General features: G+C 40.9%; 5 protein-coding genes across 6 annotated transcripts; 3 read left to right on the forward strand and 2 right to left on the reverse strand.

Annotated features, from left to right (window-relative positions):
• Window positions 1–259: 259 nt before the first annotated feature.
• LOC105720128 (olfactory receptor 52B6) lies at window positions 260–1270 on the reverse strand. The gene has a single exon (XM_012456430.2). It carries the CDS (start codon window positions 1268–1270, stop codon window positions 260–262), a length of 1011 nt encoding a protein of 336 aa, XP_012311853.2.
• A 16731-nt stretch (window positions 1271–18001) lies between these two features.
• On the forward strand, window positions 18002–22508 carry LOC105720129 (olfactory receptor 52H1). Its single transcript, XM_012456431.2, has 2 exons — window positions 18002–18091; window positions 21531–22508. Exon 2 carries the CDS (start codon window positions 21561–21563, stop codon window positions 22506–22508), a length of 948 nt encoding a protein of 315 aa, XP_012311854.2. The 5' UTR covers window positions 18002–18091; window positions 21531–21560.
• An 18456-nt stretch (window positions 22509–40964) lies between these two features.
• UBQLNL (ubiquilin like) lies at window positions 40965–42638 on the forward strand. The gene is given in 4 exon segments (XM_012456345.2): window positions 40965–41016; window positions 41122–41454; window positions 41457–42591; window positions 42593–42638. Coding segments are annotated over 4 exon segments (1566 nt in total).
• Window positions 42639–48188: 5550 nt separating this feature from the next.
• On the forward strand, window positions 48189–50835 carry UBQLN3 (ubiquilin 3). Of its 2 annotated transcripts, none has more exons than XM_012456433.3 (2): window positions 48189–48272; window positions 48520–50835. In XM_012456433.3, exon 2 carries the CDS (start codon window positions 48589–48591, stop codon window positions 50545–50547), a length of 1959 nt encoding a protein of 652 aa, XP_012311856.1. In that variant the 5' UTR covers window positions 48189–48272; window positions 48520–48588; the 3' UTR covers window positions 50548–50835. The 2 variants fall into 2 exon arrangements, with proteins under 2 accessions (XP_012311856.1, XP_012311855.1); XM_012456432.2 differs by having other exon boundaries at window positions 48553–50835.
• A 10912-nt stretch (window positions 50836–61747) lies between these two features.
• On the reverse strand, window positions 61748–62811 carry LOC105720131 (olfactory receptor 52D1). The gene has a single exon (XM_012456435.2). The coding sequence runs from the start codon at window positions 62788–62790 to the stop codon at window positions 61834–61836; it is 957 nt and encodes a 318-aa protein (XP_012311858.2). The 5' UTR covers window positions 62791–62811; the 3' UTR covers window positions 61748–61833.
• Window positions 62812–72089: the final 9278 nt, after the last annotated feature.

Genomic DNA, 72089 nt, shown 5'->3' on the forward strand with positions numbered 1-72089 from the left:
AATTAGCTAGTTTTTCTTGAGGTGATGGGAAGTCAGATTACATTTCAATAGTAAGAGTAAGAGGATGAGATAGATTTTACTGAAGATTTCTGATAATAGAAATCAGAGGTGGGTTTGAGTAGATGACATATTTAAATAAATTGGGAGATCGATGAGAATAACACAGGGATAATTGGAAGATGCAGAGATGAGAATGTGCTAAATACATGACAACTGATAGGTATAGAAAAGGATTAAGTTGAGACTAAGTTGAAAGCATTTATTTAGATCCTTTGGCAAGATTTGAAAACATTTGCTTAGCCCCTTCCAGTATTTGCTTGGTTCTCACTCCATAAATAATGGGATTGAGCATAGGAGGAATGACAACGTAGAGGTTGGCCAAGAGGATATGAACATAGCGTGGGATGCGTCTCCCACCAAACCTGTAGGCAAAGACAGAAAAGAGGGCAGGGATATAGAAGAGTAGGATGACACAGACATGGGATCCACAGGTACTCAGGGCCTTGGAGCGGGCATCTTTAGAAGGGAGGCGGAAGACTGCTTGGAGGATGTGGATGTAGGAAACAGTAATAAGGATGATGTCCAGGCCTGTGGAGAGAAGAGCAGCTGCCAGCCCATACCAGACATTGATGGAGATATCAGAACAGGACAGATGGGCAATGCCTATGTGCTCACAAAATGTATGTGCAATGATGTTGATCCGGCAATAGTGCAGGCACTTGAGGAGAAAGATGGATGGAAACATGATGATGAAGCTGCGGCTCAGGGCAGCAGCGGTGATCTTCCCAATGACCTCATTTGTGAGGATCATGACATATCGCAGAGGGGAGCAGATGGCCACATAGCGGTCAAAGGCCATGGCCAGCAGGACAGCAGAGTCGGTCACAAAGAGGAAGTGAATGAAGAACATCTGAGTGAGGCAGCCATCAAAGGAAATGTGGCTATAACCTAGCCAGAAATTGGCCAGGGCCTTAGGCGTGGTGACAGTAGAGAGCAAGACATCAGCACTGGCCAGCATGGATAAGAATACGTACATGGGCTCATGCAGGATTGCTTGGGAGAGGATGACACAAATTAGGATGCCATTGCCTGCCAGGGTGGCTATGTACATGATGCAGAAGGGGATGGATAGCCAGATGTGTAGGTGCTCCAGTCCAGGAATGCCAGTGAGGAAGCAGCCTGCTATGCGAGTGTCAGAGTTGTTCACAGCAGCTATGCTGTTAGCAGATAAAAGGGCCACGATTTTATGCAGAGCCCTCACCTGTGCCATAGGGGAAAAATAGCTTCAGATTTTTAAAAAACACATTAGCAGAATGTCCATAAAAACTTGCAAACAACCACAAGGTCTACATATATTTACAGGCCCTATGACAATGGCCTCTACACACGGGCATATCTCTACAGATAATCACACAGAGGCTCTGCACACATTCATATTCTCTGCAAATAATCACACATACACTCTGCACAGTTACAGGACCTGCCCACAGACAGGCTCTGTGTTCTTATTCAGAAGCTCTCCACACAGCTTTAAGAATTTAAGGAAATGACAGCGCTTAAAAACATTGCAAGACTCAGCACAGTGTCATAGGTCCTGAAAAGAGCAGGGATAGGTAGAACATCAAAATCAAGCTCGACAACCTCTTTGGACAGGTGAGCTGTAATGAGCTCTGCAAAAGCCCCAGGCCCTGGCAGAGAGAACTGCAGTCCTACAGTAAGAGCAATTGCCTTTGCTTAGCAAATTATGTGAAAGAGTAGGATTGAGGGTGGTGGGCACTGCTAACCCTACATCCCTTTTTCTTTAGGCACAGATGCTCTGTTAAGTATGAAGGCAGTTAAGGTAGCTATGGCATTTAGAAATAACACAGGAGAGGATGTGAAAAACCTGGGTCAGAGGTCTGCTCTATCAACTACTGGCCAGATGATCTTGGACAAGTCACTATCTTCTCTGAGTAACAATTTTCTAATTTTTTTTTTTTTAGATGGAGTCTTGCTTTGTTGTTCAGGCTAGAGTGCAGTGGCACCGTAGTGGCTCACTGCAAACTCTGCCTCCCAGGTTCAAGCAATCCCAGCTTCCCGAGTAGCTAGGATTACAGGTGCCCGCCACCAAACAGCTAATTTTTGTATTTTTTAGTAGAAATACAGGGTTTCAACATCTTGGCCAGGCTAGTCTCAAAATCCTGACCTCATGATCCACCTGCTTCAGCCTCCCAAAGTGCTGGGATTACAGGCATGAGCCACTGTGCCTGGTACAATTTTCTAATTTTAAAAATGACCATAATTGTTCTGTTAGTATATTAAGCTAAATTTTCTCTATGGAAGGCTTATTAAATTGTGTGTGACTCCTGAGTCAGCTCTGTGGCTGTGGAATGTGGTGCTGTCATCCAGAGAAGAAAGGAAGGAATAGAACAATGCTTCTGAAGCTTGAGCTCCCTGTCATCATCAGGGAACTTGTAAATTCTTCGGCCCTACCACAAACCTACTACATGAGAAAAACCAGAGTTAAGATAACAGTCTGTGTTTTAGCAAGCTCTCTAGGTGATTCTGATTCATGCTGAAGTTTGTGAATCACCGATGTAAGAACGTTTTGAACTTTCTTCCCTATGTACTCTAGATGTCTACCACTTCTGCCAGGATCATTACCTTTCAGTCCCCATTGGTTTCTGCTGCATTCTTTCTGTGAATTCTCAGACTTCAACTAAATCTAACTAGTGTTACCCTCAGCTTACATAGTCAGGAGGTGAAGAAAATGACACAATCACATAAGTACATATTAGTACATATTAGGACACACGATCCCCCCTCAGTCCTATTAAACTATTCTCACAACGAGTGTATGACTTTTATCACTACTCAAATTCTGTTTTTCTCTCTTCACTGAATGTTTCTCTTTTGTAACTGACATTTCAGGACTATCAGGAGCATATTCCTCACATTATTCTCTTCCGGTAAATTTATTTATCTCTGTATCCATCCTCCCTTCATTTCCTCCAGTCTCAGAGAAAGGGGTGCCAATATATCTATTTTCCAATATTTCCTTTGTCATAGCTGGAACATATTTTACTTTACCTAAGAAAATTTTCTTGAGTTATTTTTTAGAGGTGCTAGGAAATTAACCAAGTGCCTCATGCATGAATATTTAATTTACTAGATTCTTTTTAAAACAACCATATATACACAAACATACATACCCATAGTTATATGCATGCATTCATATGTGTATACATGTACATATGCATGTATATACATGTATTTATGTGTGGGTATGAATGTATATAGCTATATCATCAAGAATAATTTCCCCACCTATTCTCTGAATTATCTTTCTTTCCTACCACTTCAGAGACTTTGTTTCATCAATTATTATTTCTTTATCTTCAGCTTCTCCTAATATCCTGGATCTTTATTAATGTACATTCAAATATTTTTAACCTGAAGACCAGCAAAAAATTAACAACAGCTGTAAAGCTGGGCACAGTGGCTCACGCCTATAATCCCAGCACTTTGGGAGGCCGAGGCGGGTGGATCACGAGGTCAAGAGATCGAGATCATCCTGGTCAACATGGTGAAACCCCGTCTCTACTAAAAATACAAAAATTAGCTGGGCATGGTGGCGTGCGCCTGCAGTCCCAGCTATTCGGGAGGCTGAGGCAGGAGAATTGATTGAACCCAGGAGGTGGAGGTTGTGATGAGCCAAGATTGTGCCATTGCATTACAGCCTGGGTAACAAGAGTGAAACTCCGTCTCAAAAAAAAAAAAAACCCAACAGCTGTAATAAAGATATTTTATTCCAGTAAATTCTCCTATTAATTACTATTTTGTCTCTTTTCTTTCCTTTAAAAATCACTCTTCCATGAAAGGCTACTTTTGGTTTTGATTTCTCTACCTTCCACTCGTTCTTCTCTTGTATCCTGGCCTGATCCAGCTCTCATTAAAGTCATCTCTCCCCTGCAGAATGGTTTACTGTTTGTGTTTCCTAATGGTCTGTAGCCATCTTCTTCTCATTCTTTCCTCTCTGTGGCAAATTTTGTACTACCTTGGCTTTGCTTAGCCTGCATGTGCCAATATCTCCCAAATCTACATTGCCATTTACGTTGCTTTCCAGACTCTAGATCCACTTATCCAAAAACCTCCCAACTGGTCTCCTAGTCTGCAGTTCTAGTCTCCAAACCATTCCTCATGATTAAATAATGTTTCCAAAATATATTTTTGCATAGGCACTCTTGTGATTAGATAATAAGTGCCCATTTTCTGAAAGATTCATGCAACTAATATACACACATTCTCTCTTTTTCCCTCCCTGCTTTCTCTTTTCTCTGCTCATACTGGAATACATGTATGCCCCTAAAGATACTCTTTTTTTCTTTCCTGTGGTCTTTTATATGTTCTGCTTCTTCTACCTCCATCCAACTCTTTATTATAGCCAATCTATATTTCTCATCCAGAAAGATTTTTCTCATCCCTCCAAATGGCTGGATAAGCAACTTTCTCTGTACAAATGCATACCTCTGCAGCCATCTTTCTCCCTGTCTATACTTATTGAATTGAAATATTTTCAGTCCCGCTATATTGTGAGCACTTTGTGAGCCAGGACTGTGCCTCACTTGCTGTTTTCTGGGTTAGAATTTACACTTAATGAATGTTCAAAAAAAGGCAAAGAAGGTAAGTTCCCACTCACTCAGTCATGTAAGTTTACACTGACAGCAACGCACACCAGTACCACAAAATCACAGGTTTATCATCACAGATCTTGTGTTCTCATGTTCTCTTCATATCTGTAGTTTGTGCCACTGTTGTGCTCATTCTTCCCACAGCACCCATCACTCATCATGTTCACCCCCTGCTACACGTTCCCACCTTTGTTGGTGACATCAGCACTTGCAAACACCTTTCTTCTCCAACTTGACTTCAGTTCTTCTCCTAAATAACAAATCTCCAAGGCCGCCTTTGTCCATCCAGTGTCTCCCTGTTCTCCATCCTGGTTATTTGTGTTTTCACTCCGATTCAGGAATTCACTGAAGTCTTCACACCTCAAAACGGAGCAACTCCACTTTAAGTGTCTATCTGGGAGCTCTTTTTTAAAAACCTTCCACTCCATATATACCTAACCCTCTTGTCCACGAGTTCCTCCTTCAGTTATCTTTGAAACCTCCTGTCTTTTCTAATGCATCTTTTCCAATTAAACATCTCTTGGCCAACAAGGAAATTTACATCTTTTAGAGTAGAATCGGGTCAGAGATAGACTATTCAAAGTTAAACACAAAATTAAATACATTAAATGCAAGAATGGAAGCAGATTTTATTTACTTTCATTTGGCTTTAGGCTTCAACCCTGCAAGCCTGACTTCCTTGGTTAGAAACTTGAATAATACTGACCACGTTTCACCACATTTAATTCCCTCAGTCACTAGCAATTCTTTCCTGGCTCATATTCCTAGTTTTCATTCTTGGGCAGTATATTTTTGTTTGATAAATTTGTATATGTGATCTATTACAAATCTAGACAGTTTCTATTAAAAATGTTCTGTTATCTGTTGACTTACCCCTTATTGGGTTCCCAACATGAATGTTCCAAATCTTCTCTTCCTTCTTCTCCTCCAAGACCTAGTACAGCAGATGGGCTAATCTCTGCAATAAGAGAGAAACCTAGACCAATCAAGCAAACATTTCTTTATCTTCTTTTCTCTGTCGTTTGGCAATTTTCCTCCATCCTCTAATTCTCTCTCTTTCTCTCTCTCTTTTTTTTTTTCTTAATGGGAGAAATTATTCCTTCTACTACTTTAGTAAATTTCTACCAACCATTTTTGGATCCTTTATCTGACTTCTGTCCAGGAACTTGACCCATTTATCCTTTGTGCATGATCTCCCATATGCTGTAGTTTTCCTTCCACTGTTCCTCAATGGCTGAGGATATAATCTATCTGTAATTTATGATTCTTGCATCCTCCTTGAGAGTCAAGGATTACTTACTTATCCAGTCTCTCCAACCTTACCTAGAAAGTGACCCTCCAAACTGCCCTTCTCCCACTCCACCCCTCATGAAAACACAATTCACTCCAGCCATCCTAGCCCATTATTCTCTCTGCCTCTTCGTGAACATTACCACATAGCCGCCTACTTGTCTGGTACCTATTTTTCCTCCTAATGCTCCACATTAATACTTTCTCTCCATCCTAAAAATATCTAACCTAGACTTACCTCCCTGATGCTACCTGCTCAGATTCACAGCTTCTCAATTCCACAATTCATACACAGCTCAGGCTTCCTTAATATATAGAATCAAATCTCAGTTCTTGCCTTGTATGAGGCAGTGTTTATCTCTCCTCTCCTCTGGGAGCAGGGATTCTCCTGCCTCTGTGTATCTTTCCCTTTCTTAGCTCCAATTCCCTCCCCCAGCATCAGGGCCGATTTCCCCCTCCCATTCAACACAAGGATCTAAGCACATTATAATATGCTTTGGCATAGAGCCAGATAGAAGAGATTATTGATAGACACTCTATATGAAGAAGGGAGGAACTCAGCAACAACTCAGAGGTTCTTGGCCTCGAGAGTGTTTATCAAATTTGTTTTTGCATTTCCCGTTCCAATACTAGTTCTTTTCATGTCTTCAATTCCACCTTTTTTTCTCCCCTCTCTTCCTACTGTCCTTCATAAAGTATTTTACTCTTGGGCTTTTAAATTTATCAGCTTTGTGTCTGTCTGAAAACCCATGTTTCTTTTTCACCTTAGAGCTTTTTCTTTACCCCTCCACTGGCCCTAAACATCTATTACATTAATATGTTATTCTAAACATATTATGTTTAATATACAGGATGTACAGGAATCATTACCCCTGTCTTGCTCACTTAAACTTTTGACAGTGCTTGATTGATCCCTTCATTGGGTCAGCATTTGAGGTCAATAGATGAAGAAATCATGTCTCCTTACCATGAACAGTTATCATTAATTACAATACAGCAGTGAGTACAAAGTGCTGTGAGTCCAGAATCCATATAAATAATTCATCTGGTATAGCAAGGGAAGGCTTCACAGAACATCAGAGAGAGAGAGAGAGGAAGTAAATCACTCCTCAGCAAATGCAAAAGAATGGAAATCATAACAAACAGTCTCTCAGACCACAGTACAATCAAATTAGAACTCAGGACTAAGAAAAGCACTCAAAACAGCACAATCACATGGAAACTGAACAACTTGCTTCTGAATGATGAATGGATAAACAATGAAATGAAGGCAGAAATAAACATCAACAAAATTGACAGACCGCTTGCTAGACTAATAAAAAAGAAAAGAGAGAAGAATCGAATAGATGCAATAAAAAACGATAAAGGGGAGATCACCACTGATTCCACAGAAATACAAACCACCATCAGAGATTACTACAAACAGCCCTATGCACATGAACCAATAAATATAGAAGAAATGGATAAATTCCTGGACACTTGCACACTCCCAAGACTAAGTCAAGAAGTTGAAACCTAATAGAGCAATAACAAGGTCTGAAGTCAAGGCAGCAATTAATAGCCTACCAACCAAAAAACAGTCCAGTTCCAGATGTGTTCACAGCTGAATTCCAGCAGACATACAAAGAGGAGCTGGTACCATTCCTGTTGAAACTATTCCAAATAATACAAAAAGAGGGAACCCTCCCTAACACTTTCTATGAGACCAACATGGCGATGCAAGACTGGTTCAACATACTCAAATCTATAAACATAATTCACCATATAAACAGAACCAAAGACAAAAACCACATGATTATCTCAATAGATGCAGAGAAGGCCTTTGACAAAATTCAACAGCCCTTTATGCTAAAAAATCTCAATAAATTAGGTATCTATGGAAAGTATCTCAAAACAATAAAAGCTATTTATAAGAAACCCACAGCCACTATCATACTGAATGGGCAAAAACTAGAAGCATTCCCTTTAAAAACTGGTGCTAGACAAGGATGCTCTCTCTCACCACTCCTATTCAAAACAGTATTGGAAGTTCTAGCCAGAGCAATTAGTCAAGAAAAAGGAATAAAGTGCATTCAATTAGGAAAAGAAGAAGTCAAATTGTCTCTATTTGCAGACAATGTGATCGTATACTTAGAATACCTCTTCGTCTCAGCCCAAAACTTTCTTAAGCTGATAAGCAACTTCAGCAAAGTCTCAGGATACAAAATCAATGTGCAGAAATCACAGGTGTTCCTATACACCAATAACAGACAAACAGAGAGCCAAATCATGAGTAAACTCCCATTTACAATTGCTACAAAGATAATAAAATACCTAGGAAGACAACAAGGGATGTGAAGGACCTCTTCAAGGAGAACTACAAACCATTGCTAAAGGAAATAAGAGAGGACACAAACAGAAGGAAAAAACATTCAATGCTCATGGTTAGGAAGAATCAATTTTGTGAAAATGGACACATTGCCCAAAGTAATTTATAGATTAAGTGCTATTCCCATCAAGCTACCAATGACTTTCTTCACAGAATTGGAAAAAAACCATCTTAAGCTTCATATGGAACCAAAAATGAGACCTCATAACCAAGACAATCCTAAGCAAAGAGAACAAAGCTGGAGGCATCAGGCTACCTGACTTCAAACTATATTACAAGGCTACTGTAATCAAAACAGAATGGTACTGGTATCAAAACAGAGATATAGTCAATGGAACAGAACAGGTCCTCAGAAAGAATGCCACACAACTACAACCAACTGATCTTTGACAAACCTGACAAAAACGAACAATGGGGAAAGGGTTCCCTATTTAATAAATTGTGTCTGAAATACTGGCTAGCCATATGCAGAAAGCTGAAACTGAACCCCTTCCTCATACCTTATACAAAAATTAACTTTAGATGGATGAAAGATTTAATAATGAGACTTAACATCATAAAAACTCTAGAAGAAAACCTAGGCAATACCATTCGGGACATAGGCATAGGCAAGGATTTCATGACTAAAAGACTAAAAGCAATGGCAACAAAAGCCAAAATAGACAAATGGATCTAATTAAACTTAAGAGCTTCTGCACAGCAAAAGAAACTATAAATAGAGTGAGCCGTCAGCCAACAGAATGGGAATTTCTTTTTTTGCAATCTACGCATCTGACAAAGGGCTAATATCCAGAACCTACAGAAAACTTAAACAAATATACAAGAAAAAACAACTCCATCAAAAAGTGGCAAAGGATATGAACGGATACTTCTCAAAAGAAAACATTCATGTAGCCAACAAACATATGAAAAAAAAACCCATCATCACTGGTCATTAGAGAAATGCAAATCAAACCACATTGTGGTACCACCTCATGCCAGTTAGAATGGCGATCATTAAAAACTCAGGAGATAACAGATGCTGGAGAGGATGTGGAGAAATACAAACACTTTTACACTGTTGGTGGGAGTGTAAATCAATTCAACCATTGTGGAAGACATTGTGACGATTCCTCAAGAACCTAGAAATAGAAATACCATTTGATACAGCAATCCCATTACTGGAGATATACCCAAAGGATTATAAATCATTCTATTATAAAGACACATGCACATGTATGTTTATTGTGGCACTCTTCACAATAGCAAAGACCTGGAACCAACCCAAATGCCCATCAATGATAGACTGGATAAGAAAATGTGGCACATATACACCTTGGAATACTATGCAGCCATAAAAAGAGATGAGTTTATTTCCTTTGCAGGGACATGGATGAAACTGAAAACCATCATTCTCAGCAAATTGACACAAGAACAGAAAACCAAACACCACCTGTTCTCTCTCATAAGTGGGTGTTGAACAATGAGAACACACGGACACAGGGAGGGGGACATCAGACACTGGGGCCTGGCGGTTGGGGGACTAAGGGAGGAATAGCAAGGGATAGGGGGATTGGGGAGGGATAGCATTAGAAGAAATACCTAATGTAGATGATGGGGCAATGGATGCAGCAAACCACCACCATGGCACGTGTATACCTATATAACAAACCTGCACGATCTGCACCTGTACCCCAGAACTTAAAGTAAAATAAATAGATTTAAATAAAAGAAAGAAAGCAGACACAAATGGTTGACATACTGCATAATTTTATTTACATTAAATGTCTAGAAGAGATAAATTTGTAGAGACAGGAAGTACGTTAATGGAGGAAAAGGAAGTAGAAGTGGAGAGTGACTGCTTAGTGAATGTGGGGTTTCTTTTCGGAGTGATAAAATGGCCTGAAATTAGACTGTAGTGATTGCTACACAACATTATAAATGTACTAAATGCTGCTAAGTTGCACATTTTAAAGTGGGGAATTTTATGTCATGTGAATCTTAACTAAAAAGTTAAACAACATGCTGATTATCATACCAGAAATATAATGATTATCATACCAGAAATATAATGACATATAGACAATAAATCAATTTGATTCCAAAATCTTTGTTCTTATCTACTCACTATTCTACCTCAGAATGAGTCAGGATTTCTCTACCCCAGAGACTTTACTGTCACATCCTTCTTGAGTTAAATCATTTTAATCCCAGTGTGCCAGGTCTAACTAGAATCACAAGAGTCGTGTGCTAGAGGCTGCTCCCACTGGGAGCACATGTTAATTTTCAGGAAATTTGCAAGCAGATCAACATCAAGTTGGTAGCTTGAAGTCAGCTATAGTGGAAATATCTACATTTTGTCAATCAGCCACTCTACAATCATACCACAAGAGCTGGCTGTTAAGCATTCATCAGCTTATCACCGGCCGTAGTCCTCCTGAAGCCTAACTCACAGGTCTGAGTATGGCTCAGGCCATGACTGCAGGCCTACGAGGCTGCACTTGAGCTTCAACCACTTCAATGGCTCTTTCCTTCTGAACTCTGATTTTTATGTTCCCTTGGTTAGTTTTTCCCCAGTGAACTTTCATATTTCTAAACTTGATCGTATTTTTGAGAGTAGTCTGATAACACATTATTTTATTGTGATTAAGATATAACTTTTTAAGTATATGGCTTTGTATTACTATAGGGAATAAAGAGTGAAAAGAAGAGACAGGAATTAGCGTAGGGACAATAGTCACTCAAAATATACAGGGTTGAATTATGTGGAAGTTCAAGATCATTTACATTAGAAGTTTGTACTGAATTATATTGTATTTTAAAAATTCATTTTATCTATTTCATCCTGAATGAACACACAAATCATTCTAGACCAGAGACATTTTTATTATTCACTTAAAAAGAAAATAATAACTGTGTCATCTGCCACCGCTGATTCTTACTCCTGAGACAATGAAATGAAGGCCAGGTCAAATTTCCTATGGCATGCTATATTTGCATCATAAGCAAAGAATGAAGAAATATATATTTTCTTTGCTTACAAAAGTCAGAGAGACTATTTCCTAGACCCACCCCCACACACATACCTCCGTCCTTCTCGGAATTTTTTTTAGACATTAATAAGACATGAATATTCCATAAAAAAAAGACCATTCTCATAAGCTTCACAACCCAGAAATGTCTCCACACTTCTGAAGTCAGGTAAACCTCTCTGGAGTTCTCTCACTATCTATGTAGTTGTAAATTAACTTTCCAAGGCTTGTGGTTAGCCAAGCATCCCAAGTTTTTGGCAAAATTAATCCAAACATCCCCAACACAGGACAAACACAAAAGTAATTTCTCTATGCCCCACAAGATGCCAAGAGTTCAAACAGACAGTTAAGAAGAAGGAAGTTCCATGATTCTGGAGCAAGGTAAAATTTCTTTGAACATCCACACAGCGTTTTCTGAAGGATGAGAAGTGCAAAGAGTCATCAGCCGCTCACACCACCTGGTATTGGAGCAGTGCAGATAGAGCACCTGAATAGTGTCTTGTCATCCTCCATCCAGAGCCTGTGAGACACAACTGATAGGGAAAAGCTACAGGAGGACACTTCACTATAGCTAAGTGATCCCTGATGGGAAAAGAAAGAAGGAGGATGATAGGAGGACTTGACTGTAGACAAAGGATGAGATTTTTGCTGTTTCACATTTTTTTTTTTTTTTTTTTTTTTTTGAGATGGAGTCTTGCTCTGTGGCTTAGGCTGGAGTGTAGTGGCCCAATCTTGGCTCACTGCAACCTCTGCCTCTCGGGTTTGAGCGATTTCCTGCCTCAGTCTCCCAAATAGATGGGGCTACAGGTGCACATCACCATGCCCAGATAATTTTTCTATTTTTAGTAGAGATGTTGGCCTGGCTGGTCTGGAACTCCTGACCTCAGGTGATCTGCCCGCCTTGGCCTCTCAAAGTTCTGGGAATACAGGCGTGAACCACCGTGCCCGGCCTGCATTTAACTTTTGACCATAATGAGAATGAAACCTCATACCAGGAAATATAATCACACTAATAATAATACACAGCACTTTTTTTTTTTTTTTTTTTTTTTTGGAGACAGAATCTCGCTCTTGTTGTCTTGTTGCCCAGGCTGGAGTGCAATGGTGCGATCTCGGCTCATCACAACCTCTGTCTCTCTGGTTCAAGTGATTCTCCTGCCTCAGTCTCCCGAGTAGCTGGGATTAAAGGCATGCGCCACCACACCAGGCCAAATTTTGTATTTTCAGTAAAGATGGTAGGAAGGCTGACGCTATTCAAATAAACAGTAGATTATATGTATAAGAATAATTATTACCTGTGATGTATGTTATGGAAATCTATAGCTTATGGTGAGAGTCAATAACAAAGACAATTGATTGGCCTTGCAGGAAATAGGAAAGGTAGAGAATAAATATTGATTCATGTATAACTATGTTAATGTGATGTTTCAGTCTTATATGATTTCATACCTAATGGTTCTCAATTTCTCTGTGAAGTAAAATGAAAGTTTATCTGTTGAGAAAGGGAGTTGGAGTGAGATGTGAATGTGCTTTGAGGAGTGTAGGAAAAAAATGAGTCATAAAGATTGAACTGAAGAAGATTATGCTGTTGGGTCATTGGATAGTGTCACCAGTTAAGTTTAACATTGATTATCATAAAATTATAGAAACACGGCCGGGTGCGGTGGCTCATGCCTATAATCCCAGCACTTTGGGAGGCCAAGGCGGGAGGATCATGAGGTCAAGAGATCGAGACCATCCTGGTCAACATGGTGAAACCCCGTCTCTACTAAAAATAGAAAAATTAGCTGGGCATGGTGGCGCACGCCTGTAGTCCCAGCTACTCGGGAGGCTGAGGCAAGAGAATTGCTTGAACCCAGGAGATGGAGGTTGCGGTGAGCCGAGATTGCGCCATTGCACTCCAGCCTGGGTAATGAGAGCGAAACTCCGTCTCAAAAAAAAAAAAAAATTATAGAAACACAAATACGTCTAGTTAACAAGTTTGTTTCCTTGTTTTCTTCGGCCTAGGGTACTTATTTGGTTGATTCATGCAGGGGGTAAGCTTTATCAAACTTATGTGATGGAAGGTCAGGGGAGCAAGGGCAAGCAAAATGTTGGTAAAAGAGTGACTGAAATGATGAATCATGGAATTTAACCTGGACAGAGCAGAATGCAAAGACACCTGGGCATTGAATGAATGGTAGTAAGAAAGTCCATATTCCAGAGGACTTTGGGTTTTTCAGGAACAAATTGGTAATAACTGAATCACATGATTGAATAGATACAAAGTGCAATGTCTACATTTGTGATTTGTGAGGCTGATCAATTTTGGACTCTAGTGCTTCAAATATATGACCCTGGAATTAGGTAATCGTGCCTCAGTAACAATATAAATCCATCCATTTGGGTAGATGAGTCACAAGCACGTTAAACTGCAGTTAATGTGTAGACATGTGTCTTTAAAGAATCAAGAGGAATTAAAAGAGAACTATGAAAAACAATAAAAAATTTAAAAAGTGGACAAATGAATTGACTCTCACTAAGAAACAGTATTTCTGTATTTGAAATAAGAGAGCGTTAAGAAGAGATGTATACAAATAGCATGACTTACACCTTCACTAAGAAGTGTTCCTTTTAACTGTGCAAACTATCTTTTGTTCTGGTTAATGCTTTCTAAGTTAAATTTTACTTTTGCTGCTTTCCATTTTGGTAGACTTGGTTCCTTCACGTTTAAATTTCTTTGAAACACACTTGTCTATCCTTTGTATCCTTGTTTATTCACACTTGTTTATCTTTTCTGCGTCATTTTGTTTTAGATCTTTCTCATGTGATATATAATTCAATTTTTTAAACTTTATTTATTTTTGTGCTTTTTGATAGAGGAATTCAAGCAATCTACATTTATAAGTGTAAATGATGTATTTGGTTTTATGCTGTTCACTTGTTTTATACTTTAAGTTTTCTATGTTTTCTTTATATTGGTTAATTTTGTATCTTTTGCTATGCAGATATTATACATGTTATTTGCCACACAGGCTCTGTAGATAATTTTGGTTATATACAGACGAGTCTAGGAAGACTTGTGGGTCTGATTCCCCACGCTACATTTCCTCCTGTGTGGCTTTTGGCAAATTACTTTTCTCTGCATCCTTAAAATGTGGATAATATTATTATCTGTCTCATAGAATTGTTAAGAAAATTACAAAAGTGGTCTCATGTAGCATATTAAAGGTTTTCAAAAACTATTAGCTTTTGTTAAAAAATTTGCTTATTTTCTTTTAGTTTGACCTAGGATTTAGAATATACAAATTCTATTTTTCTTCCACTAGAGGTCTCCCCTGTATTTGTAAAAAGCACATAAACCCATTTTCATTGATTTTTTTTTTTTTTTCATTGATTCTTAAACAAAATTTCCTCACTAATTCCTAAGGCTGGACTGAGATTGAGCTTCATACCCTTTCTCATGTCATTCCATAGGGGAGGCAGCAAACATCACAGTCTCAGCATTCTGGTCTACCTGCCTGTCTCTTTCTGTAGCGTCTGGGATATCGGAATAGTCATCGAAATTTGGGTTGGGTCAGTGTGTGGGACAAATTACAGTTCCAGCGATCTGTTTCTTTATATCCTTGGCTACACTTTCATCCCTCTTCTGCATTCTTGGCATCTCACGGTGACTTGGGGCAGTCACCTGGCGTAACAGCAACATCAAAGAGTAGTGCGGCGGGGCGCGGTGGCTCACGCCTGTAATCCCAGCACTTTGGGAGGCCGAGGCAGGCGAATAACCTGAGGTCAGGAGTTTGAGACCAGCCTGGGCAACATGGTGAAACCCTGTCTCTACTAAAAATACAAAAATGGCCAGGCATGGTGGTGCACATCTGTGATCCCAGCTACTCCAGAAGCTGAGGCAGGAGAATCACTTGAACCCGAGAGGCCGAGCTTGCAGTGAGCAGAGATTGCGCCATTGCATTCCACCCTGGGCAACAAGAGCAAAACTCTGTCTCAAAAAAAAAAAAAAAAAAAAAAAAAAGTAATGGTTGTGGAATCTAATGATCTTGGCTCTGCTGGTTACCAAGGTGAGATGTTAGGAGTAAAGACCAAGCAGATCTGGAACAGAATCCTTCTGCTCTTTCCCAAGGGGCCCCAATGATAGGTGCCTGAGCTCTTAGAGGTAGGGACAAGTTCCTAGTATATATTAGGTCAAAGATTGAACCTGTATTCAGATGCCCAAGAGAAAGGACAGACTAAAGTTTATTAATGAGAACTCGACTTTTGTTTTCTTTGTGATTTGAGGCAGAAGTCTACTCAATCATTTCAGTTGTAGCAAAGTAAATTCTGAATTTAGGAAATAATAAATATTTTTTGACTTTTAGAAATAAGAACTTTTGAAATTCCTTATGATTTCTTTAAAGCGATTATAAAACTTTTGATGAAGAAATATAATGATTGGTAAATCTCAATGGTTTTTCAGATGTATACATCATAGTAGTTTATTTATACATCATAGTAAGATGGGAAGCTACCTCTTTGATGACTCTGTGAGGTTCTGGGTTTTTACTTTGTTCGCTCCTGTTCATTTCTAGACAATATCAAATATAATACCTAGAATACACTAGGAACATAGGCAAGGTTTATCAAATTAATAAACAATAAATAATCATAAAAATTATTAATTTAAGAGTGCAGGTGTTTATATTAAGCCAAGGAATAAGGCAGTGATAAAACTCAATGTTTCACTCAACCTTGAGAAAGCCAAATGAGATGTGGTTGGGTGGAGTTTTCCAAAAGGAATAAAAAGAGGAAGGTGAATTTCTATGGCTAGTAAAAGGCAAAAGCATGTACAGACTCGGAAGTGGGTTTTAGACTTGACCAATTGGAAGCATTGGTGGTCTCAAACTTTTTCATGTTTGTATCTCCATAGAGAAGTAGTCACAAGCCAAAAATGTATCTCTGCATGATTCATTATCTCTTCAAATCCAGTATGCATAACTTGGCGATAGTGAGTCATTCAGTCACTCAGTCAGTTATAATTATTTTTAGGTGTTTGCCAGGTAGCACTGATAGTCAATGTTTATTTCCCCTTCAAATCTGATATATCCTCAAAACCTGTGGCTTTTTTCTAAATAACCTCTTGGATTCCCCAGCTGAGCACAGGCACTCTCCTCCCCTACCTCAGTAGTTCGAACTCTCACGGCTTTTACTGGACTCAGAGTATCAGAGTTGTTCACGGTCTCTTTACCTTGAGACTGCTTTCCCATCCCCGTGCTACTGCCCTATTCACGTGTCACTGAATTTTTATTTCTACAATGACTCTCAACATATAGTTTTAATAAAAAAGAATGTTCTTTGGACTCAGAGAATTTTGTTTGAATTTATATTCTATCTCTTAATATGTGACAATAGCTACATGCGTTGTTTCCAAAATTACTTGATGTATTTTGCATACAATAAATAAAAATATAGTCATGTGCCACTTAACAATGAGGATACAGTCTCATGAATGAGTTGTTAGGTGATTTTATTATTGTGCAAATATCATAGAATATACTTACTGAAACCTGTATGATATAGTCTTGGCTTTATAATATATTATATATATTATACATAATATAATCTATAGCTCCTTGGCTACAAAACTGCACATCATCTTACTATACCGAATATTTTAGGCAAGTGTAATATAATGGTATTTGTGCATCTAAACATGTCTAAACATAGGTAAGGTACTCTAAAATATGGTATTGTAATCTTATGGGACCACGGTTCAGAAACATTGTTATGTGGCAAATTTATGTTATGTGTTATGTGGCATTGTTATGTGGCATATTTATGTTATGTGTTATGTGGCATTGTTATGTGGCATATTTATGTTATGTGTTATGTGGCATTGTTATGTGGCATATTTATGTTATGTGTTATGTGGCATATTTATGTTATGTGTTATGTGGCATTGTTATGTGGCATATTTATGTTATGTGTTATGTGGCATATTTATGTTATGTGTTATGTGGCATTGTTATGTGGCATATCTAATGATCTTGGCTCTGCTAGTTACTAGAAGTGAAAAGGCAAAAAGAAAAATATAGACAAACATTTTAAAAAAATTAATACAAAAATTAGGCTAAAAATACACTTTATACCTGCCATGAATTTTTATTCCCTTATTATATGTGGGTCAGAAATTCAGCTACAAGCCTTCTAGCTTGCCCTAGTTGCCCTAGGTTATTTGTCTATATTATGGGTTTGCCAATATGTTAAGCATTTTCATAAGCAATATCCTATTTAATTTGTCAGTACTTATAAAATCTTGAGAGACAGGTACTAATATGACCACCTTTCAGTGGAAATTAACTAACTCATCTGAAATCCTTTATCTGGTAAGTGAGGACATGAACTTGAAACCTGGGTGATATGATAGGCACGTACACACAGCTTTCCACTCACATACACATCAGCTCACAAATAAATAAATAAATAAAGCACCCTAAGACAGTGTTAACTAAAAGGCACGAACAAGGTTGATAAAATCTTTTTCATCTTCTTCCCTTGAGGATGAGAAGAGGGCATGTCAGAGTCCCTAATCCCCTAACTACCTACCTTCTTCCCACAAGGAACAGTGAGTGACAAGAGAAAACAAATGGGCAGGGAATCAACCTCTCTAACATCCTTCTTTTTCCTTTTACTCATTTTTTTGGGTTGGTGTGTCTGCTCCCTTGTAAATTTTCTTTGTCAACACACTCTTTCTTCTTTGCCTTTGGCCTGATTCCCAAGATTTGGTGAGTATTGGCTGTTTGAAGGGGTTTGATTGGGACAAGACTTAGAGAGAGAAAGTGAGTGAAATGCCAGGCCTCTATTTCTCAGGGGCCATGGACTGGGCACTATAATTTTCTTCCCTGAGCAACTCCAATTTATAAACCGAGGCCCCGATCTCCAATACTTGTGTATATGTTCCACTGAATAGGCATCAAAAGATCAAAACAGATGGACAATTATACAGCTGAGTTAAGTATGACCACAGTTAGCAGTGTTAGGAAATTTCTGTTTCAGACATATGACAAGAGTCTGTAACTCTAACCTAAACTGTAGAACTAAGTGTGCTGGGATGTGTGTATGCCAATTTTTATCCATCTTGCTATTTCTGTTCTCTTCTCCACTGTGTGGTCTATTAATAATAATACTAATGATATAAAATATAACCTAACATAAAGAAGTAAAACTTGTTACATACTTAATATGTTTCAGGTACTATATTAAAGAGTATTTTTCAGTGTGTATCATTTTGTCCTAATAATAACTATAAAAATTAGAAATATTAATTTCTTTTAAAAAAATAGGAACCTGCAGATCATACAATTTAAATAGTTTGCCCAGATTCAGATAGCTAGTAAATTGTGGAACCAGGATTAAATTGTGAAACCTAGCTTTCTGAGGCTCCAGAGCACACACTCTGTGCCAATATTTTGGCAACATACTGTGGATGCCTGAGTGTATGTGTGTGTATGTACCATACTATAATCACTAATGATAAAATTAACACAAATTCCTCTTTATCACCCAATACCTTAAATAGTTCATATTTAAGTTTCCCTAATTATTCTTTAATTGAATTCAATATCTGGTTCATTTAAACAAAATTCAATCGAGAACCACATTGCAGGCTGGGTGTGGTGACTCACACCTGTAATCCCAGTACTTTGGGAGGCTGAGGCGGGTGGATCATCTGAGGTCAGAAGTTTGAGACCAACCTGGCCAACATGGTGAAACCCATCTCTACTAAAAACACAAAAATTAGCCAGGTGTGGTGGTGGATACCTGCAGTCCCAGCTACTCCAGAGGCTGAGGCAGGAGAATCCCTTGAGCCTGGGAGGCAGAGGCTGCAGGAAGCCGAGATTGTGCCACTGCACTCCAGCCTGGACAACAGAGTGAGACTCTGTCTAAATAACAAGCATAACATAACATAACATAACATAACATAACATAACATAACATCATAACATAACATAACATAACATAACATAACATAACATAACATAACCACACTGCATTTGTTTTTCTCTTAAGTATACTTCAATCTGGAAATGAATTTTCCTTACCTAATATTCCCCTTCCCCTTTAATGGCATTGCCTTGAAAAAAGACAACAGATTGTCATAAATTGTTCCATGTGGATTTGTCTGATTGTTAAATGAGAACGCTGAGCGCTAACTTTCTGTGCACGCATGTGTGTCTGTGAATGCTTCTGGATGACTTTATGAACATCTGTTGTATTTGAGTTCATGGAAATATAAAAACTTGAGAAAACCTTTCCTCACATATGTATGAATAAAGGATGACCTCAGACAAGTTGGGAGACCTGTGATTCAAAGTATTAATATATAGTTTCAGTATGCTGATGCCACATGTTGTTTGAGTATGTGAGTAACATAGGAGTTTTCAACATGAAGGCTGAAAAACCTAGTCAGGTTTCCAGTATTAGCAACAGGTGAATTCTATACCCCCAGTGGATGAGAGAGTCAAGATCAAGGGGACTAAACAGGAAAACCTTGAATTCTCAGTAGATGAGGGGCTGGGCTGTGACCCACTCTCTGAAGTCTGGACTGTGTTCCCAGAATCTAGAATGTGAAGACACTGTAGAGGAAGGTTTGAGTTGTAAGAAAGGTGTTTTCACCTGTAGATAAGGACGTGTAAGAAAGGAAGACAAAGAGCATCTCTTTTGCGAAAAGAAGAGTGGAGAAAACAAGCCCTGGTCTGAGGAATGGAAAGTATTGTGAGCTGGGCCTTAGAAGGAGATAAAAAGCAGGGGTAGGGATAAATTTGAACATGATTCTTGGCCTTCTCAGGTTAGGAATATGAAGCATATGGCTACCATAAGCCTCATTTTAGTCCTGATTCTGTAAGTCCTTGGCCTTGCTACATGGTTCATTACCTGTAGCACTTACATGTGTAGTATCTTTCTACTCATATAGAATTATCTACAGGTATAAAAAATATTTTCTATGTAATGCAATGGGGTGTTTGATAGGGGTGGGTAGAGGCATTACTGGGGAAGGAAGAATGTATAGGACTCGTGGGGGTTTTAGGAAATGACCAAACTCGTGACAGTTAAATGAGAACCCTGAGAATTAACTGTCTGTGGACCCATGTGTGTTGTGAATGCTTTTGGATAACTTCATGAACATCTGTTGCATTTGAGTTCATAGAAATATAGGCAAAATCCAATTATGAAATGTTTTGTTTACATTCTCAGCACGTGTGTGGGGAAGATGGGAGGAGGGGGGCTTATAATTGTGTAAGATTATATATGGGTAAATATATGGTAGCAAAATATATGACAGAATGTGAGTGTAGGTCAGGATATGCCTGAGAATTTAAGTATTAAGGGTCTGTGTTTGAGAGAATATGTGTCTTGGGTTGATGTGTCTATCTAATAGATGTATGTTCACAAAAAAACGCAATCTTCCTTTTGGACAGAAACCTTGACTGATAGTGTCATTAAGTCCACAGTATTAGACTATTACATATTTGTGTAGTATATAGTGTTGGAAAACTACTAATTTCTTTTTTTTTTTGAGAAGAAAGGCTAGTGAGCTTAAGCTATATGGGACTTTTCTAGTTTAAACTTTTACACGTTATCCAGCATAATGTAGGAACTCATCTAGTGTTTGCTGAACTGAATTAGGTTTTTAGATGGCAATAAAGAGGCATTGATCTTACAAATCTAAGAGCCACAGTCATCAGGTAGCTTTAAGAGAAGCAAATAGCTGACTTGGGGGCAGAGACAGATAATTCACAATGACAGAGCAAGCAGATCCTAAATAATTATGTCCATAAGGTCATATGAGCTATAATCCACTAACCCATGAAAAAGTATATTCTGTACTTTGTTAACTTGTATGGGAGAACAATGTGTAACAAAGAGTGTAACCAGTCTGGAAGGCTTCCTGGAGAAGCTCTGTAAGCTACCAGGGGAGGCCAGAAGAAAGAAGAGAGTCTCTTCACATAGACTAATAATATATCTATTTGTGTCTGAACCATGTTGGTTTATGCATGTTGCTACCATTATTACCAAATTTAACCTTTGTTCATTTCAAATGGGTTCCATTTTGGATGATAAATTACAAGGTCACTTTATCTTCAGGAGGCTATAATAATGATTAGTTGCAAGTGAGAGTTACTCAAGTTTCTCTAACTCTCCTTCATCACCTTCTGTCTTTAGGACCTGAGATTTGTGCCATCTGCATGTGCCATGATCATTTTCAACCTGAGCAGTTACAACCCAGGACCCTTCATTCTGGTAGGGATCCCAGGCCTGGAGCAATTCCACGTGTGGATTGGGATTCTTTTTTGTATCATCTACATTGTAGCTGTTGTGGGAAACTGCATCCTTCTCTACCTCATTGCTGTGGAGCACAGTCTTCATGAACCCATGTTCTTCTTTCTCTCCATGCTGGCCATGACTGACCTCATCCTGTCCACAGCTGGTGTGCCTAAAACACTCAGTATCTTTTGGCTGGGGGCTCGAGAAATCACATTCCCAGGATGCCTTACACAAATGTTCTTCCTTCACTATAGCTTTGTCCTGGATTCAGCCATTCTGATGGCCATGGCATTTGATCGTTATGTAGCCATCTGTTCTCCCTTGAGATATACCACCATCTTGACTCTCAAGACCATCATCAAGATTGCTATGGGCATCTCCTTTCGAAGCTTCTGCATCATCCTGCCAGATGTATTCTTGCTGACACGCCTGCCTTTCTGCAGGACACGCATCATACCCCACACATACTGTGAGCACATAGGTGTTGCCCGGCTCGCCTGTGCTGATATCTCCATCAACATCTGGTATGGCTTTTGTGTTCCCATCATGACGGTCATCTCAGATGTGATTCTCATTGCTGTTTCCTACACCCTCATCCTCTGTGCTGTCTTTCACCTTCCTTCCCAAGATGCCCGCCAGAAAGCTCTCAGCACTTGTGGTTCTCATGTCTGTGTCATCCTCATGTTTTATACACCTGCCTTTTTCTCCATCCTCGCCCATCGCTTTGGACACAATGTCTCTCGCAGCTTCCACATCGTGTTTGCCAATCTCTACATTGTTATCCCACCTGCACTCAACCCCATTGTTTATGGAGTGAAGACCAAGCAGATGAGAGATAAGGTTATACTTTTGTTTTCTACTAAGGGTACAGGATGATGTCTTACTGGGAGATGGAATAACCAGAATAAGTTTTTAATGTACAGAAATGTAGAAAGAGTGAAAAGGCAAATGCTATTTAAAGCAAGAACTACTTGGAGCTGCTTTTATGTAGCAAGAATGTGGCATGATCTGTATGAAAATTATGGTCCTATGTATAAAAATTCCTGATGACCTCTTTGCTTGTGAAATAGGGGACTGCACAGAATATGATCAGGAAGAAGGAGATGAAAACAGAGAGCTGAATTACTCTAAATTGAAAAAGAAATAAAAATTTGGAAGTTGATATTTGCAGCTGTGATGAGTGAGTGTGTTAAGTAGAACAGAAATGCTGAGGAACAGAGAATAACTAGTAAAAAGATCAGTGAGAAATTTCTCATCTAGAGGATTATCAGATGGATATTGAGAACATTAATGATAACATTGGATTCTAATTATTTTCCTTTTATGTTTCACTGTAATTCCCTTTGTTTCCTCTCTATATACACACAAAATGAAAAATCAAAGAATCTTCAGTACAAGTCTGCTGCAAATAGTGTTACATCAGCAATGTGATGAAGGGAATGAGTGAATTAGCACATTGATCAACGGCACGGTTGCGGGCTTTGGTGCTGGGAGAGGAGAGTAGCTTCGAGGCCCCAAGACACATTGAGAAAGTGAGCTGCAGCGGTCGTACTGGGAGAATATAACCCCTCAAAACAGTTAGAGATTTGAATAAAGAACTGGAGTTCCCACAGCACACAGATTGGACTTCAAGCCAGCTCATTTAGAAACTAAAGTAAAAATTTAACCACACTGGTTAGAGGACCTGTGGAACTCTGTCCTACACACTGCAGTTTATTGATTGCAAGAAACATTTTTACAGTGAGGAGAGGGAATGAGGATGGGAACACTACGATAAAGTAACGCATCCATGGAAAAATGCACCCAAATTTAATAAGCATTAGAACTGAGAAAACACTATGTGTTGTGATTAAAGAAGGAACTTAGAAGCATAACCATAAACTGTTATGAAATGTAGAGTTGGTCTCTTCCAGTGGTTTCCGAGACAATCCTAAAGAGCTGGGTTCTGAGAGGATGCCTTAAGGTGCATCTCAAGGGTTATGTGGAGGAAGCGACTTGTCTTCTTTTTCCACAATCACAGGAGATCTGATATTATTTAGTTTTGTTTGTGTATTAAGTGTTTAAGTAGGATCCTACTTGAACAATAACGTTTCTCCAATAAATCCTGTTTTGAAAATCATCCATTCTTTGGCTATTATTACAAAGTGAAAAAAAAATAACAGATGCTGGTGAGGTTATGGAGAAAAAGGAACACTTATACATGGATAGTGGGAGTGTAAATTAATTTAACCATTGAGATAGTGTGATGATTCCTCAAAGACCTAAAGACAGAAGTACCATTTGACCCAGCAATTCTATTACTGGGTATATACCAAAAAAATATAAATTGTTCTATTATAAAGACACATGCATGCATATGTTCACTGCATCAGTATTTACAATAACAAATACATGGAATCAACCTAAATGCCCATCAATGGTATACTGGATAAAAAAGTGTGGTACATATACACCATGGAATACTATGCAGCCATAAAAAACAATGAGATTATGTCCTTTGCAGGTACATGGATGGATCTGGAGGTCATTGTCTTTAGCAAACTAACATGGGAACAGAAAAGCAAATACTGCATGTTCTCATTTATAAGTGGGAACTAAATGATGAGAACACATGGACACATAGAAGGGGACAACACACACTGGGCATATCAGAGGGTGGAGAATGAGAGAAGGGAGAGGATTAGGAAAATAACTAATGGGTACTAGGCTTAATAACTGGGTGATGAAATAATCTGTACAAAAAATCCCCATGGCACAAGTCTACCTACATAACAAACCTGCACATGCACCCCAGAGCTTAAAAGCAAAAGTTAAATCATGAAAAGAAAATCATCCGTTCATTTGGAAAATATTTATTGAGGACCTTATATATATTAGATATTGTTCTAACCATTTGGGATTATAAGGAGTCTCTGCCGTGTTTCCATGGAGTTTATATTCTTGGGAGAGTGACAAGCAATAAAACCAAGAAACCAGTTCATTGCTCAAAAATATTAATATGACAAATGAAAAAAATAAAGTTGAATAAGATGAAGGACTAAAACTGGCCTGGAGGACAATGACAGAGAGGACAGCAAATGAAAATACTCTAGGGCTGAAAAAGCTTGACATGAAGTGGGGATAGAAACAAGGCTAGGGTGGCTGCAGCAGAGTGATTGAGGGGGGGGATAGGGCATGAGGGATGGGAAGGGGTAGGGTCAGATGCTGTGGAACTTAAACTATTCAAATCTCATTCTCAGAAGAGGAAGCTGAAGATCAAAAAGTGCAAATAACTTTTTCAAGGCATACAGCAAGGAAGTTATGAATGTGGAGCTAGAATATAATCTGTTATCTCTCAGTTCAATGATATTCTCATCAAATACAGCCTCATGCTTGCGAAAATAGACTCCAAAGGAAGGAAAAGAATCTAGGAATATCAGAGTCTACTTTAATTTTTTGTACTTTAAGTTCTGGGATACATGTACAGAACGTGCAGGTTTGTCACATAGGTATACACATGCCATGGTGGCTTGCTGCACCCATCAACCATTATCTACATTAGGTATTTCTCCTAATGCTATCCCTCCCCTGACCTCCCACCCCCTGACAGGCCCCGGTGCGTGATGTTCCCCTCCCTGTGTCCATGTGTTCTCCCACTTATGAGTGAGAACATGTGGTGTTTGATTTTCTGTTCTTGTATTAGTTTGCTGAGAATGATGGTTTCCAGCTTCATCCATGTCCCTGCAAAGGACATGAACTCATCGTTTTTTTGTGGCTGCATAGTATTCCATGGTGTATATGTGTCACGTTTTCTTTATCCAGTCTATCATTGATGGGAATTTGGGTTGGTTTCAAGTCTTTGCTATTGTAAACAGTGGTGCAATAAACATACGTGTGCATGTGTCTTTATAGTAGAATGATTTATAATCTTTTGGGCGTATCTCCAATAATGGGATTGCTGGGTCAAATGGTATTTCTGGTTCTAGATCCTTGAGGAATCGCCACACTGCCTTCCACAATGGTTGAGCTAATTTACACTCCTACCAACAGTGTAAAAGCATTCCTATTTCTCCACATCCTCTCCAGCATCTGTTGTTCCCTGACTTTTTAGTGATTGCTATTCTAACTGGTGTGAGATGGTATCTCATTGTGGTTTTGATTTGCATTTCTCAGAACCTACTTTTATGATTGTTATAAAATCTAGTTGTATTTTAAAATTTTAATTAATTTATATTCTGGTTATTTAAAAAATTTTAATTGACAAACATTAATTGTATATATTATAAGGTCCTTTGTAATGTGATTATATTTGTATACATTGTGAAATGACTAAATCAGGCTAATTAACTTATTCATCACCTCACATACTTTTTTATGGTAAGATCATTTAACATCTATTCTTTTAGAAATTTTGAAGTATTCAATACATTATTATTAACTATAGTCACCATGGTGTGCAATAGATCACTGAAATATATTCCTCTAGTCTAACTGAAACTTTGAACATGGACTCCCCAGTCAGTAAACACTATCGTACTGTCTACTTCAATGTGAACTCTAGTTACTTAAAATTAAGCCACATCTGACTGTATGAGAGTTCTGCTTTCTGTGCCAACTTGCAAAAATGCCCACAGATACCAGAAGATTTTCTAGTATTCTGTTATTCTCTTCTGGTTATTACCATGTTGCTGAGAACATGGATTGACCAAGAGATAATATTATTTAAAGTTTATGAAAGGAATAATAAATAATACAGAATTGAAACAATTTAAAAGTACATGCTCCTTTCATCCTAGTAGGCATTCAAACCCATGGTTATACACTAATACATGTGAATGGCTCTCATGAAAGACACATAGTGCAAGAAACCCAAAAAAAAGGAAACTGATGTCTGTACTGATGTCTTCTATTCCTCCTTCTACTTTCTATCTCTGGCTCAATCATCTGCTATTATTTTTCTACCCTCTGCCCCAGGAGGGTTTATTTATTTCTATGACTACATAAACTTTTTGCTGGTTATGCTGTATTTTAGTTCTTATATGCAATCTTGCTCAGCTCATAGGATCAGTACTAGGATTAAAAAATGTAGATAAATGTGCTTTGCAGATTTTAAAATGCTATTCTAATCTTAGCTGCTATGTTAGTATCTTTTTTATTTGTATAAATTTGAAGGGTACAAGTGCAGTTTTATTACATGGACATATTGCATAGTGGTGAAGTATGAACTTTTAGTGTATCCATCAATTCTAATAATAATTCCTCTGATCCATGAGCATGGTTATTTTTTATTTCTTTGCATCATCTACAATTTCTTTCATCAGTGCTTCGTGGTTCTTCTTGTAGAGATGTTTAACCTCCTTGGTTAAATGTATTCCTAGGCATGTTTTTTGGTAGTAATTATAAGTGAGGTTGCCTTCTAGATTTGATTCTCTGCTTGATTGTTATTGGTACATAGAAACGCTACTGATTATTGCATGTTAGTTTGTATCTTGAAATTTTACTGAATTCATTTACTAAATCTGGAGTTTTTTTGACATAATTTTGGGGTTTTCTATATATAAAATTGTACTGTTAGCATACAGAGATAATTTGACTTCTTCCTTTCCAATTTGGATGCCTTTTATTTCTTTCTCCTGCCTAATTTTTCTGGCTACGACTTCCAGTACCATATTGAATAGAAGTAGTATGGCCGATGAGAAGGGTGCAGCTATTCCTGCCAAGAACAAGACAGAAGGCGGAGGCTGAGGCTGGGAGGGCACGGGTGTAAAGGGTCCTCAGCTTCCTCTTCCTCCCCTTCACAAAGCTTATGGGAGGAAATGGAAAGAGAAATGTGTGTTGTAGATGCGGATGATCTGGGAGAATTGTCCCTGAAACTTTTCCAAGAGGAAGTGTGCTAGTAGAGCCCACACCTTAAGTACAAGAATTTCTCGTGTTTCTTAAGTGTCTTCTTAATGTATGTGTTGTGCTTGCCCTGTGGTTTTGGGAGAGATGTTCCCAGACCCTGAGGAAGCTGACAGTGTTCTTGTATTGTAAAGACTGGGCCTGCCTTGTGGTAAGTTGGGCCCTGCCAAGATGTTCCCAAGGTCCAGAGAAGCCCCTAGGGCCCCATTGTGAGTGGGGCAGGGTCAAGTTTTGCAACTTGACAAAGCCTCGTCCTTTAGAAGGAAGTTCTGACTCCTAAGCCAATAGGACTCCTACGTGAGAAAGTCTCATCCACTTTATTGCCTGTCTCTACTTTGCAGGAGTCAGGGTGTGGGGATGTGAGAGAAGCTCCGGGAGGCAGTGCTGCCAAGAGGGCTGCGTGGGAAGCTTGAGATCTCAAGCAGGACCAGACATTCCAGTCTCTGCTCACCTGCCCCAGGTTCCTCAGTCTCCAGTACAGGTTAGGATATCAGATTCTATCTCTCATGAAGTTCAAGGACATAACTCTGGTTCTCAAATGGGGCACGGAAAGCCCACCTTACTTAGAGCTTTCTTTCAGGCTGTTAATTGTCCACTGAAATCCAGGTAAGTAGAGTGTTCCCTTGCCTCCCCCTGTTACCACTTTCAGCAGACCGTCAGCTGCAGTGTCACCATGGTATCGAATCCCAGCCCCTTCCACTGCAGCCCAGCCCTGATGCTCTTCTACATCCTTAGTGGGCTTCAGATTTTCTCAAACTGAGTTCTACAGAACCCAAATATTTGTTTCTTTTCTTTTTAACTTTTAAAATTCAGGGGTGCAAGTATAAATTTGTTACATAGGTAAACTTGTGTCATGGGGTTTTGTTATACAGGTTATTTTGTCATAACTAGGTATTAAGCCTAGTCCCAATAATTATTTTTTCTGATCCTCTCCTTCTTCCCACCCTCCACTCTCTAAAAGGCCCCAGTGTGGGGAACCCAACATATCTTCTCATGGAAAAAGAATAGAGGGAAAAAGAACCACAAAGTTGAGTTAAGGGATGGATATTCACACTGGTTATAGAACAAATTAAGTTCCATCAACGAGATTCCTAGAGCTCTTGTGGACCAGACCTGGAGAAAGAGTTGTAAGAAGTCATGGGCAGATGGAAAAATGTGCCAGACAGACTGGAGAAATGAAATGTTTTGGAAGTTTAGGGTCTGAGCTTAAAAAGTGGCTTCTGGAATTGGATCATGAAATAGGAGCTTTGAGCATCTGTCAGTGAATAGAGTAGAAAATAGCCATTCTATTAACATGCTTCCTTCCTTCTGGCCTATATATCCCCTGGGGTGGAGGGAACACAGAGGCTGTACTGTAGTTGGAAGAATTTGGTGTAGAGAACATGAATTACTTCCTCTGGCAAAGGTGATTAGTGAAAACATAACCCAATGTCTCCTGTGCCTGGGCTGATGGGGATCATTATATCCAGAGGAGAGGACCAACAGAAGAATATGGCCTTTAGTCAGATGAGTTTAGATTTAAATCCTACCTCTTTTGTTTACCTGCTGCGTGACCTGGAGTAAGTTTGTTAATCTCTCAGGAACAAAATTCTTTGATTTGTCATCTGAGAATGTTAGCAAACACACTAGACTGTTAGAGAATCCATAGTTGAGTATCTGATGAATCCCCAGAAAAGTGCCTCACACAAAGAAGGTGTTCGGCAAACGCTCTAGCATCCTAAGCCCTAGCATCACACTCATTTATTTGAAATCTCTCTACAATTGCTGGTTGCCTCTCATAGGCCCCATTTATATCCTGCAGGGACACAGCCAGATGGAAGCAGAAGATCACTGGATCCTGCACTGCCAGCTGTCAATCAGACCTTGCTGATCTCTGGGTCTGGGTCCTCTGTCCTGCTGGGGGTGCCAGGACTGGAAGCTCAGCATGCCTGGCTCTCTGTGCCTGTGTGCCTGCTCTACATGGCAGCTTCGGTATGGAATGCCCTTCTCCTGGGGCTGGTAGTTGCTGACAAGGCACTCTAGGACCCATGTACCCATGTACCAGCTGCTGGAGCTTCTGGCAGCTGCTGATTTGGTTCTGGCCACATCTACAGTGCCCAGAGCTCTCTGGCTGTACTTTGGGGCTTGTCCAGTGAGATCCCATTTGGAGCCTGTTTGGCTCAACTCTTTGCTGTCCATGTGGCCTCCATTGCTGAATCCCCAGTGCTGCTGGCCACGACTGTAGACTGCTACATGGCCATCTGCCAGTCTTTGCACTATGGGGCGTTGCTGACCCAGCGTGGGGTAGGTCTAGTGGCTGTGGCGGCTGTGACCCATGGTGTCTGTGTCATGGTGAATCCTGTGATCCTGCTCAAGAGAATGCCTTACTGTGGGCAGCAGACCCCGCCCAACACATATTGCAAACACAGGTATGTGTTGTTGGCTGGCATCTGGATACGTACCCCAACATCTGGTATGGCCTGGCCACCACACTGCCCTGGATGTAGGGCTCATAGGTGCTTCCTATGCCCTCATTCTCTGTGCTGTCTGCTGCCTGCCTCCTGCCATCCTGTGGTGCCCACTGCAAGGCTCTGGGTAACTGTGGGGCCCATGCTGGTGTCATTGGTCTCTTCTATACCCCTGCCCTCTTCTTCCTTACTCACCATTTTGGTTGTCACACAGTACCCAGCCATATTGACATCCTATTGGCTAACCTCTACATGGTGGTGTCTCCAGCTCTCAGTCCTGTGTCTATGGAGTGCCGACTAGACAGATCGTTCAGAGGCTCAGGCACTTGCTTCGACTTTTCTGGGCAGGAGCAGTGAAGAAGTGGGCCCTGAGAGGGCCTCCCCACAGGAATAAATGTGATCCCTGTTTTCTTCAGCGTGTGTGCCCAGATGACCAAGTGATGCTGCAGGACCTGTCTGGGTAGAGCTCTGACTAAAGCATCTCCATCGTCTGTTGTCAGGTGGACCTATGCTCACTCCAGTCCTATTTTATCACCCATCATGTAGGCAGAACACACTGAACTGACCTCTCTCTGCCCAGCTATTTCTGGGCAGGTGGCAGTGCCCGGTCTATTTCTGGTATCTCTAAGCCTGTATTGATCTCCATAGATGGATTACACACATATGGAAGTGGTTGGTCCCAGGCTGTGACAGGCTAGGAGGTCTAGGACACAGCCTGAGGACCAGGATCATAGATTTTCTCCATCAGTTTATCTAGCCAAACCCTGATTAATGAAAGAGGTCTCTGAGTTGAGCCCCTCGTACAATGTCTGACACTAAGCAGGACTCTGCTTGCTGAGGGGATGAAGACAGGAGGAGCTGGAGAAATGGTATTATGTTAATAAAACAGAACACAGTTCTGGAAATGGGCATGGTTTCTGACCTGGGTGATTAGTACCTAGAGCTTGGAAGACCTGTTGCCTTTGGGTGTGAAGAGAGTGGACAATACTGTAGCTTCCTCACTAAGCTCTTTCCCTACTTTAATCAGATACTAAGGCTACTCTTGTGTTTTCAACTTGTTCTAAGGCCTATTTGTAGATGGCAAAATATGGGGACAACTCCAGCACCAGTTGTCATGCTTCATGCTCTATCTGCTCTTTTGTTTTTCCTTTGCTATGTCCCTTCTTCCATAAGATGCCTTAGTTCTAGCATCACTCACCTGTACATCGATCCCAGACAGGTTTCCTGCTTCATGCAGCTTAGGTTTCCTAAACCATTCCTCTCTTATCTTCCTAACTTCCATGCTCCTCTGGACCCCATGGCTACAGCAGGGCCAGGCTAGAGAAGCTAATGAAGAATAGATCTCTGGCCTTGAGCGTGGAATGAGAGGGTGAGAATATGTAGGTAAGATAAGGATATGATCTCTTAGCAAGGATTGTCCAACGGAGCTCTGGGAATGTCTTCCTGGAGTCGTATAGCCACACAACTTCTCAGATCTTTTCCCGGAAGGGAAGTGGCAGCTTCATATACCTTTCTCTACTGGGTATATATGCTAGGGCAAGGATTCCGAAGGATGAGATGAGTAAGCAGAGGAACTTTATACTAAGCAGCCATCTTATCTAAAGTTAAAGGTCTGTGAAAAATAAAGAAACAATAAAGGATAGAGGTAGTAGAGCTACAGAGACAAAATTCCTCAGTAGAAAAATGGAACAACACATTCTTCATAGAAAATCTAACATTCTCCTAGGCACTTGGGTGAACGTGACAGTACCTATTGTCTGAGAAATACTCAAGAGAGATAGCAGAAGAAAAGAGAATAGTTTTGGGTGGCTGGCACTAAGAGCACTGAGCTTTGTGACTCAGTGTCTACACTGAGGTCTCAGGAACTACACTCTTCCTTCTCTACAGGGATAACGGCAGTTCACAGGCCAGAAGACTTGAGGCTCCACAGCCTTCTGTGGCAGGTTAGGAAATATTAGAAGGGAACTTTCTTAAAGGACATGCAGCAGGGGCAGCTGGCATTAAGACCAGAGGAACTGCGGGAAGCATTTGAATAGTGGAATGGATGGAAAAGTTTACAGTAGCTGGCATAGCGCAGCAGACAAATTGCTAGGGGTAAAGGAAGGTATATAATAGAGCAGTCAATTACAGCGTTGCTGAAGTGATCCCCCCAGATATACACTTTGGCCCTCATCCAAGTGCACACAGTTAAGTAAATGACTTCTGTTCTTGAGACTGAACAGGTAGAGTTGCATTTCCTTCTTGAGACTTCCCTTTCTCAAAGTTGAGGGAAACATCATAATCCCTCCTGAAAGGGACCCATCCCAGGGCCCCCACAGGATGTCTCAGGTTTGCCTTAATCTGTTGGGACAAGAGGGCCCAGCAGGGTGGGGGAAGATCTAAGATGAGGGATGGATGAGGAAGACCCTGTTTGTAGTAATAAACTCACTACCCCCATGTTTGGAGGCAGCAATCTGTCCCTTTCCATACCCCCACCACACCCCCTTCATCCTCTCAGCCCTTTCAAATGTCAAAATGTATACCCCCTCCTACTGAGACTGTTTACTTAGACTAGAAATAAAAGTCCAGGGGAGCCCCAAGTACTTACTCCACTCCTGTAGTTGATGCAAGATGCAGCCTGTTACAGTTCTTCTGACCGCTCTACAGCTGCTGTCCCTGGTGCTCCCAGGAGAGCCTCAGGTACAGGCAAAGGGCGGAGGGATCACAGCAGTAGATGGAGATTGTTTTGTGCTTTGGCCTGGCTTCCTTCACCACTCCGATTCTGTTCAAGAACCTCCAGGTTCTGGGAGAAAGTGAGGGTAGACAGAACTAGGGAGGAAGAAAAGCAAGATGGGACACCCTGCATGCTCTGATTTTCCCTTTGCTTGTATGTATGGACGTAAGGGGAGCAAAGAAAGACAAAGGTGAAGGCAATAGAGGAAGGACTCTGGGCTGTGTCTGCTACTCAATTATGAGGCTCTGTTTTCTGCAAAAATCTGCCACTTTCTTCCTGTGCTCAGGATGCAAGGGCTCAAGGTAGTTATAAAAGGCTGTGTAATCTTTATTTTATTATCCTCCAAAGCTAAATTATTGGGCTGGAATTGCAGACCGAAGACATAACCAGATTAAGCTATCATCTTAAGAGAAGATATCTCAGAGAAAAACAGGGGCCACAGACATTTTAATTCTGGAAGACTTTGTAAGGAAACCTCAGTGGGTATCGTATGCACAGTAAAAAAGTTGGAAAGGAGTCTTGATTGAATCTAGTGCTGGTTTATCCAGCTCCAAAATGAGACTAAGAGATGGACTTAGGGAAATATAACTAATATAAGGACTCTTACCAGAGGCAGGGCAGGCACTGTTCTAAGTACGCTACAAATATTCTCTACCTGTCTGTTTATCTATCTATCTATCTATCTATCTATCTATCTATCTATCTATCTATCTATCATCCCTATAGCTGTATTTATAATTCTTAAAACAATAAGATAAACATCACATTTTCCTCCATTATACATATTAAGACAATGGGACACAGAGAAATTAAGTAATTTGTCCGGTGTCCCGGAGTCAGGATTAGAACTCAGGAAATATGGCTATGGAATCAGTGTGTTTGGGCTCTGAGTATGCAAGTAATATGATAGGCATATGACAGGGGAGGAGAGATCAAATTATGCACCTCTCTAGAACATCTCCCTCTCTCCCTTTCTAGCCGAGGCAAGGAGCTGCCTCCCAGCCTTACCCTCTTGTCCTGTGCTGCATACCCACCCCAACATAGCTTTGATGTCTGCCACTTCCTTAGGTGTCAGAGAATAGGATCTAGAACAAAGATGGGACCTGGGGGCAGCTTGAAGCTTACTTATATGTCACTTACTTGTCATATAATTTAGCAATATATTTTTAGACTCTTAGAACCTCATGTTTTTCAACTATAGAATGTGGGTTACAATTCATCCTCTGTTATGTCTTGTGAATGCTAAATATCCATCTAGACTGGTGTATCACAATATTGTTACTGCTAACACTTCTTTGATGATTTGAAACTCTCTATCCCTGCTGTCTTCAATACAAGGTAAAGTTGTAGGAATCTGCCAGATCTCTAGAGTGGGGATACTGTAGACAACTGATGCTTCCTAAGCCTATCCCCTAACATACCTCTGCAGACCAGCTTTGCTCTCTCCCACAGGGCCTTGAAGAAAAATTGGATTCCAGCAATGTGAACTTCAGCCACATTTAGCCAGTGCATGAGGTAGGGTGAGGCAGGCCCCACCAATAGGTGCTGGAAGGGACCTGAAGCTTCAACGATGGGAAATCAAGGGAAGTATAACTCAACCCACTAACAGAGGGATGCCCAAACTGACAGTCAAGAAGAAACCCCCGTACAGAGGCAATGCTTCTCTGGCACTCCAAAGTAGGCTCAACCTCTTCTGCTTCATGTTGGCAAACAGCCCATGGTGCCCCAACATCTTTCATTATGCTTAGTGTGCCTATGGCCATGCTTTGCAGCTGGTGAGAAGTGTGTCAAGCTCTGTGGATGAAGGAGGCACATGCCATTGTGTGGTTCACCTATCCAATAACCCCATCCCCCTGCAGCAGCTGGAACAGCTACAGAGTATAGCTCAGGAGCTCATTTGCAAGTATGAGCAGAAGCTATCCAGAGTAAGTGCTTGATCTGTGGGCTGGGACTGGGAGTTATCCAAGCAGAGTCTCTATTAAACACAGCATGGGGATGAATCCTGGAAGGAGAAAATGAATTGAAGGAAGTGGCACAGCCCTCATCTTTGAGATGAATCCTTAGAATGAAGGGAAATTTTGTACTATCCTTGGGATCTCCAGTGATAGTAACAGACTATAGAGAGGCTTATTTAGGGGGTGCCTCCCATAGTAATGGATGAATTTAATGGGTATGGGTCCACTGGAAGATGAAAATAGGGCAATTTTGTCCTGGGAGGATGCAACCGAATGGGAGAAGCCACAGGTGTTGACATTTGGGGCAACTTCCTGTTCATCCCCCACAGGTCCAGGTCAGTGAGTATGCACGCGCCATTGAAGATCAAGACAATGAGGTTCTGGAAATGAGCCATATACTGGAGTCCAGGAATCCCAGAGCCCTTGCTTCTCCCTATGAGAACCCAGCCTTCAACCTGCTGCGCCTGGAGCTGGAGGGAGCACAGGAGTTGGTGACTCAACTTAAGGCCAAGGGAGGCGTTAGTGTGGTTGGGGACCTCCTCTATCGACTCCAGAGCCACGTATATGAATGGATTAAAGAATACCCCTCCCCAGGCTGGGTGCAGTGGCTCATGCCTGTAACCCCAGCACTTTGGGAGGCTGAGGCAGGTGAATCACCTGAGGTCAGGAGTTTGAGACCAGCCTGGCCAACATGGTGAAACCCTATCTCTACTGAAAATACAAAAATTAGCTCGTCATGGTGGTGGGCACCTGTAATCACAGCTACCACCTGTAATCACAGCTACCTGGGAGGCTAAGACAGGAGAATCTCTTCAACCCGGGAGACGGAGGTTGCAGTGAGCTCAGATGGCGTCACTGCTCTCCAGCCTGGGCGACAGAACAAGACTCTGTCTTAAAAAGAAAAATTAAAAACAAACAAACAAAAAAACTTCTCCCTGTCACAACCTTCTGTCTTCTCTAACCTCACAAACTGGACAATTTCTAACATGATTTCTTTCTGGGGGAAGAAAACTCTGAGCTGAGGAATATGACAGCCAGAATTCAGTTTTAAGAACACTCTGCAACCCACTTCCCGGGCATCTCATTTCCATAGGTGACTAACGCCAGTCTCACACTCAAGCTTCTGGCTGACTCTGACCAGCGCGGCTTTGGTGCTCTCCAAAAGGAGGTGGATGTCCTTGAGAGTCAACTAAGTGAATGTGAAAGAGATAAAGAGAAAGAACAGGGCTCCAGATACCCTGGACCACCCCTCCCCCCGGGTGAGTTCACAGACTGAATTTCTCAAGGTCTTATCTTTCCAGAGACCAGTTTGGGAGTTGCATATTGGCTATGGTAAACTGAGGGAAGGGAAGTACAAATCTTTTTTTTTTTTTTTTTTTTTGAGATGGAGTCTTGCTCTGTTGCCCAGGCTGGAGTACAATGGCACAATATCAGCTCACTGTAACCTCTGCCTCCTGGGTTCAAGCAGTTCTCCCGCCTCAGGCTCCCAAGTAGCTGGGATTACAGATGCATGCCACCACACCCAGCAAATTTTTGTATTTTTAGTAGAGACAGGGTTTTTTCATGTTGGCCATGCTGGTCTTGAACTTCTGACCTCAGGTGATCCACCTGGCTTGGCCTCCCAAGGTGCTGGAATTATAGGCGTGAGCCACTGCACCTGGCTAAATTATAAATCTTGATAGAGAATAAATCTTTCATTTATTTGTTTTGTGTGTCTCATGTTACATGAGATTACATGAGATTACAATCTTGCAGACCAAGATTGATGTATTCTCATATATGGGCATATGTATACATAGACATATGAACACCCATAATCAGACATACATAATAGTCTATGTTCATGCAAAATCAACCTGCTGATATGCTTGTATATGCACTCAGGTGCATAAATACAAACTCAAATCCACACATAGTTACTATACTTTCACACTCAGCTGTCTGTGAGTTGTGTGCTTTAAACCTGGCTCATATCTTGCTTGCTTTCTCCTCTAGCTTCTTGTGCCCATGGAGACCTCCAGAAAGTTAGCAACCCCCTTGTGGTGCAGCTCAATTGGAGAGGCTTCTCATACAAGGCAGGTGCCTGGGGCCGAGACTCTGCAGCCAATCCAGCCTCTTCCCTTTACTGGGTGGCCCCTCTACGTACAGATGGCAGGTGAGCCCTGAGTGACTTCTGCAATCAGATTAATTTCAAATGTCTCCTACCCTGACCCAAAGGTTTCTTTGTAGCCCCAGGGCAGCTGATTCTCTCTATTTTAAGTATGCTCCAAAGCAAACCTAGCCTAGGCCTGACAGGTCACCTCCTAAAGCTCTCCTCATGAGACAAGCATGGCCCAGATTGCTCTGAGCTTCCTTCACAAATCCACTGTCTAAAAATTTTAATACCGTAGTAACTCAAATATGGTTCTACTTCTACTCTGATTCTATGTAAAGGACAAACTCGTCTACATCTGGGCCTCACAATCCTAACTTCCTGCTTAGAAGTTCAGAACATGTCTCTGGCCAAGCCTGAGACTTGGACTTAAGCCAACCTGTGTTTGAAACTCAGTACTGCCACTTAAGTTAAGTGACCTTGGGAAAATGAATTAACATATCAGAGCCTTTTTTAGCCATATGTAAAATGAAGATAATTATAAATATATGGGAGGATTACATGAGATTACATAGAAAAGTAGGTACAACATAGGTGCTAATACATATTTATTAGATAAAAGAGTGACTTAAAGAGTCAATACATAGATGAATAAGACCTTCAATAAATTGTCAGCCTTGCTAGGAGGTAGGCCCAACACACAGAATGTTAAAAGTCAGTGCGTGTGGAAATGTGATGTAGACCCATTGTGAGAGAGAGACATGAAGACATGAATATAGGTTGAAGCAGTCATTGAAGAGCCCCTGTTGAAGCTCAACTCAGAAAGATTAGTGTTATTGAAAATTAGTATCACTGCAAATAATGTTCTCTAATTTCTATGCTTATATAAAATGTATTATATAGGCTATACTTTGTAGCATCTAACTCATATATGCTACACTTTGTAGTGTATAAAATACATTTACATGCCTTGGAACCCTCTCACAATCTTTATGGGTAATTAGGACTTACTGACCAAAGTTAGGAGACAAGATTACTCATAACTGACAGATAATTTAAGGAACTTTCCAATGTGACCTTGTGAGAACAAATTTCCCTGAATCCAGCTCCAGAAATATGTCTTGTTACAGGACCCTTGCATCTCAATAACAGGTGGAAGGAAGGAAGGCAGTGAAGTCTAGATACAGAAGAATGTCCATAAGGGAGAAAAAAATAATAGCTACTATGTTTTGATTGCTCATTGAAACAAATACTCTACTAATTGTGTTCTTTGCTTTATTTTGGTCAGTCCTAACAGTCAATAAAGTAGCTTGTTTTTTTTTTTTACAGTTTTTATTTATAAGCTGTGCGGTCTTGAGCAAATGACTTAACCTTTCTAAGACCTAGTCTCCTCATCTGTGAGGGTGAAACCTACCGGACAGTGCTGTTATTATAATTAAGTAAGATTATGCATATATAGCATCTAATGGGCACTGTGGCTATTATTATTACTGTAACTTTTTAAAATAATTATTTGTTTTGTCATGGGTGAGTAATTAAAAGATGAACTAAAAGTCAATTGTTTGAGAGCAAAGCCCCTGCTCTTAATTAGCAAACTGATCTGCCCATTTTTATAGCTCTTTGTTACCTTGCTTATTGCTGTCACCCAATAATTCTGAACGTGGGGGCTTGGCCCAGGTACTTTGACTACTATCGGCTGTACAAATCCTATAATGACCTCGTGCTGCTGACAAACTATGAAGAGAGGAAGATGGGCTATGGTGATGGCAGTGGAAATGTTGTGTACAAGAACTTTATGTACTTTAACTACTAAGGCACAAGTGACATGGCCAAGACGCAACTTTCCTCCAACACCCTGGTGCTGCGGCGTCCGCTGCCTGGTGCTACCTATAACAACCGCTTTTCCTATGCTGGTGGGCCCTGGAAGGACTTAGATTTTGCTGGTGATGAGAAGGGGCTGTGGGTTCTCTATGCCACTGAAGAGAGCAAGGGCAACCTGGTTGTGAGTCTTCTCAACACTAGCACCCTAGAAGTGGAGAAAACCTGGCACACCAGCCAGTACAAGCCAGCCCTGTCAGGGGCCTTCATGGCCTGTGGGGTGCTCTATGCTTTACGCTCACGGAGCACCCACCAAGAAGAGGTCTTTTACGCTTTTGACCCCGCCACTGGGCAGGAGCGCCGCCTCAGCATCCTGTTGGACAAGATGCTGGAAAAACTGCAGAGCATCAACTATTGCCCCTCAGACCACAAGCTGTACGTCTTCAATGATGGTTACCTGATAAATTATGACCTCACCTTCCTGACAATGAATAGCAGGCTACCAAAACCACCAGCCAAGAGGCCCTCTGGGGTTCATGTTTCACCAAAACCTGTCAAACCTAACAAGGCTTTCAGACCCTGAGACCCCAGGGCTGGGCAGAGCATTGGTAGATGCATGTCCTCTTCCTTACCTCCAGGAGGACCACATCCCAAAATGGTGATTGGCCCTAATGATTGGGAGGCATTGATCATATGTAGTGCATTCCTTATGTAATTAATATCTCAATCAGCACATTAAGGTTCCCTTTAATAATGATCTAGGTGGATTTGATAGGGAAAAAGTAAAATATTAGCTCACACAATGGTACCCTTTCTTTTTGATGCTTTGGCATCTTATATTCCTTTTGGAGAATCATAAATACAGCTTCTAGAACTTGAGAGTTCTGTGATCTAGAATTGTCAGTCTTGGGTTGGGAACATCTGATTCCAGTGCAGAAGCTGCAGGGGACCTGGTCATTAGAGTGGGACATGAAAGTTCCCTTTCTTATTTCTACCTTCCTGTGAGGTCCCTGGGGATAAAAGGGGCAAAATCTTGGTCTGAAAATCAATTTTCATTGTCCCGGATCGATCTCACTTTTGAGGGCAATTGCAAGAGAAGTGCTTAGGCCTGAGTCTTGCTGTAGTAAGTTAGCAACTGCCAACACAGCATGGTGAGGATCTGACATGGATGGTGCTGGGGGTCTAGATATTCTCAATAAAGAATCGTTGGTTTGGTAGCAGAAAGTCTCCTGGCCAGCTGTCTGTCATCCCTTAGATTGTCTTCAATACAGGCTTGAATTGTATTGAAGCTCAATATAGGCTTGAGCTCTTTGCTTGTTCCTTACCTGTCTGTGTTGTGCTCCTCCCTCTCCAGGCAGGTTGATGGAACATATAAAATCCAGACCCTGAAGCCTTCCTAGTAATACAGAAATGCATATACTATCATATATACATTCAATGAGACATATATGTTCTCACTCATATAAAAAATTATTTCCAACTGCACCTAAATATCAGTATAGACGTAAATACACATTTTAGCATATCTATTAATGGAAATGTCATCAGCTTCTAAATAAAAATCAAACACAATTCTCCAAATTTATATGGGACCAATAATCCAGCTTTTTAGTTGCCTGCACCTGTCCCCTAAGAATTTTACTACTAACCACCTCCTCTCCCACCTCTTGATTTACAGACAACATTCCCCCTTAACGCCTTGCCATAAAGGTGGCACACAAGAGTGGGTTAGGACATTGAAATAAATCATTCTAAAACTTCGGCTGTAATGACATGTAGAAGAGATCAAGTGATATGTGAATAAAACATGTATTATAAAAAACAGCTCATTCATATTTAGTTTGGAATGTCCCTATGAAGAGCCTTCCTGGTTACCCATACTCCTGCTTCCTACGACAGAGGAACATTTTCCCCACCATATGGGAGCACAGTTAAGTTTAGAATCCCAAAATCTAGACTGTAAATAAGTCCCACATTTCCAGATCATTAAAACAATTGAAGAGCTCCTCCCTATAGGAGAGACTGCATTCTTACAGGAGTGTGGTTTTATCTATGGCTTCAGAAGACCCAACTTTTCAGACAAGTCTGACATCCCTATAAGGAACACACACACAGTACCACACAGAAACACAAGTTCCACATTTAAAATTTGTTTTTTATTTACTTTTCTGTGTTCTTACTGGTTCTATCCTGAGAACTTCATCCCTGTTTTCTGGAAAACTATTTTAGTTTACTGTAGGGACCTGGACCCCTATTTAAGTTATTGTAGGGAACTGGTCCTCCTTCCCCAGCTGGTCCAGAGTGGCTGGAGGATAGAGCTGACATCGCAATACCCCTTTTCTGAAGATTCATGCCCTGGGTGAGTCGGGTAGGAGGAGGGGTAGCCCTAGGAGAAGTCATAACCACTTTGTCCACCATGGATGAAGTATGAATCAACAGCCATGCCAGGCCTCAGCTGGGCCACATCTGGAGAACTGGGGTGAGGGCACATCACAAAATACCTGGCCCCAGCCGGGTCACTCATCCCTTTTTGGGCAACAAGAACACTATCCTGTGGCCTGAGAACACAGTATCTGAGACAAAGGCCAGCAGAAACATTATCCTGCCCTCACCCTTTCTGTCCCTGCTTCCTCCTGCTCCCTGTCTGTCTACCCATTAAAGCTCATGCATGCCATCTCTTGAACATCCAGGATGTCCCAGAGTGGACGTTCTTCAGGTCTCCCTGCAGACAAAAATATCTTTTCAAGTGCAACTCAAGTGATAGTGAAGACTGCAGGCAACCAGAAAGACTTTATGGTGGCTGATGACATCTTGGTGAGGCAGTTCAAGGAGAAGCTATCGGCTCACTTCCAATGCCAAATGGACCAGCTTGTGCTGGTCTTCATGGGCCGTCTTCTCAAAGACTGTGACACACTGAGCTAGAGGGCATTATGGATGGTCACACCATCTACCTGGTCATCAAGTCCAAGAACGGCTCCAGATCTCTAGCCCATTCCTTCCAGGACCTGCCAATGAATGATCCCTGCCACCGGGACAGAAACACTGAAGGAAACAGCAGTGGGCTGCACCAACCAACAGATACGAATGAAGCTCCAGTGGAATTGGCCCACTACGTGGGATCTGATACACCCAAAGTGCATACCCAGAACTTGGAAGTGAGCCATCCAGAGCACATAGCACAGATGCTGGAGAATCCTAGCATCCAGCAGCTTCTGTCCAACATGGAGTTCATGCGACAGTTCATCTTAGAACACCCAGACACGCAACAATTGATGCAGCAGAGCCCAGAGATTTCCCTCCTTCTTGACAATTCTGAGATCTTATGGCAGACTCTGGAGCTGGCCAGGAACCTTGCTATGATTCAAGAGATAATGCAGCGCCACCAATCTTCGCAAAACCTTGAATATCCACTGAACCCACAGCCGTATCTTGGCTTAGAGACGATGCCAGGTGGGAATAATACCCTGGGTCAGAACTGTGCTGATGTCAATGATCAAATGCTGAACAGCATGCAAGATCCTTTTGGAGGAAACCCTTTCACAGCTCTCCTGGCTGGACGAGTGCTGGAACAAGTCCAGTCTTTATCTCCACCTCCACCACCGTCCCAGGAACAACGAGACCAGCTCTCACAGCATCCTACAACCCAAGTCATTTATAATAGCTCTTGTGGTTTATCTTCAAACATCTCGGCCAATGACACCCCCAACAAGGTCAACCACACTTCCAAGGTCAACACTGCTACAATCTCCACCAAGGGCCAGAGCCATATCTGTGCCACTCAGCAGCCAGCTGGGATACCAGCCTTACCTAGCATACAGTTTACCCAGCAGCCTCAGGAATAATACAAGGATGCCACTGTTTCTCTAAGTAGCTCCGGGCAGATATTAGAGGGTGATCTCCAGCTGTCAGATGAGCAGACCAGCTCCCAGGTCACAGGAGGCATGATGCAGTTGCTTATGAACAACCCCTACCTGGCAGCTCAGATTATGTTGTTCATGAGTATGCCCAGGCTGTCTAAACAGTGGAGGCAGCAGTTGCCCACATTCCTGCAGCAGACAGATTTCTGACCTGCTTATTGCTTTAGCCAACCCTAAAGCATAACAAGCAATATTGCAGATTGAGCAGGGTCTCCAGTTGCTGGCCACAGAGGCTCCTGTTCTTCTGCCTTGGGTTGCACCCTACCTATGGGGCCTGGGTTGGCTTCCTACCCCCAGCTGCAGTTACCTTGACACAGTGCCCCGGTCCTGAAATGTTCCAGCTATAGCTGAGCCCAAGGGACCTGAGTGCTGCCACAAGTCTGGAACAGTCCTGCAGAGGCTACGGTTCCCAGATGGGGATGCTTCCCACGCTCTGCAAGCTCCTGAGATTTGTTTTAGCAAACAGATGGAATCTCTCCAGGTTCCCTGGGATTTGGGAACCATCATGCCAATCTACAGGCACTCATTGCTACTGAAGGGGACACCAATGCTGCTACCCGCAAGCTCAAGAGATTGCAGATTCTAACCACCATGCCTACTTGTTTGCTTGCTACCTGCCTGCTAACCCACCTGAACATCTCATTTGCTATTTCCACCTCTCCTGATGCTTCCAGTCAGGAGAAGTCCTGGAATAGGAGTTATCAACCAATGCTTCCTGTGCTGAAAAATAGATCATTGGCCAAGGCTGGAACATCTGTCAATAAAATGGCTACACTTATTTGCACTGATCTGAGGTTTGACTTTACTTTTTTTATTTAAAAAAAAATGTGTGATATCTTTGTCTCACATACTATACGTACGTTAACACACAAACCACATGCACATATTAGTATAGAGATAAAAATAATGTTTTTATCTCTAAAACATGAGCATTTTGAGCATGGTATATGAAATTGATCATTTTGAACGTGTCATCTCAGACAGGCACATGTATGTATACAAGCTCACATAGTAAAAGATTCACACATACAGGCATATAGAGTGCACATACGAGTACACACATAGTCATGTGCAAACACAGATGCGAATACCTAGAGACACCTAAACAGACCCATACATAAGGAAAACGATCATAATATGCTCAAACAGAAAGAAACATATTACATAGACAGGTCCAGATATTGACTCAGAAAGACTGTCTGAATTTCTCAAACCCAAATTGTTCAAGTTTGAAAGTGGATTTTTAATACGTGGGCCAGAATAGGGTGAATTCACATATCAACCCAGCCTAATGAACAGTCATCATCAGAGCCTCTTACTAGTCGACATTGCCACCATTATAAGATGGTGATGGGCTGTCACCAATTTCTCTTTAGCATACAGAGATGCAGCTGCTGCCGTCTCCATTATGTATCCTAGTCACCACAAATTCAGCCCTCCATGGGCGCAGCACCCTCCAAGAGTATCATCTCCTTCAGTATATCTTATGTTTGTAGTTTGCATTTTCCAGGGCTGCCCATGCCCATCTTTTTCTCTTTTTGCCTCACCTGGAGTATCCCAGCATGGCAAGATATGCAATTACTTGTGTTTTAATTTTTATATGATTAAATAATTTAATACACTCTTACCATGATAATTCAATGTTGTTTTAGGCATTGAAAAAATAGCAGTGAAAAAACAAAGATCCTTTATTTATTGATTTTACTCTCTTTAGTGGAGATACAAGTTATGTTCGGTAGTAAGTGCTGTGAAGTAAAATGAATCAAAATGAGATATTCTACATAAGGCAATCAGGGAAGGCCTCTCTGAAAAGGTGACATTTGAGCAGAAATCAGAAGTAATCAGGAGAACTGAACGTGCATTTCACTGAGAGGATGATCCAGTGGCTGTCTGAAAGTAAAAGCACCAAGGTAGCATTATTCCTGCTATGTTTACAAGAAGGTGATGTAGCTGATATGGACGAAAAGGAGGGGTGATGGGGAAGAAGTCAAAGAGATTGTGAAAAGTTTTTTTTTTTTTTTTCGAGATAGAGTTTCACTCTCGGTGCTCAGGCTGGAGTGCAATGGCGCGATCTCCGCTCACCACAAACTCCACCTTCCGAGTTCAAGCGATTCTCCTGCCTCAGCCTCCTGAGTAACTGGAGTTACAGGCATGTGCTGCCATGCCTGGCTAATTTTGTATTTTTAGTAGAGACGGAGTTTCTCTATGTTGGTCAGGCTGGTCTCAAACTCTCAATCTCGGGTGATCCACCCCGATTACAGGTGACAGCCACTGTGCCTGGTTGACTGAAAAGTTTTATAGGTCTGGCGAAATCTTTGGATTTTACTGTGAATATAATAGACAGTCACTGGTGAGTTTTGAGCAAAGAAATTAAGTAGTTCAGTTTATCAGTGTGGCTTCAGAGTAGAGAATAGACTGTGGTAGAGGAAAACCAGGGAAGCAGGGAAACCATTTAGGAGGCTTTTACAATAGAGCAGTTGAGAAATAGTAGTTTCTTGCACTAGGGTGGGAGCAGGGGAGGTGGTGAGAAGTAGATTCTGGACTCTAAAGGGGACCCACACAAAGGAGATTTGTGTGCTCAACAGACCACTTTTTCTGAGCCCCAGCACGATCATCAGCGATAGTGAAGGATGGGCCTACAAACTTCCAAGTGCTTCTAGAAAGCTCACTGCCAAAGATCCCTACTTCACTTCCACACCTACCAAAAAGATAAGTCTCAAGAAATAAATTACAGTGAAAATTGATTTTTTTTTACCTCCTCATTTAGTATAATTAAGCTTCATACCCTCTTTGCTATAGCTTGCATAAAAAGCTCAAACTATCCAGGTCATCTTTCTTATTTTCATCACAATATACTCTGAAAATTCCTCACTTGACTCATTTTTCTACTTGTCACCCATTTTCCAAGCCTTTGCACCCTACCATTTAGAAGTTGTAACCTAGCAATAGAGAAGCCTACATATCTACAACCTTCTTTCTAAAGATGATTCTACCTGTTTTCTATAATGGGGATCTGGATGTCCACTGAAGACACTGCTTCTCCAGCAGTGGCTGCATCTTTGTTTCCCTTGGACCTGGAAGTGGATAGATGTCATTCTTGCACCATCTTGCTGCTTCTCAGCCCAGTTTTCTGGCTCCAAAACCACTTCATGCTCCATGGATATAGTAATTGTGGCATAATACGCCTAGTTAACTTCTCATGGTGATACTCAGCTCTTCACTTAGTCTCTGTTTAGGCAAAGAAAAGCAAACAACTGTGCTGACTAGTTGCATTTAAACTTATTACCAAAAGATTTAATTACCATCTTAGTAACCCTAACTGCATTTTCCCAGCCCAGTGATTCTCACCAGCATCTGCACCAGGATCGCCTGGAGGGTGTGTTAAAATACAGATTTCTACATGACATTCCAAGGGTGTCTGATTCAGTAGGTCTATGGTAGGGTTAAAATCTCTCATTTCTCATAAGTTTCCAGGTGATGTTTATGCTGCCAATCTGGGGATCATACCTGGAAATGTCTTGGTTAATTCGCTACCATATTGTTAGTCCAAACTGCGCCATTTTGTGAATTCTCCTACTATTTTGCAGACCTTGGTCAAAGTGAAATATTTCACGGGTTTCAGGCTGTCAGAAACATCCTGCCACAAGACAGACAAAGGCCCATTTAAAGTTACATCTCTATCATATCTTGCTGGCCAAAGTTCCAATGAACACCATACTGACATCCCACCAAAATGAGGACCAAACTGCCTCATCACGAGAACATTTTATCAATATCTTGCTGGGCAGCAAGCCATACTGCCCAGACCCTTCCCGCCCATACCTATAGGTTGGCCCAGCCTATAAGCAGTGGTGGGGTCTGGCATTAGATTGGTCCCACACTTCTGTGGGTTTTATGCTGAACATAAAGCCTGCATTTGCTCTGTGTGTGTGTGTGCTTGTGTGTGTGTCTTTCTTTAACTCTTGCTTTCTCTTCAAAACCTAACACTTATTCTTTCAGATGATGATTTTATATCTTGTTTTTACTTCTCAAATCTTCAATATCCACTTCTTAATCTAAATCTTACCTAAGGTTGTGCTTAGTTTTAACAAGAGAGACAATAATAATCAGAAGAGACTTCTACCTGGGTCTACCATGAAATCAACCAACTAGCTTACATCTGTCCCAATACACTCTGCCTCCCAGTCTGCTATCATGAATAAACTGTTCATATTCCTAAACCAAGTTCTCCACATGGGCACTTGCTCCCAATCTCTCTAACTTATCTATTTGAGAACTTAATAGTTTTTCCTTCCTCATGCATCAGTTTTTTTCTACTCACTGGATTGTTTCCATCAGAATATAAACATCATACACTATTATCTTAAGAAAAAAATCTAAAAAGTCATTAACCTCACATTCCCACACAGCCGTTATCCCCTTTCTTGCATTTGTAATACTCTTACTAGATCTAGTTTTTCATGAAATATTTGCTTGGAAACACACTCTAATCAGGCTTCCTACCTCTACTATTCTTCCAAAGCTAGTCTCATTGTGGTCTCCAATTCTTTATTTTTCAAATTCAGTGGCCAATTCTCAGTCCTCATCCTGCTGACCTAGCAGCATCATTTGACATGGTTGGTTACTCTCTCCTGACCTAATGGCATCATTTGACGTGGTTGGTTACTCTCTCCTGACCTAACGGCATCATTTGACACGGTTGGTTACTCTCTCCTGACCTGGCGGCATCATTTGACACGGTTGGTTACTCTCTCCTGACCTAATGGCATCATTTGACACGGTTGGTTACTCTCTCCTGACCTAATGGCATCATTTGACATGGTTGGTTACTCTCTCCTGACCTAATGGCATCATTTGACATGGTTGGTTACTCTCTCCTGACCTAACGGCATCATTTGACATGGTTGGTTACTCTCTCCTTTTTGAAACTCTTCTTCCTTTTTCCTTTCTCGTTTCTCTCTCCTTTTTTTCTACCTTACTGTTATTTTTTCTCAGTTTCCTTTGCCAAATCCTTCTGATCTTCCAGATTTCTAAATGTAGAGCCACAAGACTCACATTTTAAATTCTCTATTATTTTCCCTATATGCACTAACTAGCTAATCCAAACCAGTCCTCAGTGTTAGTCCGTTGAATGCTAATGAACTGTGGACTTACAATATTCAGCTACTATTCTATATCTTCATTTGTATATAAAATGGGCATATCAAATGTATGGAAAACTGTTGAACAACTTGCTAATTTAGAAAACATGCTTATTTCTAATCTTTAACTTAGTACATATTCAATCCTTTCAGTTCCTTTGGGGGATAAGAGTTTCAAGTTAAAAAAGTTATGTTATGTTTGATTCTTCCCTTATACTCCAAATCCTATTGATCAGCAAATCAATACTTTGAAAGTATGTAAAGAATTCACGTTAATGTTGAATAAGACAGAAAACGGGGACATAGGATAACAGGAAAAAATCCCTAGACCAGGAAGTCGCTGAATGTGGGTCTGAATGGAGACAGAGAGGACTAGGAGATGTTTTATAACGTTCCAATCCCAGTCTGAGCCTCCACAGAAGTCTCTGCAAGAAGGCACTGGAAGTGGAGGAAGTAGAAGTGGTAAAAAAATGGGAGAGCAAGAGTTCCCAGGGATCTAGAGCTCCTTAGAGAAGACTCAAAAATCCACTGTGTGAGGCTGTGATGTCAGAACTGAGGTCACAGAAGGGACCTGAGAGTGCGGGTTCTGGCCCAGAAGGCCTCAGGAGTGGCTGTGCAGCAAGATGAGGGAGGTCTGGAGCCCTGCATAAAGAGTAGGACAGGACCACCACTGACTGGTATGCATACCCCAGACTAAGCCCTTCCTCCCACCTTTGTCCCTGTACTCGTCAACTACAGACCTCTTTCCCAGGGCCCTGCATTTCCCTCCCCTGACTCCAGCATGTCCGAATCTCATAATCCTCCTAGAGCATCCTGTCCTAGAAACATCATGGACCCTTTCGTGTAGACCCTGCAGCTTTCCCTATCGTGATACTCAAGCCCCGTTTTATGCTCATCCTTCCTACTTTTGCCATTGCCTAAAAGGATGATCTTGGTCTCCCATCCCCATGCCCCCAGCTGTGTCTCCACAGACCTGGGCTTCCTGCTGTCACCATGGCCAAAGGTGGAGAGGCCCTGCCACAGGGCAGCCCAGCGCCAGTCCAGGATCCCCACTTCATCAAGGTGACAGTGAAGACACCCAAAGACAAGGAGGATTTCTCAGTTACAGACACATGCACCATCCAGCAGCTGAAGGAAGAGATATCTCAGCGCTTTAAGGCCCACCCTGATCAGATTGTTCTAATCTTTGCTGGCAAAATCCTCAAGGACCCCGACTCACTGGCACAGTGTGGAGTGCAAGATGGCTTCACTGTCCACCTGGTCATCAAGATGCATCATCGTGCCACGGGCAGTGAGTGCCCAGCTGCCTCTGTCCCTGCCCCGGGCCCAAGTTCTGGATCACTCCCTCAACCAGGCTCCATTTACCCAGCAGATGGGCCCCCTGCCTTCAGCTTAGGTTTCCTCACAGGCCTCAATGGGCTGGGCTTGACCTCCGGTGGCTTCCCTGACCAGACAAGCTCACTAATGCGGCAGCATGTGTCTATGCCTGAATTTGTGGCTCAGCTCATTGATGACCCCTTCATCCAGGGTCTGCTGTCCAATACGGACCTAGTGCGCCAGCTGGTTCTTGACAACCCCCATATACAGCAGCTGATCCAGCACAACCCTGAGATTGGGCATATTCTCAACAACTCTGAAATTATGCGGCAGATACTGGAGTTTTTACGTAACCCTGCCATGATGCAGGAGATGATGCGTAGCCAGGACCGGGTGCTTAGTAACTTGGAGAGCATTCCTGGTGGCTACAATGTGCTGTGCACTATGTACACAGATATTATGGACCCAATGCTTAATGCAGTCCAGGAACAGTTTGGTGGCAATCCCTTTGCCACTGCTGCTACTGCTAATGCCACCACCACCACCAGCCAACCTTCTAGAATGGAAAATTGTGACCCTCTCCCTAACCCCTGGACTTCCACACATGGGGGCTCAGGAAGGCAGGATGGGGATCAGAATGCACCTGACATTAGAAATAGGGTTCCAAACTTTCTGGGTAATATAGGGCTCTATGACTATCTCCAGCAATTGCATGAGAACCCCCAGTCCCTAGGAACTTATCTGCAGGGGACTGCATCGGCTCTCAGCCAAAGCAAGGAACCACCACCACCACCAGTAAGCAGAGTTCCCCCATCATCACCTTCATCTCAGGAGCCTGGGTCAGGCCGGCCTCTCCCCAAGGAGTCAGTAGCAATCAAGGGAAAGTCCTCCTGCCCAGCTTTCCTGAGATACCCCACAGAGAACAGTACTGGACAAGGTGGAGACCAAGATGGTGCAGGGAAAAGCTCTACTGGACATAACACAAACTTGCCTGATCTTGTCTCGGGGCTGGGAGATTCTGCCAACAGGGTTCCATTTGTTCCCTTATCCTCTTCCTCCACGGCAGCCACTACTGGAATCCCTGAGCCTCCCTGGCTGCCACCCCCAGTTTATCCAAGATCTCTGAGGCCAGATGGCATGAATCCAGCTCCACATTTGCAGGATGAGACGCAACCACAGCTGCCACTGCTGATGCACCTTCAGGCAGCTATGGTAAACCCCCGTGCCGTGCAAGCCCTGCTGCAGATTGAGCAGGGTCTGCAGGTCCTAGCTATCGAAGCACCTCACCTCCTACTTTGGTTCACACCTTGCCTAACAGAGGTGGGTAGTACGACAGGAGGTATAGAGTCTAGAGAAAATGCCCTTCTGTCTGAGGATCCTCTCCCAAATCCACCTCCTGAGGTGTTCCCAGCAGTGGACTCTGCAGAGCTGGGCTTCCATTCCCCTCCCTTTCTCCATATGCTGCAAGATTCACCTAGTACCAACCCCCAGCAGCTGCAGCCTGAGGCTCACTTTCAGGTGCAGCTGGAGCAACTGCGGTCCATGGGCTTTCTGAATCGTGAAGCCAATCTTCAGGCCCTCATTGCTACGGGGGGCGACATGAATGCTGCTGTGGAGAAGCTGAAGCAGTCATAGGAGCCCTCGTCATTCAGACCATACGTTTTCCTCTGTGCCTTTTCCCCATATCCTATTTCCCTAGCTCTCCCATTCTTGAATACAGCTGCGTTATAAACCAAATTTACTCTGATGCCCTTTATTGTGGAGGCAATGTTGTTCCAGAGTCGACAAGGAAGACTAAGGGCCAGAACAAAGTGGAGGTGCTGTTTATAAGTCAACCACTGGCACCACTGTACCATTGGGGGGCCTGGGTCTGAGCTCTGCTTATGCCTATCTTGAGATGCAATCACAGCCAATCTCCAGTGTCGACTTGCCTGAGTCTCATTCTTGTGGGCTATGAGAAAAAGGAAGGATACGGGAGAAGAGGTGGTGATAACGGCTGTCTCTATATGGATGGAAGGACTTGGAGGGAAACTAAAAGATCTGAAGTTAGAAGACTCACATGTATGAAGAACAGTGGAGGAAATGTTGCTGCAACCCTTTGAAGGTTGAGGCCTGCAACTTTCCTGGTGTTCTTCCAGTGTTTCTTCAGATTTTGTAACCTGTACTAGCTACTGCCTGGTGCTCTGGTTTTCCGAGCTCCCTACCACTAGCCTGACTGAAAAGTGGGTATAGTTTCTTACTTTTATTTCCCCTGAAGACTATCCCCCAAGTGCCTTTCGCTTCCAGGATTTCATGCTGATCTCTGAGCGGATAGAGACAGAGCAGCAAAGGAGTCAGGGTGACTTCTCAGATTCCTGAATCTCACTGTGTTTATACAGTCAGTCCCTTGTAGCTTTGTAGCTAGATTCAGAGAGGTAATTTTTTTTGCAACTTCAAGCTCAAAATTGAAGACCTACTCTGTGTATAGCATTCTGCTAGCTATTAGGAATTCAATATGAGCAAAAGAGTTTTACTCACTGCCCTGTCCTTATGAGTTTATGATCTTATAGCAAGAAATATGCAAACTGTGACTATATCATTTGCATTATATGTAATTACAAACTATGAGAAGTGCTATAAAGAAAAAGATGAGCAACTGTGAAATAGCATGAACAGGGGCTTGACCTAGTCTGGGGAGACAGAAAGTGAGTGTGTACTGCAAACTGAAATCCAAAACGTAGTAAGAATTAAGTAGGTAAAGCTTTGAAGGAGGAGGGGAGAGCTTTCCTGCAGAAGAGCCATTATGCACAAAAGCACTGAGGTTGGAGGTGCATAACACATGGAAGATGCCCTTGGCATCTCAGACTAAATTCTTGTTTGCATTCAAGGATGCTTTTCATTACCCATGTACTTCTAGGGTAAAAGTGTTACAATTCATAAATCAAGCCAGTAAATCATGCTTTCCAGTCCATATGCACATAAATGTGTCAGGTAAACACACTGCAGAGAAACACACAAACATGCAATGCATATCTACTTAAATACATCTTCACATGGGCACATTCTCTGTACACATGTACAAGCATACATACAAAACATGGTCTGTTAAATCAGAGTTTCACTGCAAAATGGAAGTGTAAACATAAGAAACATTCACATTATATTCTAATTAAGGAAGTAAAGAGGTCTTGATGGAGGATACCTCAAAGTGGCTGTGGTGTGTGTTTAGATGTCAGAGAGTCAGTATTGGGAGAAAGGGAACCTCTACTTGGAGCCCAGGATATTTTGATCAGCCTGTGTAACTTTGAGCTACTAGTGCATGACTTAAAGGAGATAAAAGCAGCCTTAGGGGAAACATGGAGCACAAGGCTCCTGATATGACTTGGCTCTGTGTCCCCATCCAAATCTCACCTTGTAGCTCCCATAATTCCCACGTGTTGTGGGAAATGATTGAATCAGGGGGGCGGGTCTTTCCCATGCTGTTCTCGTGATAGTGAGTGGGTTTCATGAGATCTGATGGTTTTAAAAACCGAAGTTGCTCTGCACAAGCTCTCTTCCTGGTAAGATGTGACTTGCTCCTCCTGGCCATGATTGTGAGGCCTCCCCAACCATGTGGAACTGTAAGTCCAGTAAACCTCTTTCCTTTGTAAATTGCCCAGTCTCTGATATGTCTTTATTAACAGAGTGAAAACAGACTAATACACCTTCAATTTCCCCTCACTCCACTCCCCGTAGGGGGTAGTTTTTGCCCACATTTAAGAAAACCTATTGTTTATGGTGGTCCTAGGGGAAATGAAAAGGAAAGTCTTGCCTCTCCATTTTCTTCAGCTCATAAGCCGAGTTCTCTGGGTCTACCTCTGACTAGGGAAGATATACATTGAACCCACAATTTCCATTCTTGGAAGTCCAGGTAGGTCTGAGGAAAAAAAAAACTCATGGAAAGAAATGTTACTGCTTTTATCTGCCTTCCATCTGGGCCAAAGAAAGCCTCAGGCTCATATGAAATTAAGCCCTGTTCATCAGGGAAGACAGCAGGTGAATTGGGTCTAAAAGTCTTAGCTAGGGAGAAGGGTGTTCATTTAGTGGATAATTCTCTTGCCATAACCTCTTGAGAGTTTTCCACAATTGACTGGGTGCTTGAAATCCTTGCTCTAGCTTCCAAGAGTAAAGTCATCAGCTTTATGCCTGGTTCCGAGGTGGTGAATTCGGAGAAGGAGGCTTCTGGGGCAGGGAGGGTCACTGTCTTCTACCTAGCAGCTAAGGTAGGGCCTGGTATGTGGAAAGTGTGCAATCAATGATTGAATGAGTGTTAAATGATGAGTGAGTAAGTGAGTAAACAAATGAGAAAGTGAATAGGGACACTGGGTAGACACAAATCAAATAAAAGATACCACAGGACCAGAGCTTGAGCTTGGGAAAATAAAGGCTATTAGAATTGTAGTGGGAGGAGGTCCCTGCAGGCTGGATGTGGCTGAAAGAGCAGACCTCCTAGGACTTACTATCTGCTGTCCCTGTTACTGTCTATCAGCAATGGCCCAAGATCAAATCTGGGTTGTGGAAGGACAGGATAAGGGGGTTATACAGATGGAGAAGAGAAGATAGAGTCACAGAGCTTTGGTCATGCTGGACCTACTGGCTAGCTCTTTCCAAAGAAATTGTACTCTTTCTTCAGACCAAGAGATTTGCTAGAAAGTAGAAAAGCAAACAGTGGTAAAGTCTGGAGTACTGACAGCTGATTTGCATAACAATTAGCCAGGAAAGTAGACAGCAGTTAAGGTGAAAGGTATCCAAACAATATAAAGTGCTTTTAAGCATCTGTGTTATTTCCTCTTTTTTTTTTTAAAAATGGTATCCTAATATCTTCATCATAAACACGTCTATATTTTTTCAGTATGTTTTAGGGTTTCATTACTTATATTTATTTAATTAATAATAGCTAACATTTGCTAAGGCTTTACTATATGTCAGGTCCTGTTCCCAGCTTTTTACATCTGATTCCACACAATAGTCCTTTAGCACAGATATTAGCAGTATCCTTATTTTATGGATGAGGGCAGCTGAGGCAAATGAAGAGGGGACGTACATCACTTAAAGTTGTAAAGCATCTTCATATTACAGCCAGGATTAGACAGTCTAATTCCAGAGCCCATACTCTTAATCACTGCAATAAATCAAGTTAATTTCATTTCTGCGTTAATCCCTACCCCTAAAAAAGTAGAGCAGGGCAGAATTTGTGATATTAAAATTTTTACACCCCTGAGTCCTGCAAATATCTACACTGCATTAAAATGTCTTCCTTACCATATCCCACATATGTGTACAGGCTTTTATTTGTTTCTTTGCTTTTTATCTGCTAGTACTACACTTCCTCAATTATTTTAACTTTGAAATATTTAATGACAAAAAGAATAATGTCTGGCATTGTAAACTACCTTTGGCTAATTTTGTCTATTTTTCCAAGTACATTTTATAGCAGATGTCAAATTTCAGAAAAGACCAAATGAGATTTTGGTTGGCTTTCTATTATACTTATAAATTGGAGGAATATTGAGAAATTTGCAATAGGCAGTCTTTCCTTTTAAAATGGGAAATGTTTCTATTTATTTAAATTTTGTTTCTTTGTAAAAAACGTAGTTTCTTTAAGTTTTACACATTTGGATTTATTTAAACATGATATTTTCTGATTGTTATTTTGAGTGACAAATTTTTCATTTTATTTTCTGAGTGAATTAGACTGTGATGAAACTGCGCTATTACCAGTTACTGTATTATCACTTCAGATTGTTTTTTTAAATTGATACTCATGCAATCAAGTGTACACATTGTTGATGCCCAGCACAAGGCTCTGAGTACCTGTGGCTCCCACACTGGCATCATCCTGGCTTTCTACATCGTGCCTTCTCATTCCTCACCCACAGCTTTGGCCACGGTGGAGTCCCCAAGCATGTGCATATCTTTCTGGTTACTCTCTGTCTGCTGCAGCCTCCTTTATGGAACACAGTTACCTATGGGACTTGAACCAAACAGATTTGGAGTCGAGTCTCTTTGTGAGACTGCTTCGCTTGGAAAAGAATTCGGCCTAACCTATCAATCTGAGATAGAAAATGAGGAGAGTATAAAAGCTATGGTGAATCGTTGATAAATTTATAAGTGGAAAAGAGAAGCACTATATTACAAACTATGGGACTTGGCTTCTAATATTGGACACTTCACTTTGCCACTCATGAGCTCAGATTTCCTTATCAGTACCGCAAGTGTCTTACAGCTCTAAGAGCTGGTAAGTCTAGTGCCCAGATGGGTCCATCTTCAATCCTGCTGTGGGAGTATAGAGTTCTGAATGCTGTTCCTGCTTCTTACACTAACATCTTGGGTCACTAAACCTTCTTTTTCTTCCAGAAATAATGTGTGGTTCACAGCAGGAGATTATCAGTGTGGGTATTCTTGGTAGGTATTTATATTGAAAGGTGGACTTTTTGGTCAAATGAAGCCAGGACCTTAGGGCAGCAGGTATGAGGCCTACAAAGATGCATCTCAGGAGCAGAACAGATGTTACAAAGGTGTTGAGCACTAACCTCACTCCTACCTCCAGCTTCATTGTACAATTTTTCTCTCTTTTCAAAGTTATTATGCTATTTGGTCCCTTTAGCATGTACTCCTTCAAATTATAAAGAATTTTAACTTTGTTGCTGGTTGCAGGCTGGCATCCTCATAAGAAGCATGAATTTATTTGTCTGTTAAAATAAATGTCCATTTACTACTTTATTTTTAAAAATGTATTTGTATAAATTTTAGGAGTTCATGTGCTATTTTATTACATGGATATGTGGGGTAGTGGTGAAGTCTGGGCTTTTACTGTAACCATCACCAGAATAATGTACATTGTATCCATTCAGTAACTTTTTATCCCTCAACCCAATTCTATCTTCCCACCCTCTGAGTCTTTAATGTCTATTATTCCACTGTCTATGTCCATATGTAACACATTATTTAGCTCCTACTTAGAAGTGAGAACATATGGTATCTGGCTTTCTGTTTCTGAGTTATTTAAGGGCCTCCAGTTCCATCCATATTGCTGCAAGAAACATGATTTTATTTTTGATGGCTAAATAATATTTCATTTTCTTTATTTAATCATCTATTGATAGACAATTAAGTTGAGTCCATATCTTTCTTATTGCATTCACTAATATTCAATAATTAGCATCTGTTATGTTCCAGGCTTAGTCCCAAGTATTACCAGCCTAGTCCCAAGATTACAAAGAAGGGAATGATCACAGAGGAAGTGATGTTAAACTAATGTCCTATAAAGTGGGGAGTGGATGGCCATTTTCCGGGTGGACAAGCCACAAAGGCATCCCAGGTAGAGGAAACAGCATGAACAAAGGAATGGCGATTCCGCTGTCTGGTGTGTAGGAAAACTGTACGATCAGTACGGCTAGAATCTGTGATAAAGGCTATGCTTTACATAACAGCCTCAAGTGTTTGGGAGTGTACCCTGAGGGCAGTGGGGACCTTTGAAGGTTTTAAGCAGGGAATGACATAGTCCAATTCACACTTCATAACAAAGTTAAAAAATGAGATTGGAGGGTAGCAGGATTAATGGTAGAGGGACAAAAAGAAAGGCTGTAGCCACAATCTTTTGAGAGAGGTGGTCGATTCTTCCTAAGTGGAACAAAAGAGAAACCCTATCTGAAAATTTAAGCTATATCCAAGTAGGCAGGTTTTCAGTTTCAGTACCTTCTGCTAAGTTTTGCCCAGGCCACAGTGCCTTATACATAGTCTTACACAATATCATCCCTGTAAAATATAGTCATCCCCTCTTATCTGCAGAGTATGTGTTCCAGGACTTCCAGTGGATGACCAGAACAGTGGGTAGTGCCGAACCCTACATAAACTATGTTTCTTTCCTCTACATGCACACTTATGATAAACTGAAATTTATAAATCAAGCCCAGCAACAGATTAAAAACAATAACATAGCACAATCATAACAATGTACTGTGATAGAATTTACGTGAATATTTATTTCGGGAATTTTGTACTTTATTTTCAGATTGTGGCTGACCACAGGTAACTGAAACCATACAAAGCAAAACTGCAGATAATGGGGGACTACCGTGCTAGACTCACTGAGCATTCTTGCCCCAGGAACTGGTTCTTGAGTCTGATGCCAAACTCTCCCACCCTTCACACACAGGACTGGGAGAAGCCAAATACGTCACACACGTAGGTTTCCTTCATTCAAACCTTGAATGAAACTTCTATTTCCATCTTTTCAGTCTCCAGAGCATGAGCTTTGGAGAAAAAATAGTGTCCTAACTTCAAACTGAAGCACTATCTGTGTTACTTGAATGGCCTTCTATGGGTTGCCTGACATCTTTAGTCCCGTTTACCTAAATAATAGAAGAAATAAGAGCTACAGTTTAGAATTAGTGTAAGGATTACGTAATCTATGTGAATATCTTAGCAGAGGTTGCTTAGAACACAGCAAGGGCGAGTAAGTGTGCCATTAAAGTGATTGAAACTCTCTGAGTCTGTTTTTCCATCTGTACAATGGTGTTGATGCTATCTATTGGGTATTAGCAAAGATTTCTGTAAAGCTACACATATTTATATTTAACATACAGCACCTTAGTTTCCACATACATACTCATTAAAAAGTAGTTATCTCTCCCTTTCTGTGCTCCAAAAGCTCTCCTCTCCCTACCTCAAGTTTGATTGGTAAATATCAGTAATTGATATCTGTGATGCTCAATGAATGCTTTAATTTCCCAAAACACAACTCAAAGCCTGCTCCCCACAATAATATGACTAAATTTCACAGAACCTGTTCAAACAATTTTATTTACAGTATCTCCCCAAATGGGAAGGGGAGAGGAACGTAGGGCCACTCCTGACGAAAATTGAGGGTCTCCTCTGTCATTGCCGCCACTCTTGTAATTCCCTAGATGTTTCTTTGCTGCTCAACTCCTTCAAGATAGGCAGTACAGGGCTGGGTACTGGAGGCATCACTTACTTATGAGCAGCAGGGTCCAGAGTCTAGTGGGCAGCACCAGTCATCGTTTCACATGTGCCCATTGTTCCCATTCCACGCTCAGCCCTGGAGACTCTGCATCAGGTGGTAAGGACCCTGGCTCAACAGGCTCATGAGGTAGGCAAGGTTCTGATCAGAGTTGTACAGTGCCTGTCATCCTCTGTCACCGTTAAATAAATTACACCTTTCTCATCTGTGTTTTCCTCTCTGTAGGACATCTTTCTTCCTGTACAGTCCAGTCTTGAAAATGTTTCTCTGCACTCTCTGTGTCAAATTTCTCAGTTTCATTTTTCTAACTATTCCCACTGGCTTCTGGATTTGCCCTCCTGTTCCATGGAAATCACCGTCCCTAACATTAGCAATGGCCTCCTAATTGCCAAATCCAGTGGATATTTCTTAGCCTGCCTCCTTTTTAAATCTTTTTGAGGGGTTTAACACTAGTAGCACAGCCCGTGATTTTTTGTCATTGGTCTTCTCAATCTACACTGCAGTCCTTGGGGGATCGCATGTTCTTTTACCATTTTTCCTGGCTCGGGCAAATGCTAATACCTCTCTTTCTGTTCTCAAGCTTTCCTGGAGACTTTACTTCCCATTTCACTGAGAGAACAGATATAGTGAGAAAGAATACTCACAAATTTTCACGTCCACATCTACCCACTTATGTACATAGGTGGCAATATATTCTACCTGCTCTCCTGCTGACTGTAGATGGAATTACTAAATCCAACTATTTCACATGAGGTAAGTGTAGATTCCTTCTACACTTACCTATTCAAGAACAGTCTTCCTCTCTTTCCTGTACCATCAAACTTTTTTTTAGTAACTACTCAAAGAGTTGTTCATGTTCATTGACACGAACTTCTTTCCTCTCTCCCCTTAGACCTTCCTACTATAATAAACCTTTGCCCATATCCACTCTAAAGTTTGAAACCGTTCTTTTTAGGGTAACCAAAAAATCTCTGTGTTGCTGGATGCTGTGGTCATTTTTCAGTCATTATTCTTGCCTGAGAGTCATATTTGAGTAATTCTTGTGTTTGATGTACTTGGTCGCCTTCTCTTTCTTGAAACACTTCCCCTTAAATTCCTAGACATCACGCATTTTAAAATTAACTCCTCTCTCAAAGACCTTTGTTTCTCACCTTCCTTTGTTCATTCCTTCTCATCTCTCAGACGTCTTCACTTTGAAGTTCTTATCTTTCTATTTTATCTTATTTCCTTGGTGTTTTTGCCCAGTTGCATGGCTTTAAATACCGTGTATATATTGATGAGTTGCAAATTTGTATTTCTAGTCTAGACTCCTCATTGAATGATTGACTTTTGTAGTCAAAACTATGAGACATTTCCTCTACAATACCTTAGAGATAATGAACTAATCATTTTCTCCCACAAACATGTCTTCCTTGTCTTCAAACAAACAGAAGGCAAATCCACATTTCCAGGTGCTCTGACCAAAAACTTTACAGACATCCTTTACTTCTCTCTCGACAAAAGTCTGTTGTTATCAAATCCTGTTGGCGTTACCTTCAAAATATACCCAGAATCAGACTCCTTGTCACCATTTTCATTGCTACCAATCTGCAAATTGCTTGCATTGCAATAGCATTCTAAGCAGATTCATTGTTCCTATCCTGGTTCCCTACTACCCCCACCCCCTGCCTTTTTTTTTTTTTCCTCTATTCTTGACACAGCAGCCATATTGATTCTTTTAAAAGCCAAGACAGGTTATGTAACATTATACAGAGGAAGAAGCAGGTACAGAGAAGGTCTGTGATTTTCCTAAAGTCACAGTTTCTGATTAACAAAGATGTAGGAACCACAACTCTTGGATTTCAGAGTTTGTGATCTTGGCTCTTTGCTGCTCCATAGTCAGAATCAATTGATTCCTTTGAAACAAGTGAATAGAAAGTGTGTCTTGTCTTGGCCTTACACAGAGAAAGGGACAAATTATGTTCCAACTCTTCAGAAATTTAGAATCTCAGAAAAAAATAAGAGAATAATCTAAATCACATGAAAATATTACCTATTAATATATTTATAATAAAAGCAAATTGAATGTTTCTCTGCTGCTGAGGATCATTGTTAGCACATCAGAATAAAGTAAAATAACATGGAGTGAGATGGAAGAGAGAGAGAATGGAGTTTCTTCAGAGCTCAGAGGGAAAAATTTATTTTTTGTTTTTTTGAATCTTACATGTACAAGAAAATGTGTGTGTGTGTGTGTGTGTGTGTGTATGTGTGTGTAAGTATTTTATAAGAGAGACAGACAGACTTGGTGGGGCGGAGTGAAATCTGGTTCTGGAGATGTGCTACGGAACTGGGAGAACTTGGCAGGGTAATTCTTCAGGGCCTTACCAGTGCTGAATTACGTACAATTGAATTCAAAGTCTCCCTCAACACAAATTGAAACAGCTAGACTTGGGGGATAAACAAACAAGTTTACTTAATAGGTCAAGATTCTGAAGTCAGGCTTAGTGCTAACTCTTTTTTGCAGTTTGGCAATTGCACTGATTTATGTGTCAAACTGTGAACTCACTTCTCGAAGTAGTCCAGGAGAAGGACTGTTTAAGGCTCTAGCAGGGTCAGATTCATGCAACAGTCTAAATGATTTACAGATGCTGTAGGGCTGGTGAAATCTATCTATACTCAAAACCTGAATTTATTTTTAGTGCATAGGTAAAACCGTATTTTATGCTTTTTTAGGGAAAGATGATGCTGAACACTGATAAGTGGTAATTAGGGAAGTTTCACCTTGGGAAGTCTTGTCTTTCTGTGTTAGTCATTGCATTGCTTTACTTCAAACTTCAGTAACAACTGATTGACATTGATCTATCACTATTTTCAGTGGAAACTGACTTACAAAATTTTAAGGGCTGGCCATATCTTCTCATCTGGGCCTGGCTTTTGAGACCCCCTCGAAATGTAATCACCCCCCGTTTCCTCAAGCTCTTTCAGTAATCCTCTTTGCTGTCTCCTTTCTGTACCGTTGTTTGATACTTCCTTCTCTTCCAATCTGTTCCACCCCTCTGATTTTTCTCCTCTGAGTGCCTCTGGGTTAAGACATGACTGTCTCTGGCCCGTGATAGCTCCTTGTGCATGAATTCACCTCCACAGTTGCACTAGGAGCTCTCCATGGCCACAGCCGACACTTACCCTCTTGTCGTACCCATTAACTTGTGATACTTTTTCCTGTAATTGCTTTTCTAGATAAAAATACTCTCTGTCCTGATTCTTGTGGATGTGACTATATCTGAATAGCCTCAGTGTAATGTAAATAAACAAGAATCAAATTACTGAATACTGACTGTTTGCCAGAATCTGTGCTAGACATACATTTTCATTACCCAACACATTAGCATAATGAAGACATTATTCATTAAATCAACCAAGACTATAATACATACCAGTATAATCTCTAACATATTTCCCATAATATTTTATTGAGTGCTTATTATGTGCAAGGCACAGATGAAATGCCTACTCTGATGAAGTATTAGAATGGTCATCAATCAATTCAAAAGCAAATAAACACTGCCGAGTAAGTCATGCAGATAACAAAACCTAGCATACCTTTATAAATTTAAGATTTATTAACCAAATGACCCTAACCCTAACCCTATTCCTGAAGACCAGGAATTGACTTCCTCCTTAGTAAGTCACAGACACTTTTGAGACAAGTGTGAGAACATGCCCACCTTTCTGGGGTATTCAGAGTCCCCCAAGGAGCCTCAGAAAAATAGTATGTTCAATGTGATCATTGATAGCTCCAATTCATCTGGCTATTCCTCTTCCTTCCAGAGCTTCCTGCCATGTAAAACCATTCCATTCACATCATCGATGTGTGTCCATGTAAATGTACTAGACAGCTATTCTATACATTTTTTTTTTAATCTCCAACTTCTGCTCAGAATTCATATTGAGGGCTTTCCCAGGTGAAGCAGTTTTAGAAGTCGACTCCGAATCTCCTTGGTTCTAGCTCCATAGATAATAGGATTGAGTACAGGAGGCACCAGCACATAGAGATTAGCCAGAAAGATGTGCACATGCTTGGGGACTTGGTGGTGACCAAAGCGGTGGGTGAGGAAAGAGAAGAAGGCAGGGATGTAGAAAACCAGGATGACACCAATGTGGGAGCCACAGGTACTCAGAGCCTTGTGCTGGGCATCATGAGATGTCAGATGAAAGATCGCATGGAGGATAAAGCCATAGGAGACGGCAATGAGAACAGAATCCAGTCCCATGGCCAGCAGAGCCACAGTCAGCCCGTAGACAACATTGACAGTGATATTGGCACAGGCCAGTCGGGCAATGCCCATGTGCTCACAGTATGTGTGTGTCATGACACGGTGACCACAGTAGGGGAGTCGCCTCAGCAAGAAGATGAAGGGAGAGACAATCGCCATGCTACGGAATATCCCAACAAAGCCAATTCTGCCTATGACAGCATGGTTGAGAATGGCTGTGTACCTTAATGGGTTACAGATAGCCACATATCTATCAAAGGCCATGGCAAGTAGAATTGAGGACTCCAGAGCATAGATAGAATGGACACAAAACATCTGGGCCAGGCATCCACCAAAGGAAATCTCACCAGCATGGAGCCACAAAATGGCCAGCATCTTGGGCACAGTGGTAGAACTGAGAGCCATGTCCGTGAGTGACAGAAGGCAGAGGAAGAGGTACATGGGCGCATGAAGAGCATTGTCCTTGACAATGACCAGGATGAGGGCAGCATTTCCAGCCAATGCTACAAGATACATGACACAAAAAGGGATGGCAATCCAGAAGTGGGCAGCCTCTAGCCCTGGGATCCCTGTCAAGAAGAAGGTGTCTGGAAGATGGTTATCACTGAGGTTGGAATCTGACATTCTTCTAGCAAATGAAAGGCTCTTTCTGAGTAGTATTGTTATGCTTACCCTGTAACAATAGATATTTGGTTTATATAAAACAAAGATCTTTCTGTGAAATAATCTTTTTTAGACTCAGAAAAACTATTTATTGTTTTTTACTTGTATAAGCATCTGAAATGACTCTGCCACACGTAAGTCATTTTTTAAAATTTCTGCTAATTTCTATGTTGAACAATGATGTTTTGAGTTCTATACCCAAAGCACCAAGCTAAGTATTTATTAATCTCCTCAAACTGATCCTTCCAGACTTGTCTCCCTCCACATCCTGCACGTCTTTTATTGACCTCTAGTCCATCCACATCATGGGATGGTTCTTACCTCTCATTCATACCTTTTCTCTGACCTAGGGAGTCTTATTTCTTTACTTTCCTCTTCTCTATTAAGTTTTAATACAAGTTTCTCCACTTCCCAGAAGCCTTCCCTTTCTAAACCAGTCCTTAGTAATCTCTAATTATGTATTTTTCCTACTTTCAGTATCTTAAAAAATTCTATTGGGCTAGGACTGTGTCTTTATGGAACTGTAACCTCTACACTGCCTATGACTGGGTCTGTACCTAGACATTTTGACAACTTCAATAAAGACTAAATTCTGATCATTCTTAGTGACATGCCATTGATGTTTTGAGTTAATGATATAATGATGCATTAACTTTATTTTCTGTATTTGTTATTTACCAAATATACACCAAATCACTTCTGTATATATATCACCTGAAGTGCCTATGAAGAGCAGGGCAACTTGAATATGCTTTCATAGCATGATTGAATACGTACAGCGATTTGAGCAGTCACATGGATATATTAGAAGGAAGTGTGAGATAAATCAGATATGCTTGTTGAGGAGACTGCCCTCAACTATGGCAAAGCCAGCGTATAGTCCTCCAGCCCACCAGCATAATGGCTGGATGTGAGGTCATATCAGAATGGCAAGTACTGATAGAGACAGATATAAAAAGTGATGTATTCTGGATTTGCCACCCATAAAGACACTGTAAGGGGATTCTGTTCTTTCTGTGCAGGGATAGCTAGTATTATATACATTCTCTCAATAACATGTATCCGTAAAAGAATTCTGAGTAGGAATGCCGGGAAATCTGAATTTAGCCCCGATTCTATAACATTGATTTATAACTTTGAACAAATCTCTTACTTCTCTGGGCAGTCTCAATTTAGAAAGGGCAATGAATGTAGTCATTTCATGCTTTCCTGTCTGCTCATTATATGGCATTGAAAAAAATTCCAAAGCCTTTTTCTGCCTTAGTTTTTATCTCTAAATTGGGAATGACACCATCTGACCTAACTTCACAGAATTTTGTGGTCGACCAAAGATGAATATTTATGGAACTAAACATTTGTACACCCAGAATAACTACTATTTTTTCTAAAATGTAAGATATTTATCTTCTAACAACATATACTCTGGAGAAAAGAGAGTATAGTTATCATTCACATCCCTAACCAATGAAAAGACCAAGCCCAGAGAAGTGAACTGATGTAATTTAGGTCATGAGGCATTTTATTTGCAGAACTATGATTAGCTCTCATGTCTCCTGATTCAGAGTTTGGTGTTTTTACCTCACCCTACTGTCCGTTAATATGTCCAATACTTGAATTCCTATCTCTTTCAAATGAGGCTAATATCTTGTTTTTGTCTGATATCAATTCCTAATGCTGCAGTATCTTTACTCATTATCTGAGCTCCAAAGAGGTGGAATTAGGGAGTCCCCTTTATTTGCATTGAGACTATTTTTGTAAGAACAGGAGACATCTTAGTTGATTCCTACCATAACGGAGCACCTAGGACTGCAATACGAAGAAACACAGACATATTTTACTGCAGTAAAGAGGACAGATGGTGTTTAGAAAGTTATGAGACAGAAGATACAGAGCAAACAAAAAGTCACTGACATCAGCCAATGCAGGGCTGTACTAGAGGTTCCTATCTAGCCCAGATGTTCAGCTCTTCTGCCTTCCTACCCTGTGCTTTGGTTTAAAATGCAGAGGAAAGATGGGAAACAATGATGAACCTAGGGGAGGGGATGCCCATCGTGGGCTCTGCAGACATCTCAGGCAAAATTAGAAGATAAAGAGCTGCCTGTGGCTTCTCAATCTCAGAAATGAGTCAAGAAGTTTCCAGAGAAGCTCTCCCAAAGCAGAGCCAATTATTTTCACGTAAAATGCCCCCACATTTCTTCCAACTCTTCCTGTTAGGGTCTCCAATAACCCACAGTACTTATTGGACCCATAGTATGGACCAGTCACTGTGTGGAACTGGGGTAACAACAATGAACAAGCAGATAAAAATCCCTGCTATGAAAGAGCTTAGATTTTAGCAAGTGCAGACAAATAGCAAGCAAAACGCACAAGTAAAATATATCATATGTTGGATGATGATAAGGGCTTTGAAAAGTAAAACAGAAAAAAAGAGAGGGAGTGGGAGTGGGGTAAATTCTAACTATGGCAGTGGATTAGTTTGCTGGGGCTGCCACCACAAAGCACCACAGACTGAATGGCTTAAACTACAGAAACATATTCTCTCACTGTTCTGGAGGCTCGAGGTCTTACAGCACAATGATGGCAGCGTTGGTTCTTTCTGAGTCCTTTCTCCTCGGCTTGTAGATGGCGTCCCCTTGTGTCTTCAGTTGGTCTTCCCTCTCTGTCTGTCCCTCTCTCTGTCCTCTTGTTATAAGGTCAACAGCCATACTGTATTAGGGCACACCCTAGTGACATCATTTTTTTTAACTTTATCACCTCTTTAAAGATCTTATCTTTAAATATAGTCACATTCTGAGATGCTGAGGGTAAGTTAGGACCTCGACATGTGAATTGGGGACGTGGAGGCCAACACAATTCAGCCTGTAACAGGGATCCAGGGAAACCCTTGCTGAGAAGGTAGTATTTGAGCAAAGACTTGAGTCAAAAGAGCTAGCCATGCAGATATCAGAAGGGGAGAGCATTTCAGACAGAGGGACATCAAGTGCAAAGGCTGTGAGACACAGGCCTGCTTGATCGGTTTGGGAAGCAGCAAAGAGGCTATTGTGCTAGAGGACTAGAAGCAGGGGTGCAAGGAGCATAGGCAAGATAGGTTAGATCCTTAGGCCACAGAAGGGATTTTGACTTTCACTCTGAGTTGTGGAGGGAATCTTTAAGGGAGAAATCATGTTGCTTGTGACCTGCAAGTTCAGGCTCAAATTCATTGCTCAGCCCAAGCAGAGTCCATCAGGTGCTTTTGCTGACTGCCCCAGGGACACAAGGCTGAAGAGCTGGAGAAACAATTAACACATTTTCACAGAAAAGATACATCTATTTCTAGAGCTCTCACAATTAATAACTTCTAAACATTTTCTCAATTCTAGATATTATTGCTGTGAATCTCCTTTTTGATGTACTTAGAAAATGTGAGAGGAAGATATTTTTATGTCATATGTGCTTTGATAAAATTTTGTAGGACTTATTTACTGTGCATTCTTTTATCCTTTTTCTTTTGCTGGACTCAGAGTGAAGAAGAAACAGCAGAGATCTATCTTCCATCACCTTTGGTGGGTGGCTATGATGGGAAATCTGCTTCTGACTTCTTTTTTTAAAACCACAGTTAGGGTACCATATTCTTTGCAGGTTATGCAAATGATGTACTTTTCATTGCCAGAGAAAGAGTAGCCAATCTGTATAATGCCAATTTGTCAAATCTGAAAATGCTAAAATCAACCAAAACCTACAAAGCTATGAAGAATGTTGATACTGTATAACATCTATTGGAGAATACAAAACTCTTTAAAAGGGCAGGTTTATTCTCACATTGTCCATAAGAATATTTTGAAATAATACACACTTAATGCTTATTTACCCAGAGGCAAAATGGGACTGTGGTAATACCACTGGGTTTGTTGTACAAAGACGAAGGCCAAGGCCTGGGTTTGCGGCTTCCCGGCTTTGTGTCCTCGGGCAGGTCATTTAAGCTCTCCCACTGGTTAACTGAAGAAAACAAGTCCTCCCCTGCTTCTTACAGAAGTATTGGGAAGATCAAGTAAAACATGTCTTTTTGAAGAACTGTATAAAATCAGATATTATCATAATCTATTGCACTGAGATGTTTTAATGATGACACTAGATGGTTTTGGTCTCAGCATTGGCACTGACCTGTGATAGTAGGGGAATGAAGCTTGGATGATAGAGTTTAGAGAGCTGGAGTCACTAACATCTTCTTCTCCACTTTCTGGCCTATTCTTGCCTTCTATGGAAGATTTAAAATGATTGTTGTAAGACACTCACTACTCTGTAATTATCTAAGGAAGTGTGGACCAGAAAGATTGGGGCAAGAGTAGGTTCCATTTTTTTCCTTTTAGAAAATAGTGGGAAAAGGATATTGAGCTTGAGTATCATTTAGGTGCACAATGCAGGCACCCTTCCTAACTTGTCACAGGTCCTGTGTCTGCGTCCCCATCTGAGACCTAGATGTTAGTAACTTAGCTGTGAGTTCATTCACTGGGCATATTGTTGAGGAATCTGATTTCAAGAACTTACCTGCATAGGAGACATGCTTTTGTAGGTGCAGCACGCTGAGTTTGGACCTCAGTGGAAAGGCGTGTGTATGAGGGCGAAGCTGTGTGGGAGAGAGTGTGGTGGTGCACTGACTTTGGCAGGAGGTGTGTATCTGGATGCAAGGTTTTGTTTAGGGAAGTGAAAGCTGTGTTTCTCTGCAGGTTCAAAGGAGTGTGGTATGAGAGAGTGGAGGGTCTGAGTGTATAATTCGTGTTGGAATACCTTATCCCTTCTCCGTTTCCTGGGCTTACTGAATGTCTTCAGCTCTGCTCTGCATTTCAGCTCCTCTAGTCAAGGGGATTGGTAAATGGGGTTATTTATGGACTCTCTCTGTGATGTGCAGGTGTGAAAACCCAGGTGGCATCCTCTAAGGATTTGATCTGTGGTCCATCTGTTGAGGGAAAGAGAAGAAGCAGTTGATGATTGAGAAACAAATGAGCAAAGAAAAATTTCCAGTGACTTTTCAAGGAAATTTGAAATCAAACATCTAGCCTGTCTTTTCCTTTATTGTGAACTCTTACTTTTTCACTTCTTTCCTTGTCTTCTTTTTGTCTTCTCTTTACTTCTATGAGTCTCCTTAAATTTCCAGTCATTGTGAGTCCACCACAATTCTGTGCTCATGGGATGCTGGGAAAGACTTATGTGAATAGTGCGTGAATAGTGCAATAGTGAATAGTGAACATATATATACATACTTATGCTATCGTATTTCACTTACAAATTCATGTTGTAAGAGAAAAAGAAATTTGTGATGATGATAGTAGATTACTAACCAAAACTTAGGACCCTTCTGGACATGGCCTACTGCAACTGCCCTGGTGTGTACCACTGAAGGCAGTCCTTTTAGAGAATGACATCAGTGCTCTAGCCAGAGCCCCTCCATGACATTACCCATTCAACAAGTCCTGGCACCAAGGGTCACATCGAGAAAAGTATCCTCTCAGGATTAAGTACTTCTCTTCCTTCAGAGTACTGCTCTCTCTTCTCTTCTCAAATGAATTTAAAACCAGTAGACTTCAAAAATTTTATGTGGAAATTCCCTAAGGAATTTTCAAAAATTTTTAAGTTGGACTATAAAAATTATAGTTAAAAGTTTAAATGTAGAACAGGATGTAATTTTTGGTATATTATAAATATTGACATTTTTAAATAAAATTCTCATGTCTCTATTTTAAATGTATCCTATAAAAACTTTCTACTCTAGCAATTTCTAACCTGCCATTGTTCATTAAAAACCCATGAACAAGTTTTTCTTAACTGTCAGAAATTTAATATTATTGCTTTATCTCACAGTTGGTTCATTACCTCAGATATTTTTTTCCTTAAATATATCATTATAGTCACTCTCACTTATAAATAATATGTATATAATTTGGAATTATTTGTTTTATTTCCTATTACTATAGGCTCAACATGTTAAAATGTTTTATTATTGGAATTATTATAAGGATTCATTAATGAAAACTATATAAGAAAACGTTATGGTTTATAAATTACTGAATATAGGTCTAAGGTTTTTGGAAATACATATCTTAATGACATTGATAGGATTTTCTGTTTTCTCCCAAATTACTTAATGTATCCATAAAGACAATATTGATGGAATGAGACAGGTTTTACAATCAGTCATTCTTATGTATAAAAATTTAAACTCTGAGAACATCTATTTACATAAATAACTTAGTTGCAAAATGAGAAACTTTCATTTATGCAACGTAGGAATTACAGCATAATTGAGAGTAACTGCTGCAATCAGCAACGGTCTTAAGAAAGGAGGTTCTGGTCCTATGAAATGCAGAGAAGGATACACAGCTGGGACCCAGAGCTTTGGTGAGAGATCTCAGCCAGGTGGTGCTGGTATGTCAGGGACGTGATGAGGTTGGTTAAAAGTAAGGGAGAAATAGAAAATGCAAAGTGCAGGCCGGGTGCGGTGGCTCAAGCCTGTAATCCCAGCACTTTGGGAGGCCGAGACGGGTGGATCACGAGGTCAAGAGATCGAGACCGTCCTGGTCAACATGGTGAAACCCCGTCTCTACTAATACAAAAAATTAGCTGGGCATGGTGGCGCGTGCCTGTAATCCCAGCTACTCAGGAGGCTGAGGCAGGAGAATTGCCTGAACCCAGGAGGCGGAGGTTGCGGTGAGCCGTGATCGCGCCATTGCACTCCAGCCTGGGTAACGAGCGAAACTCCGCCTCAAAAAAAAAAAAAAAAATGCAAAGTGCAACCAACTGCTTCTATTAGATCAATGGCTGTTGCCAAGGACAAAACAGGTACTTGCATGACACTGACAGAAATAAAACATGAACAAGAAAAGCAAATCTCTTTTTTTCTTTCATAATTGAGATTTTATTGGTTGAGGATCAGTACAGATATTTCAATCTGTACACAATTCTTAACATACATACTGAAAATCTAAAAAGCTGTGCATTGTAATTATTTTTTAAAGTTATTCCAGCGACTTTTCAGCTTAAAATTTGGAAGCAAATTGTCCTTAACAGGCTATCAAGTACCAGTATCTTCACATGTTGATAAGCTGTTACATACGTCCCACCAACTCACAACTGAATAGCATATACACTACATATTCAAATTTTTAATCTTTCACGCACAATGACAAAGTTATTAAGAAAACAGGACTACCAAACCAAAGATGTTACAGAGTGCACACACAATTCTGACAGAGAGAGCCATGATCAAGGAGTGGTTGTCTTTAGGAAACAATTCTGCTAAAAAATAACATGAGAATAGAAATAATTTAAAATGTTCAAGACATTAAATGCAGGACGGACTCCATATTGTTATTTAATATGACTTGTATTATAGGATATAAAAACTAATCTCCCATCTACAGAATGTTAAGCTGACACCAAAGACAGTCAAAGTCTTCCACAATTCAATATCCTGCACTATTTTCTGGTTGTACCAAAAAATAACCAGCAAATGACTTCACTTCTTAAATAAAGCATTTTCACTTAAAAAATGGAATGAGGTGGGATTCCATCCTTCTTAAAAATGCTTCTAGAGCTACTAAAAAAACTTGCATTTACAAAATAGTTGATAGAAATATTCCTCTGGATTGTACAAGAGGAAGGACAGGGACCACTGATAAGACATGGTATATGGTATTAATCAAACTTGGCTTCTTTCTCTCCTGCTTCATCACCAGTCCCTAATCTATTGGTACTATTGAATGCTACATTAGCTGGCTAGGGCTGCCATAACAAAATGTCACAGACTGGGTAGCCTAAACAACAGGAGTTTGTTTCTCGCAGTTCTGGAGACTTGCAGTCCCAAATCAAGTTTTAGCAGGGCAGGGTTTCTTGGCTTACAGAAGGCTACTTTTTTCTCAAATAGCATTTCCTTTGGGGAAGTGTAAGGAGTGCAGTCACTGGTGCCTCTTCGTATAAGAACACTAATTTTACAAAGCTAAGTTCCTACCCTTATGACTTCACTTCATTTAAATTACTTTTAAAAACTCTATCTCCAAATACAGCCAAATTTGGTGACTACCTAAATGAATGCAGGGGATAATGAGAGAAATACATGCAGAATGAAACCCAGATTTTTTTGTGTGGTTGTTTAACAGACTATAAAAATCATGCCATTCATTGAGGAAAAGGAAACTAGAAAGAAGACATGTTGACTTTAAAATTTCTACGAAATAGCCAATTATAGGTACTAAACAGTTCTTGGAAAAAAACAGAGTAAATTATAACTAAAGACATAGATTTGAGAATCATCAGTGTGTCTGAGGTAGTAAAAATTGGACATTTTCCAAGATCACCCAGGGAGAGTATATAAAGTCAACATTGAATGAATCTTAGAAAAGAGCTGTGGAGATTGTTAGGAGAGAAAGTAGGGAGGGGAATTTTAAAAGAAAACTGCAGAAATTTAGACATGAAAGTATAGAAAGAGAACCAGGCAAGCATAATGTTACTGACACAAGAAAGATAGAAACAATAAATAAGAAACATTCAGTTATATCAATGTCTGCACTGAGAGTCCATTGCATATAATGATACTGATAAGCTCTTGAGTTAAAATGGTATTGATAAGCTCTTGAGTTCAGTGGTGACAGTGGATGCACAGTTTTATGATGTGGTGATACTGAAATACAATCCATTTAGGAATGATTGAGGTATAAGAAGACATAAAGAAATTGGATGGCTGCTGAGTAGCTCATGGCTTAATGACTGGCACCAGATGTAATGAATGCACTTCTTTTACTGATCAAAGAGTGGAGAAAGGAATAAAATGTTCCAGCCCCAAAGTCAATGGGTCAGAGAAGTAGAGAGGTGAGTTTAGATCAGTTCCTGAAGTATGACACATGCCAGGATCATTACTCAGTTTTAAACAAAGAGTAGTATGTATTTTTTGAAGAACCTGAGGGAGATTTGGAATTTAGGAAAATCCTTCTGTCACCTGAGGGAAGAAATGATGGATTCTAGCAGAGTTGAAAGAGCAGTTAGCAAGTGTGTAAGATACTATCATCTCCACTTTGATGATGAAGAAATTGAGGCTTCAATTATGCTTTAGTATCATATCACTGATAAATGACTGACTTGATATTATTCTGGGTCTGATTCAATATTGTTTTTCTTTCTTTGTTTTTTGTTGTTTTTAAACCAAAATATAGCATACTTCCTCTTCTTTTCGCAAATACATTTTTTTTGTTGTTGTTCTTATGTCTACCAAGACATAGGGTGATGTCAGGGAA

Source organism: Aotus nancymaae, unplaced genomic scaffold (assembly GCF_030222135.1).
Source record: "Aotus nancymaae isolate 86718 unplaced genomic scaffold, 86718_ANA_hifiasm-v0.15.2.pri h1tg000059l, whole genome shotgun sequence".
In the NCBI taxonomy this organism is placed as follows: domain Eukaryota; kingdom Metazoa; phylum Chordata; class Mammalia; order Primates; family Aotidae; genus Aotus; species Aotus nancymaae.

Coding starts and splice junctions, on each gene's coding strand:
- LOC105720128 (XM_012456430.2), bottom strand. CDS start 1,270: ATGGCACAGGTGAGGGCTCTGCATAAAATCGTGGCCCTTTTATCTGCT.
- LOC105720129 (XM_012456431.2), top strand. CDS start 21,561: ATGATCATTTTCAACCTGAGCAGTTACAACCCAGGACCCTTCATTCTG.
- UBQLN3 (XM_012456433.3), top strand. CDS start 48,589: ATGGCCAAAGGTGGAGAGGCCCTGCCACAGGGCAGCCCAGCGCCAGTC.
- LOC105720131 (XM_012456435.2), bottom strand. CDS start 62,790: ATGTCAGATTCCAACCTCAGTGATAACCATCTTCCAGACACCTTCTTC.